The sequence below is a fragment of the Pinus tabuliformis genome, chromosome 1_2 (genome assembly GCF_031772625.1).
Source record: "Pinus tabuliformis cultivar Carrire ecotype Pingquan chromosome 1_2, CPIR1, whole genome shotgun sequence".
Taxonomy (NCBI): Eukaryota; Viridiplantae; Streptophyta; class Pinopsida; order Pinales; family Pinaceae; genus Pinus; species Pinus tabuliformis.
In genome coordinates, this window is record NC_142298.1 from 1214633582 (window position 1) to 1214705670 (window position 72089).

Sequence of the window (72089 nt, forward strand, 5' to 3'; positions counted from 1 at the left end):
TCGAGCTAGGTGGGCAAAGGGATCACATGCAGCCATACCTCCAGGTAGGAGGTGGGGCGATATAGAGTGATCGTCCCAAGGAGGAGAGGCAGGATCCTTGAGGTACCCAACCTCTTGGATGAGACCTTTCTATGGGAGCCCCAATGTGGAGTAGCAGGAACTAACTGATTGGGTAGAGACAAATGCGGATGGATCAGCAGAGAGAGCGACAGTGCAGGGAATCCCAGGACAGCGCATAGCTAGCAGGTTGCAACAATGCGAGAGACACAAGTGTTTTGCACAGTGCTAGGTGGCACAAAGAGGTGTGCAATGGTGCGAGATGCATGGAGATGTTGCAGTAGCGTAGATGTCAAAGAGGGAGCACTTGTTAGCAGCAGGTAGAGCTTCAACATCAGAGTATGTTCCTAGCCCAACAGAGTGGTCAGTTGGGAGTGCTTTTGTTCCAAGTGTTGTTGGAGCAAGTGGACCGGGTAGATGTGTTGCATGCAGAACATTCCAGAGTTACAGGATCGGGTTCGAGAGAAAGCCTTTCTTGTTGAGAGGGAGTGTTGAAAAATGTGCAACAAGAAATGTTAAATTTAGAATGTGCTAAAAATAGACCTACTAAAAATAGCATGTCTAAAAATAACAGTTTGGCCAGTGAGGTCATTGGCCACATTGGGTGAGAGGTGAAACTGCTAAAAATAGAAAGTTCTAAAAATAGCATTTATGGGTCCCTTCCTGTTTATAGCAGTCTCTAGTCTATCTATAGGAAGTAAAATTAATTTTGGTGTTAACAGCAGTTGGAAATATTAATTAATTAATTCAGTTGAGTTAATTAGTTAAGGAAATTCAAATTTGAAGTCTTTGTGAGCATGCACATGAGTTGTCCCACTCATTGAGAGAATAAGTATGAGTTCTATAATGAGAGAATCAGTTGACTTAGTTCTAACTAGTCAAGTCCAGTTAGATTATTTTAACAAGTTGTTAAAATAATAAAATATAGTTTGTTAATGCTTGCATGCGTGTGACAACTATTATTTTAGAGAACTGAGAATTCTCTCATGGATAACTGTTGCATGTCAGTTCTGTTAGAGACCCAGTTGAGATCAGATGTGGGACAGTGTACTATTAGATGCTTGGATATTTCTAGTAAGTATTCCTTGCATGGAAAAGGATCTATTATAGGAGATTGGAGGACTTGTGGCCTATATATTGAGGCCTAGGTAGTCCATGATTTTCATTTTCTGATTAAAGATCATCAAAGTACAGAGAGAGCAGGATAACTATTGAGCTGATTATTTTTGTATGTTGAAGAGGATTTCCACTTGATTGATAATACAGTGTTGGGGTTTTATGTTGGTGCTTTCCCCAGTGATATATTGTGTTATGTGTGATTGATTTCTCTTGATCAGTTATGCATGTTTCTACTTGATGTTGCTCATGAATTCGATTATGCTTCAGCTTAATGTTTTGTAAAAGTAGAACAAGTATTATGCTTTAGGACATTGCATATATCGGTTTGTTCTACAAGTGAAATTTCTATATGGTATCAGGGCTAGCTGATTTATAGAAAAATTCTACATGGTATCGGAGCACAGGTGATCAAGCAAGAACAGTATACTAGCAAGAGAAATTTGAAGTTTATTATTCGGGATATAGATCTCAAGTTCTTATCACATCTATTTCATCGATGGCATTCTATGGTTTGAGGCTTGAGTATGCCCTTGATGGCAGCTCAAATTATATAGCTTGGAAGGATCGCATGGAGGCAGTTTTGGAAGATAATGGCCTTAAGGATTTCATTGATCAAGAAATCCCTCAACCTACTGACAAGACTGAGCAGGTGGAATGGAGGAAGTGTGTGGCTAGAGCTAGGAGAATTCTCTTGGAGGGAGTGCGAGATCACATGTCTCGAGTCTCCATGGGAAGGAAACTCCGCATGCAATGTGGAAAACGTTGAAAGATTGATATCAGAATAGCAGTGATCAAAGGACGTTGGCACTGAAGAACAAACTTTGAAAGATCAAGTGTGAAAGGGATGAGACGATCTCTATGTATCTGACCAAGCTCATCACATGCAGAGATGAGCTTGCAAGTGTAGGGGTCATGACATCGGATGAGGATATGGTGAGTCTAGCACTCATTGGCCTTCCTAAGAGCTGACATAGCTACCAGGACTCAGTAAATGGAAGGGAGAAACTGCCAAATTTGGAACGACTATGGTCGGATTTGATGCAGGAGGAGATCAGACGGAGCACCAGAGACAATTCTTCATCCATGCATGATGAGGAGAACTGTGCCTTAGCAAGCAAGGCAAAGAAGGGGAAGGAGAAGATTTCTCTTTCCGAATCCAGTTCTTCCAATGATGGGAAGAAGGTTGACAAATCGAAAGTGTGATGCTTTCGTTGTCATGAGGTGGGCCATTATGCTGCAAATTGTCCACGGAGGAAATCCAAGAAGGGATCCAGGGAAGGATCTGAAGGTGAGGCACTTGCTTCACAGTTTGAGTTGGATTTCACACTCTTTGCATGCATGGTTTCATCCATGGTGGGAAGTGGTTGGTTTCTTGACAGTGGAGCTTCTTTCCACATGAACGGCGACAAGAGTTTGTTCAATACTTTGAAGGAGAAAGATCTCCAAATACTCATAGCGATGGGTAATGATGAGAAATATAGTGTCTCAGGTGTAGGAACGGTTATTTTTCAGAGAGAGCATGGAACTTGCCTTACCTTGACCAATGTCAAGTATGTACCAGGACTGAAGAGAAACTTGGTGTCGATCGCAATTCTGGAAGACAGAGGCTATGATGTAGTCGTCAGTAAGGGAAAGGTTTTCCTTAGACACATCATCACTAGACAGGTGAAGCAGATTGGTTCACGGATCAAGAACCTATATGCTCTTGAGGTTCAAGATGCATGCAAAGCCTTGAGCAACAAGGCAAATAATGCAGACTTGGTGGTTGAGAGGGAGGGTATATTACCTCTCAACATGCAGAGCCAGGAGAAGTCTAAGACGATTGTGGAGGAGCCACGATTGGTGCAGCAACTTCAGGAGGTTGTGGAGGAGCCACGATTGGTGCAGCAGCTTCAGGAAGTTGTGAAGCAGCCACAACAAGGGAAGCTGAGAGGAGATCGAGTAGAGACATCTACTCATGCAGAAACCTCTAGTAAGGGGAAAATTCGAGCTAGGTGGGCAAAGGGATCACATGCAGCCATACCTCCAGGTAGGAGGTGGGGCGATATAGAGTGATCGTCCCAAGGAGGAGAGGCAGGATCCTTGAGGTACCCAACCTCTTGGATGAGACCTTTCTATGGGAGCCCCAATGTGGAGTAGCAGGAACTAACTGATTGGGTAGAGACAAATGCGGATGGATCAGCAGAGAGAGCGACAGTGCAGGGAATCGCAGGACAGCGCATAGCTAGCAGGTTGCAACAATGCGAGAGACACAAGTGTTTTGCACAGTGCTAGGTGGCACAAAGAGGTGTGCAATGGTGCGAGATGCATGGAGATGTTACAGTAGCGTAGATGTCAAAGAGAGAGCACTTGTTAGCAGCAGGTAGAGCTTCAACATCAGAGTATGTCCCTAGCCCAACAGAGTGGTCAGTTGGGAGTGCTTTTGTTCCAAGTGTTGTTGGAGCAAGTGGACCGGGTAGATGTGTTGCATGCAGAACATTCCAGAGTTACAGGATCGGGTTCGAGAGAAAGCCTTTCTTGTTGAGAGGGAGTGTTGAAAAATGTGCAACAAGAAATGTTAAATTTAGAATGTGCTAAAAATAGACCTACTAAAAATAGCATGTCTAAAAATAACAGTTTGGCCAGTGAGGTCATTGGCCACATTGGGTGAGAGGTGAAACTGCTAAAAATAGAAAGTTCTAAAAGTAGCATTTATGGGTCCCTTCCTGTTTATAGCAGTCTCTAGTCTATCTATAGGAAGTAAAATTAATTTTGGTGTTAACAGCAGTTGGAAATATTAATTAATTAATTCAGTTGAGTTAATTAGTTAAGGAAATTCAAATTTGAAGTCTTTGTGAGCATGCACATGAGTTGTCCCACTCATTGAGAGAATAAGTATGAGTTCTATAATGAGAGAATCAGTTGACTTAGTTCTAACTAGTCAAGTCCAGTTAGATTATTTTAACAAGTTGTTAAAATAATAAAATATAGTTTGTTAATACTTGCATGCATGTGACAACTATTATTTTAGATAACTGAGAATTCACTCATGGATAACTGTTGCATGTCAGTTCTGTTAGAGACCCAGTTGAAATCAAATGTTGGATAATGTACTATCAGATGCTTGGATATTTCTAGTAAGTATTCCTTGCATGGAGAAGGATCTGTTATAGGAGATTGGAGGACTTGTTGACTATATATTGAGGCCTAGGTAGTCCATGATTTTCATCTTCTCATTGAAGCTCATCAGAGTACAGAGAGGGCAAGATAGCTATTGAGTTGATTCTTTTTTTTTATGTTGAAGAGGATTTCCACTTGATTGATAATACAGTGTTGGGGTTATATGCTGGTGCTTTCCCTAGTGATATATTCTATGTTATGTGTGATTTATTTCTCTTGATCAGTCATGCATGTTTCTACTTGATGTTGCTCATGAATTCGATTATGCTTCCGCTTAATGTTTTGTAGAATTAGAACAAGTATTATGCTTTAGGACATTGCATATATCGATTTGTTCTACAAGTGAAATTTCTACAAAGACTTTTTACTTTATTAATCCAAAATAAATTACAGAGCTTCCAAAGAAAATTACAACATCCAAAGATTATTACAATGAAAAGCCTTATGCTCAATTTATAGAAAAATAGAGAGATCTAGATCCCCCTCCAAGTGGAAAATGACTAGGTCCAAAAAGTTGCACAATTTTGACTTGATCCTCGAGATAACGGCTAGTTGTTGCTAGTTGTTGCGAGATAATACCACTTGGGAATTTTAGTGTGCACTCAAATTTCCCTTAGGACCAAATATAAAATAAAATTGTAGCAAACCATGAAGAGGTCAAACCCTATGGGAGCCGCTAATGTAGCTGAAGTGCAAAATGCCATGGATGTGTGATCATGGCCACATGGATGCTACATAGGTGTCACTGATAACATGGCAAGACCACATGAGTCACACGTGGATGTTGTTGGTGGCTGGATTTGCGTGTTTTACCCACCTTTTTACCTTGTTTCATGTATCCATTTTACACCATTGTTGGCCAATTTACATTCTAAACTGCATAGGTATACCTCTTATTATGTCATTATGAATCATTAATCAATTAAGCATAGTCATATGGGATTGTTTCCTAAGTGGCTTGCTAATTCGATTATTCTTGCAGATTTAGAGGAAGTATGATCAAGGTCATGGTTCTGCAATGGTGACCATCCAGCTGGCAACACTATCTTGAGACATCAACTACAACAGTGGATCAATCTTTTAACCAATGCATTGTTGTCTTTATACTCTATTTTGCTTAAGAAACCACTATGTAATTGTAGGCATATAGCTACCGTAATTCTAGGAGTTGTTAGTGTTAACAAATTGTATAAGTAGAGTTACGAGGTTGTGATAGCTAGCAGTTAAGGTCGCAAGGAATTACGTTAACTTTGATTCTATAACAACATACATGTATTATCCTTTTGATTAATGAAATTCAAAACTTTTGAGCATTTCATGACTTCTTGATCTCGCCAAAACCTTGATCAGGGAGTTGGGCCCTGTTGACGGTGATGGACCCACCAACATGTTAGAGGATCTCCCCGGTAAGAAGTCCCAACTAGACCTCAGACCGTTTGGTGTAGGAGTCCCAGCAGTGGGTCGTATGGTATCGCCTTGACCGTGGTTGCGCGCAAAGGCAAGCGAGATGTCCTTGTTGGTAGAAAGGGTGTGACAAGTGCAACAAACCAAGGAAGGTGCATGAATGGTTATAACACACGAAAAGTGGAATAAGTGCGCCCCTTGGAAACTTGTGGAAACACGCGGCTTGGAAGGGAACACACGAGAAAAGATACATCACAAGCTGGAAGGCAGGTGAACCAACGATCCAAAGTGGTGGTTAAACCAACAACGCATCTCAATAAGATTCATGCATACATATATAGAAAAGTCCATACAGACATGTGTAAGAAAACAGAGACATATATCATTATAGTAACCAAGACAGCTGAAATACAATAACAACATATGCATGAAACATGTTGGCTCTGTTATATTAAGAAAATGAAAGTTCCAATCATACATACAACCATGTCCAACTACTAGTCTTGACAACGAAACATTACAATCACTGTTCCCTACTCCTCCAAAGAGATATACTAGCTCTGCACTCTAGAGAAGCCAAGGCTCGTTACAATACACTCCAAGGTTTCTCTAAGATACACCTCTAGGAAGCTTGGCTCCCAAAGGCCTGTACAATGAGTTATGAGGTTCTATAAAGAGAAAAAGGCGGGGTGACCATTGACATTCCCCTTTGTGACTCTTCACCTGCCCTCATGACTCTTCAACTACTACATGACTGTTACATTTGACCATCCACACTTGGTCTTTCACTTTTACAAGATGTTACATTACAATATGCAAATGTACCCATGTGATACAAAATAGGCTTGAGCAAGCCATGCAAGCTATCACTAAGACTCGGACAGTTGTGGGAATACCAACTCTTCGACATCCTCGTGATAATCAACAGTGGCAAGCTGATGCCAAGATTGGTAGTTTCTGATGGTGTCTACATGCTCAATGGTGACATCCTGCTGAAAGCGAACTCTCACCTCCGTTGCATCCGGGTACACTGATTTGGCACCTCTATCCAACTCGTCTGATAACATGCGCATCATAGTCTTGAGTGCAGCCAAACCAGCAACATATTGATGCATAGATTTGGCACCTCTATCCAACTCGTCTGATAACATGCGCATCATAGTCTTGAGTGCAGCCGAACCAACAACATATTGATGCATAGTGTCTGTGTTGATCTCCAATTCTGCGTTGGTGGCTATGCACATCAATTCATCAAAGCACATGTCTAGCTCTAGTGGGACTTGGTTCTTTGACTTTGCCTCGGTGAGTGTGCCAATAGATGGGATCGTGTGTGCATGCACAATGACATATATGCTTCTGAACACCCGTGCATGTGAAGCTTGCAAACTAGTGATGAGCTGCGGGAGTTCCTCATAGTTCCGGATCTGACTCTAGATGTGTGCCTTCAACTCTACTGCCTTGGGCTTCATCATCTTTGGCAAGTGCAATGGGGCTCCTTTGTACCTCATTGTCCATGTTTGCATGCAATCAACAGCAGTGTGCAAATTTGACAAGATGCGTGCTCTCCTAGCACAATGTTGTTGCCAACCGTTGAGATGGACAACTGACTTGTGCACGGTGCTGAATCTGGAATACAACATCTGCATGACTACTTCGAGAGATGATACTTCATCCAGTATCACTCTCCTCAACTCTGCTCGGGCAGATGATGTAATCTATTCTCCTCCCTGCTTGGTCGCTTGTAATTCCTTAGCCATTCGCTCGTTCTCTGCTATCAAGAATTGAACACTCGAGCTAGTGGCTTCGGCATATGCTCGGTAGCATCAGAAAATGTTGTTGGATGCTAGCGCACATCAGATACAATCACTCATTCTTCAAACTGCACATGAGATATGTGGACATCCAGAGTAGGTACTTTACGCAACTGCACAACTCTGTGTTGTGACTTGTTGAACGATATGTTGCGCATCTCTGCCTCTGGATTGTCTTCAAGGATCTCTGTGTCTCCTTGATCGCTTGGGACTTTCTCTGCTTCTAGATCTGGCAAAGCCTATGGGGTGACCTCTCAGTTATGAGGCATGAGATCAATATCATGATCTAACTCTAGCTTGGCCATATCCATGTCCATCCGTTCTAGCATCTGTTTAATCTCTTGAGCTAAGTCATGCTCTTGTGACTGCTCACCCTATATTCTCTGTGCCAGCTGCTCGGATGAGTCTATAACTTGTATGAGTGCAGTTTCATCAATCTGTGCAATTTGCGCCTCTTGTTGTACCTATTTCTGCAGCGCTTACTTCTCTCTTCTGCACAGCTCCTATTCTTCCCATAGTTTTTGCTTCAACTCTTGCAACTCTTTTTTTGTTTCCTCCATCATCTATTTCTCTCTTAGCGTTTGTGTGATCCTCTTGTCACACTATCGCCTCTTAGCCTCAATCTCCAAAGTTGATTTCATCACAAGTAGATCTGCTTTGAACTTGCAGCTTTGTTCTGCCTTTACGTTGTCAACAACCTTTCTCTTGCCTTTGTCATGCGCAGGTACGTTACCCTCTGTTGCTGATGATGATGGTTCTCTTTGAGATGATGCTTCTTTATGCTTTTCCAACCACTCTACAGCAATGCCAGCTAGTTCATTGAGCCTAGAGATGTTGTGACAATATCTCCATGGGTCTTCCTAAGGCCAATGACATGCCCCATGGATCCAAGGAAACCACACTCTCACACAATGTTCCTTTACCAACAAATGTGGGTCATACGGATTGAATCTTCTAGTGTTGAAGGTGAATCTCTTGAACTCCTCCGTTTCAGCCTCAGCATGCTTGAGATTTCGTATCTCGTATAACCCGATCTGCAAAGGAAGAGCGGGCCAAGGTGCCTTCTTCTTCCTATGTAGTCTAGCTGAAAACCTTGTCGAGATGTGATACGACACTTCTTGCATGACGAGCTTGTCCATGGAAAACTTCGGTAAAATGTGTGGAGGATTCTTCACGCTATACATCCGTATGAAGGTGCCAAGGGGTGAGGCATACCAATCTGCGATGTCGATCAATGTCTCCATTGTTTTCTACGACATGCAAGGTGGATCTTACTCGAATATCATTTTGTACACCAGGGTGACAAAGTGGTCTGACAATTGTATGAAGTTGCATTCAGAGAACAATATGCAATAAGTGTGCACAGAGGTTTCTGAAGGTTTCCATGTCCAACTCAAGCCTAGGAAATGTTGACGGGAAAGGACTGCATCCAGTATGTATGCGGACATGTATATACATGCTTGTTGACCTTTGGGTGGATGTTGGGCTTCTGTCACCTGTTCCTTCAACCTGAGGAACAACATGTCAGACCAGTTGCATGGCCTTCCTTTGCTGGCCAGTTGGTCCAATGCAATCACCCAGCTTTGCAGGAAGGCCTCTGCGTTCTCTTGGTCGTATAAGCGGCATGCAAAGATGACCAAGTACTAACATGCCTTTCGCAGTGTCTTCATCTTGTAAACCAGGCTAGGTGTTCTCCTAAACATGGCTGGCTCTTTCACCCAGCTCTTCAAGATATCTGTCAAGTTTGCATCGATGCTGGGTTTGTTGAAGGGTTTCTCCATTGTAATCAACGGTTGTGGAAAGGGATACATCTACTGAAATTCCTTCGCCCTGAAGGTAGCAAGCTCTATCCCACTGATAGTACTCAATGTCATCGTCTTAGGATCAGTGTGAGAGACAATCTAGTGGATCATTTCCGCACATGGAAACGCAGAATACTTGCTTGCAATCTAGTACAAGCTAGACTTGTGTATGTTGACATAGATCCTGCGGTCTTCCAGATCTTCCTCACATTTTCCCGAGAAAGTGTCATTGATGTCCTACCATTTCATCTTGATGTCTTTGTCTATGAACAACATGGTGTCTTCGTAAATGGGCAAGGTCATAGACACTTTTTCAACCGCATCTCTAGTTGCACTACCAACGGTGTCCTTTGACCCTTCTCTCTTGGAGGACATTGTACTTGTACTGTTGAGAAATGGATGAACACATGTTATACTTGGAGACATAGAAACATTCATCGCAAGCAATCTGTCAGTTGGAAAACAAAACAAATTTGAGCACTGACATGCAACATACCTGGGTGACTGATAGTGAAGATTGCACAATTTTCACTGGGAGGCTGGGAGATTGACTGCAAAAAATGCGCAAGGCACAGTCCAAGCTGTCAGGAGGCTGACTAACTGCTAGAACTATGCAATGCACGATTCAGCCTGATCTGATGAGGACTGAAACTGCGCAACATGCCGTTTCAATCACCAAGGGCATGCAAACCCACAAACTGAATTGCGCATTTTCAAGGGCCAGCATGGCATTGCCTCCCAGAATTGTGCAAAGAAAGCCTGGAGGTCAGTGCTGGCTAGTTTTTAACATTTTCTAGTAGGAAGGTAGTGCCTTCATTCTCAGAAATGCACATTGTTGTCTAGGCAAGGCAAGCCCCGGGCCAAGGCAGCTCAGACCCGCTGACGGGCAATTGAAAACATGTGAAGGTTCGAATGCATGGCGAGATTGAGTGTAAGCAAGAGTGTACGATCATGCGTGAAAATAATGAATGCAAGATTCAGAAAACGAGAAAGCATGCATGTGTGTGAAGCAAGTTGCCGCAAGGGTGATCGTCATTGCAAAATAGTGCCATGCATGCAACAGTAGTGAGATGCAAATAAAAGCTGAGACGGTGCTTGTACAAGCTAACATACAAAAAAATGACAACAAGTGTTCATTGAAACCAAGAATACAACACTCACACAAGCTGAAATACAAAAGGTGACAGAGAAGCAACAAAAAACATGTAAAGCGAACTTACCCGGAAAAAGACGAGTTGAACGCTTTGACAACTCCTAGATGCAATGTGGGATGTCAGAGCTCCAAGATCAATGTGAGGAATGAGCTCTATAGTATCGAATAAATAAGTTTGAGGCTTATGACATGCATGCCACAAACCTAGGAAAAAGTGACACTTGGAGGGAAGTTTCTAAAACGATCTTTGCATGTAACCTCCAGTTGCTAAAAAATAGATCCCTAAAATCTAGGGATGTTTTTTTCATGTTGATTTTTTTCTTTTTCGAGAAAAGCAGTCCATGCATGCAAAGCAAAATTGCTCAGTCCCGGGCGAAACCGGTCAACCGGAAGGCACATGCAGCAATCTGCAAGCTTGTGAAATGGATTTGCACAGTTTCTAGGCTAAGCAAGGCTGGTTGTCCCTCAGGCATTGCACAATTTCTGGGGTCAACAGGTCACTGCCTCCCAGAATTGTGCAATTTCTGGGCTGAAGCCCAATGTCAGGTTGGATTGCGCAATTTCCTAAGCGGGGGCTCTTGACTGGATTGTGCAATTCTAGAGCCCAGCAGGAAGCCCAATAGGATTGCACAATTTCTGGAGGGAAGGTTTATTCTCCTCCAGAATTGCGCAATTTTCAGGGGGAGCATCTCAGCTAGAAAAATTACCTAAGAACAGAATTGTAGCCTGTGGTGGGAGACAAGCAAGTTGACATGCACAAGCTGACAAGCCACTAAAACTCAGCTGAAGCTAATGTACTTGATAGTGCAAGACATGCTTCTAAGTGATCCGAGTTGACTCAGCTTCCAGATTTAACTAAGATTTTTTACTTTCATGATGTGATTAAAATTGCATTTAAAATAACATAAAGGAACAGATATGCATGATGTACAGAAGAAGGAACATGACAATCATCAGCAACATAAAATAACGAGATGTTGATAACGGAGTTCGTCCAGAATGGACTACGTCTCCGGCCCCGGGGTCAAGATGGTGTAGGCCACTGCATTAAGTGCTGGAAAGAGTGATGATGTACATAAGAGGTGATGTCACTATCATACAAGGAAAATGCCCTCACACAAGAGTGGCTCCAAGAGATGTTCTGCTACAGGAACTCTCAGCCAAAAAGGACTCCTATCAGTATGACATAAACTCATGCATGATGATAATGAACATCCTGCCAACATGGCATAAAAGGGATCTCAATGCAAACATGCATGGCGACACATGAGTATCCCATCAACATAACGACAAAAGGATCTCAAACAAAACATGATGAATCATGACAACAAGTACATCCCACAAATGATTTCACATCACATCAAGCAGGAATCATGAAACAAGTAAGAAACAAGATCCCACATCAAACATCAAACAGGGATCTATGCAGCACAATGCATAGCAAAATAAGTACATGAACATACTGCATATACCTCACATCCTAGGGCCATCTGAAGAAAATGATGTCAAACCGCTGAAACTGGTCGTACCATCAAACTCAATGCATCGAATCTCATGGAATGACTACTCGCACGTTGAACGCTGACACCTGCACTCCACTTAGAAAAGTGGCCGAAAAATGAAATGAGCAAATGGAAAATCTGAACGCACCATCAGATTTGTGGCGTCGAATAATGCAAAATCAACTGTCAAATTTATGAAGTCTGAGAAAGTGAAAATCTGGGACTTAAGGAATCTTTTAGATTCCCCCTGGATTCCTCAAAGATTCCCTCCTCCAGGTCCTCTGCAAATCCACTGTTCAAATCAGGAAACTGACTGCGCCATTAGGTTTGTGTCGCTGAGGTGTAAGATGAACATAAAATTTGTCTAATTTGGACATTGCAAAAAAATTTACCCTCCTGAGAATTTTGCTCAATCATGGTTCCACTTGCAATAAATTAATTAAAAAATTTATGTCTCGATTTTCATGCACGCTCCTAGTTCCTCCATGCCTAGACACACTGACAAAAGAACAGGTTTATACAAATTTTGTGTGCAGACTTATCAAATAAGTCGTTTAAGTGGATTGGTAAAGGACATGAATTGCAAGGAGGAGGTCAGGGGGTCAAACCCCGACCCCTCCATATTAATATCCTTATCGTTTTACAAAACCAAAAAGTTATTTCTTTTGGGGGTTGGGTCCGCATTGGGCGGCCCGCCCCTTAATCTTCGTAGCATATGAATGGGGTGTTGTTTGAACGTTGGCACATTATTGTTTTTGGTGTGTTGTGTTGTTTGGAGGTGGTGACATATGAGGTCGCCACATGGACGGGGCGGCTCTCCCGCTGTCGTGGGTTCAACTCCCACTATCCCATCTTTAATATGGCATGTGGAGTTGGGGTGTGGGCCGGGTCCATCGGAGGTGGCCCGCACCCACCCCATATTAAGTTTTAATATGTTATGTTGTTACGTGGAGGTTGGAGGGTCCAGAGGGGTGATGGCCACTGGCCCAATTAATTTTTATTTGGTTTATGTGGGTTGGGTGGGCCGACGGGGGTCACGGCCTGTCGGCCCAATTTTAATTAACTTGAGTGTTGGTTGTTGGGGGGTGGCGGGGTTGGTGGCCCACCACCCCATAATAAATAATTTTTTTTTTTTTTAAACAACAACACATGTTTTTTAATTTGTCTAATATAGCGGATATTAGACAAATTAACAATCCAACAAATTCGTCTGCTTTAGGCAACTAGGTTTCATGCCTCGAGGTTGGTAAAATTGTAGGACACTTAAACCTCGCCCACAGTCCAACTTTGACCAAAACTTTGATTGGCTGGTTCTCCCTCATACGAGCTCGGATTGACAAACCGTTCGCACCATTACGATCAGGACGACGAGATCTACGCTCTGGTCTTGGTTTGAAAGCATTCACATCACTTTGATTTTCGAGCTTTCATAAACCCTCTTTGTCCTGTGTCTCTGGAGCCACCTGAATCAATCCTCCCCACTGAGGAGCTTTTGGTCCTCCAAAAGCATGAAAAATAATATGTAACTTCTTTGTACCTTGTCTACATCACAACTGTTCTTGAAAAGGTCTTGCTTCCATCTCCTTCACCTTTGCTCTTCAGAGCCTTAAGCGATGCACTGACACCTACAACCTGTAGTGCATTGTTTTGCAAATTACATGCTTGACTTTCATGACCAACTAATGACCCAAGTGTCCCACACTTGCCACGAGTTTATAACACATACTCGGTGGTCAAGTTTACATCAAGGTGAACACAATACCCCAGCTACGAAAATAAGGCCAACATATTATTGTTGCTTCAACAAGTGATGGAAAAACATCATCACTGCAACACATGATTTACAAAAATAAGGCCAAACAGGACATCACTTTCACTGTTTATCATGCAACTCAAAATAAGACCAGACATTATTATCGCTTAACAATTGATGGAAACACATCATCACTTTTACATTTTAAAATGCAACAAATGATTTACAAATGCACGACCATGACAAGCTAACATATCTAGAAACCATTTTTCACTTATCAATGTGAATGGGTCACCCCCCAATGGTGGTTTTGCTTGTCAAACAATTGCTTCACCTGGTTCATGCACCGACACTTTGTCTTTAAGGCGTTGTTCTGGATGGAGCCTCCAACATGTGGCTCTTTGATGGCCACCTCTGTTGCAATGACTGAAATACCTCTTTTTCCTCCAGATCTGCTTAATATGTTTCTTTACCTGTTGTTGAGGGGTTCTTTCATGCCTAACCCTTTTGTGTGCTGCCATTCTTTTCCAACACTTAGAAAATGTATCGTTATGTAATCCACAAAAGGTACATGTTTTTCGATGCCATGTTTTACGCTCATCATTAACAACATGATTATAATTTAAATGAACATTCGAATGTCGAGAGTGGTTATACCTTTCCTTGTTGTCTTTGGTGTACGTATGGCGATGAGAGCTTGCCTCAACTCTTTCCCTACCATGGGCACTGCCATGGGATGATGGGGATGTGTTCCCAACATTCTCTTTCCTCGACGATTTTGACGATATCTCGGAAGAATCTGACACCTTCGAGCATTCTCCCTTGGTGTATCTCAAGCCTGTAAATTGAGGTCTCTGCACAACCTCCAATGGTTGAGTTATGCATTGGTTATTAACACCAAGTTATTTTTCCTCCTTGTACCTCATCCTAGTAAGGAGCCTCATGTTTGTCCTTGTAATTGGGATCTCCAAATCTCCAACAGAAATCATACTATGTAAAGATGAAACTGAAAGGAAATCAACATATTTTACCTCCTCTATCGATGAGGGCTTCTCATCATCTGTTGTTGGTGGTTCGCTAGCTGTCTCGGCGCATTCCCAAACTTTCTTTCTAACATACCCAAATCCTGTTCGACAGGGTAATTATTCTACTCTTATGGGGTTGACAATTCCTTGGCCATTAACGCCTAAGCCTTTTCCTTCATACCCCATTTTATTCAATAGTTTGGAGCCAATTCCTGTGGTAAGATTTTCAAAAACAGCGAAATCATCATCATGACACATACATGAATTAAGAGAATTACTTTTTACCTCACATGACGTTGCAGATTTTCCAAGGCCTCGTCCTTTGCTTGCAGCTGTTGTAGCAAAAATCTATTTTTCCTTTTTCCCTTCATGTAGAAGCATCTTCAATTCAGCGTTATCTGTTTGAAGACTTTGGTTGTTGTGCTTCAATTCTTCCAGGGCCTCTTCCGTGGTTTGCAACTAAAGTTGCAATCACTCCTTTTCCTTTGTCTCTTTTTGTAGAGCTTCTTCCACCCTTTTGGAAATTTTGAGCAAGGTCTCGTACATCGCTTTTTCATCCTCTGTCGTTGCACGTTCCATTGTTTATGCTTGCAATTCACATCCACGCAAAAACCGCTCTGATACCACTTGATCCGAGTTTACTCAACTTCTGGATTTAACCAAGATCTTTTACTTTCGTGGTATGATTAGATATGCATTTAAAATAGCATAAAGGAACAGATATGCATGTTGTACAGAAGAAGAAACATGACAATCATCAGCAACATAAAATAAGGAGACGTTGATAACGGAGTTTGTCCAGGAGGGACTACGTCTCCGAGCCCCAGGGTCAAGATGGTGTAGGCCACTGCATTAAGTGTTGGAAAGGGTGATGATGTACATAAGACGTGATATCGTTATCATACAAGGAAAATGCCCTCACATAGGAGTGGCTCCAAGAGATGTTCCGCTACAGGCACTGTCAGTCAAAAAATGACTCCTATCAGTATGACATAAACTCATGCATGATGATAATGAACATCCCGCCAACATGGCATAAAAGGGAACTCAATGCAAACATGCATGGCGACACATGAGTATCCCATCAACATAATAACAAAGAGATCTCAAACAAAACATGATGAATCATGACAACAAGTACATCCCACAAATGATTCTGCATCACATCAAGCAGGAATCATGAAACAAGATCCCACATTAAACATCAAACAGGGATCTGTGCAGCACAATGCATAGCAAAAGAAGAACATGAACATAATGCATATACCTCACATCCTGGAGTCGTCTGAAGAAAAGGATGTCAAACTGCTGAAGCTAGCCGTACCATCAATCTCGCTGCGTCGAGTCTCATGGAATCACTACTCACACGTTGAATGCTGAAACCTGCACTCCACTTAGAAAAGTGGCTGAAAAATGAAATGAGAAAATAGAAAATCTTAATGCACCCTCAGATTTATGGCGTCGAATAATGCAAAATCGACTATCAAATTTCTGAATTCTGAGAAAGTAAAAATCTGGGGCTTAAGGAATCTTTTAAATTCCCCCTAGATTCCTTAAAAATTCCCTCCTCCAGGTGCTCTGCAAATCTACTTCTCAAAGCAGGAAACTGACTACGCCATCAAGTTTGTTTCGCTGAGAGGTCTAAGATCGACATAAAATTTGTCCAATTTGGACACTACAACAAAATTCACCCTCCTGAGAATTTTGCTCAATCATGGTTCCACCTGCAATAAATTAATTAAAAAATTTATGTCTCGATTTCCTTGCACGCCCCTGGTTCCTTCATGCCTGGGCGCACTGACAAAAGAACGAGTTTATATAAATTTTGTGGGCAGACTTATTAAATAAGTCGTTTAGGTGGATTGGTAAAGGAGGCGAATCGCAAGGAGGTCTGGTGGTCAATCCTGACCCCTCCATATTAATATCCTTATCGTTTTACAAAACCGAAAATTTATTTCTTTTGGGGGTCGGGACCACATTGGGCAGCCCGCCCCTTAATCTCCACAGCATATGAATGGGCCATTTTTTGAACGTTGGCGCATTAATGTTTTTGGCACGTTGTGTTGTTTGGAGGTGGTGACATATGAGGCCGCCGCGTGGGCAGGGCCGGCCCTCCCGCCAGTCGTGGGTTCAACTCCCACGGGCCCCTCCTTTAATATGGCATGTGGAGTTGGGGTGTGGGTCGGGTCCACCGGAGGTGGCCCGCGCCCACCCCATATTAAGTTAGATTTATAGGTTTCGCTGTAAACCATATCGGTTGCTTCCAATCACGTAAATTAATAATCCACTGATTTTTCAACATCAGTCAGTTCGGACCTCCACTTAGTTTCACCCAAGCCTCATCCTGGTCATGGATAGATCACCCAGGTTTGGGTCCATAAGCAGTGACAATTGCCCCATGAAGACTCGCTCTCGCTACAACATCAGATTCCAATCACATTCGTGCACCTAACTCACTCACTCTGTCGGGATGGGGTAATGTGGGGTTGGATAGATTGGAAAAACAATGGATGAGAAGAAAATAGATAGTAGGGCGAAGATACGGAAAGAGAGGGATTCGAACCCTCGGTAAGCAGAAGCCTACATAGCAGTTCCAATGCTACGCCTTGAACCGCTCGGCCATCTTTCCTATGAGATCTCTTGGTTCTAATTAATAAAATGAGTCAATAGCAACTTCCTTACGAAACGAATTCTTTTTGTTCGGGTACGAACAGTTCAATCTTTCGGAAATAATATGTTATGTTGTTACGTGGAGGTTGGACGGTCCGGCAGGGTGATGGTCGTTGACCCAATTAATTTTTATTTGGTTTATGCGGGTTGGGTGGGCCGACGGGGGTCACAGCCTGTCGGCCCAGATTTAATTAACTTGAGTGTTGGTTGTTAGGGGGTGGCAGGGTTGGTGGCCCACCACCCCATAATCAATATTTTTTATTTTTAAAACAACAATTTTTTTTGAATTTGTCTAATATAGGGGATATTAGACAAATTAACGATCCAATAAATTCGCCCACTTTTGGGAGCTAGGTTTCATGCCTCGGGGTCGGTCCAATTGTAGGACACTTAAACCTCGCCCACAATCCAACTTTGACCAAAACTTTGACTGGCTCGTTTTCCCTCATACGAACTCAGATTAATGAACCGTTGGCACCGTTACAATCAGGACGACGAGATCTACACTCTGGTCTTGGTTTGAAAGCATTCTGATCACTTTGATTTTTGAGCTTTCTTAAACCCTTTGTCCTGTGTGTGTCTCTAGAGCCACCTGGAACACTAAGGATGGTTGGTAGGGAGGCTCCAAAATGAGGCTAAGGAAAAATTTTGGAGAGTGGTTGTAGCAGCTACACTGGGCCCACTCTCCTTACCTGATCTGAAAATGGGGCACTTAGGCTTCTTGTCCAACTTACAAGAACCTCTCCCACTCCCAAAGCTTTAAATATTCCCAAGTCTTATTGATTAACCAATGCGGAATTAATAAGTGCTTGATATTAAGGTGTATGCTGGTATTTGCTTTAAACTGTTCAGGTGTTGTAAATTAATGTGCTGAAACTGATATATAAATACATATAACAATAAATAATGCAGCAATAAACAATCACACAGAACCAGCAATTTAATTAGGAGTTCACCCACAACTCTTGGGCTACGTCTCCGTGAGCTTTAGTCAATTCAACTAGGCTCTATAGGATTATGGTATAAGTCCTTTTTACAAGCTCTTGGCTCAACTCGTGCTGTTTTACACAAAAACAGTGGGTTCAGACACTATTTTATCCCCTATCTCTTGAAGCTTTGGCTCTTGGCTCTAGCTCTGGCTCTTGGCTCTTGGTTCTAGCTCTTGGCTCTGACTCTGGCTCTTCGGCTCTGGCTCTGGCTCTTGCTCTTTGGCTTTGGCTCCTTTCTACTCTCTATCAGTTTACAGCCCTCTTGGCTTTCCACTTGACTTCCAAGTGACTCCCTTGGCTGCCTTTTTGCTTCTGCGTTGCCTCTTTTGCCTTAGCTTCCTGCTTTGGCTTGGCTTACTCTCCGTTTTAGCAAAAAAAAAACCCCAACAACAACCAACAACCTCTGTCTCTGTCATTCTGTGGCTTTTAAGCCAAATCGGCACTGCCTATTCATTTTCCCTCTCGGGCTCTCTGTCTTCCGGCTTTGGTCCGCTCAAATCCCTTCTCTGAGCATTAGCAATCATTGCTAAATGCCCTCAGGGATGGTGGCCACCTGTGCTGTAATGGGAGAGTGCATCGACGCTTGAAATCCCCTAGAAACAGTTGTTCCCTATTTACACAAAGAACGTTGTAAAACACGGGAAAAATCGCCAAATCTCTATTTATCGGACTTCAAAAGTCCTTAATTCCAATTTATAACACTATCGAGTCTGCCTAAAATCGCTTATCACAAGTCGCAATGCCCATTCCATGGCTTCCCGTTTGTTTTTCAAATATACATTAAAACGTTGAAAATCCCTCAAAATGGCCTTATGGCAGATTTGAAATAATATACATTTGCATTTAGAAACCCTTTCGGGTCCGGTTTCATCGCATCGGGCACTTTTCCTTCGTATTTCGTTTATTTAACGAAAAAAGCAATACAAAGAAAATTGTCGTTTGACGGATCTCAAATATATTAAATCTGGTTCATATTGCCGTCGGGTCCGGCCATTGCATCGCATATATATATATATATATATATATATATATATATAGCCCTCTCCTTGTAATGTGCCGACGTGATATTGCAATGCGACTTGTCGCAATCGCATATCACATAAGCCCAAGGTATTTCCATATGGTATGGTCTATGCCAACGCCAATTGCAATCCGCCGATATCGGCGATCGTGGTATCGCATCGGCCCGATCCCATCGCATGTCTGCCTCCGATTGCCTCCGCCTGTCACTGCCGATGCGATATTCCAATCGGATCTGGACCATTGATCAGCTAGATCCGACGGCTCCTGTTCATTGTTGGTTTAAGCCCCCAATAGGCATGTTTTTGGTCGTTTCTTTGTGTTTTTGCCTTCCGATAGTGTAATCCAATATTTCCAAAACTTCTCCTTTTGTGATGGTTTTTGGATTTTTAGAAGACTTTGAAGACTTAGAGGGTTTTTAGGACCCATTTTTAGAGGATTTTTCCTCTTTTTCCTTTGGAAAAAGGGCAGCTTCATTTTGTGATAACTTCTACATCCTAAGTCAGTTTTTGCCCATTCAAGTTGTAGTAGATTCAAAATGAGACGATCTCTACAATGGGGCTAGTTCCAGGAACTTCCTTGGACTTTCATTTTCCTCAGTGAGGAACACTTAGACTTAGGAGTCTATCCAAAATCCATTTTGGATCATTACCAGGTGTTGTTGGATAGATGTGTGCATAGGTTTATTTCAATTAATTTATTTATCGTTGTGAATGATTATCAGTGTGTTTATGTGAGTCTACTTTGTTGTTACTCTTGTTGTTGTTACAGTCATTATTGTTGTTACTCTTATTTGTTGTTACAATTATTGCTTGTTGTTACACATTGTTAAGTTTATAGTTGAATGTTCAGTACTAGGTAGGGAAACTGTGGCCTGCATATACTTTGCATGATAGCCTTGAAATAACTCGTAGAGCCCTGGGTTGACAATTAATGTGGAATTGGGTGAATTGCATGATTCATATCTGAATGCCAACATTTTGGCGTCGTTGCCGAGAAGGCTATTAAGGGCGCGAAAGTACGACTAGTATTGATCATAGCACTGATCTCTCATCCTGTAGAGGGAAATTTTCACCCTACTCCAGGTCCTAATCATTAGATCATTTTTGTTGCTTTGATTGTCTTGTTTTCTTTTTCATAAGAACCACTTTCTCTTCCTGGGAAGGGAAGTCTTTATGTCACCCTATTTCAGGTCTTGAGCTTAATTTTGTCATTGATTTATTTTATTTCTTTGCTTTCTTTTTAGGGGCCATTCTCTTGTCCTGGGGAGGGAATTTGGTACCCTATTCTAGGTCCTGAGCTTTTGATTTGCTTAAACGTTTTCCTTTTATTTCCTGATTGTATTAATAGAGATACAAATAAAAGGGGCAGAGGAAGACCCCCGAAAAGAAGAGGGAGATATCTAGGCATAAATACCTAGATCCAAGAGATCATTTCAAGAGATGAGTCGAGAGCATTGTCGCGAGCTTCTGTTAGGGTGAGATATCATACGAGATCTGGAGGGCAATCAATTTCACAACCAAAACCTTCCTCAATAACAGAAGTGCAATTCAAGGAAGAAGAAGTAGCAAATTGAGGATCTGAGGAACTGTATATTGCAAGTTTAGAGGAAGAAGATTTGAGGAAATTCTTTGTGCCATTTGATCAAAGGAGCATTGTTAAACAACCTCAACCACCTGTTATATAATAGCCAAAGCCAGAACCTGTTGAGATTCCAAGTGGGTATTGGCAGAGATGTTCATGGCTCCTGCAACTTCTTCGATCGAATTTCCAATTGGATATATCGGAGGTGATGCGCCTATGAAGCCTATTCCTTTGACAACATTACCTAATTTCCATGGTATTTCTTCTAAGGATCCGGAAACATTAATTTTTGAATTCGACGTTGTTTATCGAGGATATGATTATATTTCTGATGCTCAAATATTGAATATATTCCCCACCATTTTGAAAGGCACAACTTGGAGATGGTTTATGGGTTTAGGGGGGGAATCTATTGCTACATGGGACGATATGAAGAAGATTTTTCTCGAGAAATATCAAGGTTACTACAAATCCCAAGATGTGAAGGAATAAATATTTAAGATTATGCAAAAAGATGATGAGAACATGGAGGAATTTGTGGAGTGCATTCAATATAGTTTGCAGAGATCAGGCCATCGTGATCTAGATAAGAATATTTTGAAAATAATCTTTCTCCAGGCACTAAGGGAGGAATCTTGGAACTATTGAATGTGGTAGGGAAAGGAGATATATCACAAGAGGAATTTGATGCCATTTGTGAATTATGTATCAAGTGTTCAAGAGGGGCTGCGAGGCATAATCAAGGGATCCAAACTCTCAAGGCATCTAGCGGCGAAGTTAAAAAAGCAAAGATTGGGAACTTGCTGGATAATTTGAGAACTGATATCCTAAGCAAACTATCATCAAAATTAGACGTGTTACAGGTGAAACAAAAGCAGATAGAAGCAGAGAAAGCTATGTCCATTTTTTTCCTCAATGCAGGAAGAAGCATCCGTTGAAGGAATTCCCATTGAAGTCCATCAATACTTGTGCGATATGTGACTAAAGTCATTCCACTAGCACCTGTCCATCTCTTCCTGGGTTGAAGGCTGTCTTTCAGGGAACAAATGAAGAAATGGATCTGCTGTATTTTATGGTATCAAAGAAACCAAGGCAACCACGGCCACAAAACATGAATCAAGGTATGTCTCAAGACCTTTCTCAGTTTTTTAATAATCTGATTTTGGGCCTCAATCTGTACCTTTTTTACCTTCATAGCCGTAGTCTTATCAATATCTAATGACCTGGCAACCATGGTACCCTCAATCTGGTCCAAACCCTTCATGGTCCCAGAATTAGCGTGGACCTCCTCCTCCTCCCTCAACATAATTCTCACAACCTATGCCACAACAACAACTACAGTTGCCTTCTAATGTGTCCTTTAGTAATCCTCCTCTTCATCTGCAGTTGTCTATTCAATCCAATCCAAATCCAAACAATCGGGAGCCTCAGCAGGTTGAGGCAGTCAACCTCCCTACATATAGTATCGCCACCGCAGAATGTAATGAATTGAATCTTCGGTTTGGTCAGGTGGTGAATACTCAAACTTCACCAATAATTGTTGAACATATTGATGATGAAGTCTCAGAACCAAAACCTAGAGATTCTATTAGAGCAACTGGGGATGAGGAAATACAAATTCCTATGAAACAACAAACCCTTTCACAAACGATTGTTACTAGAGGATGTCAAACTAGTCCACCTTATCCTGAGAGATTATCATTGAGCAAACCAAGTCCTCGTCCTGAATTCGACTTTTTAGGGGAGCTGCAGAATTTATTTATCAAAATCTCATTACTTCAGGCTATGAAGGACGTACCGATTTATGCCAAAACAATTAAAGAATATTGCTCTAAGAAACCTAGCAGAAAACCAAAGGATCTACTCACTATTCACGTTATGGGAAAATTATCAAAAATAATGTTGGGGAAGCCTATACTTGTTAAATACGAGGATCCAGGGAACCCAATTCTGATAGTATAGATTAATGGGGTTGATATCCCAAATGTACTAGTAGATTTGGGGGTAGAAATTAACGTTATAACCTCTGCAACTATGATTACCTTGGGTCTGTGGAACCTTAAACCAACTCCCACCGTCCTAGAATTGGCAGATCGGTCTACTATAAGACTGGTAGGGAAGCTAGAAGATATAACCATTTTAGTAGACTCATGGCAATACCTTGTCGATCTTTTGGTTTTACATACTCAATCCCCAGCCGGTGGACACCCTTTGATTTTAGGGAGACCTTGGCTTGTGACCACAGATGCTTACATTGGGTGTCGGTCTAGAAATATGGTAATATCCAATGGGGAAGTTACAAAGAATCTTATCCTCTATCCCCCTGCCAAACCAAGTTTTTCAGATAAACCAGGATTTACCTTGATGCAAAAATCTCTACCTATGAAAGAGCCTGAATCCGAGAATGAAGAATTTAGACCGATCCTTACCATCAGTGAGGCTCTTTGTTTCAAGGATGAAACGAAGGATGATGCCATTAACACCTTTCTTAGCAGTCCCAACTTCGTTTCTGACCCAACCCACCAGTTATTCGAATCTGTCATGAGTTGCAACGTTCAAGAAAATATGGAACCAAAAACAGAAGTTGGAAATATTCTTGTAATTGTACCCCGTGAAAACATTTCTATAGAAATTGAACCAGGGAAAACATTGAATATTAATCTTGCCCTTTCTCCCTCCCAAATTGAACGGTTACTGAAGGTCCTTCGAGAACATAAAGGAGCCTTTGCTTGGGAGTATACAGATATGAAAGGCATCCCTGCTGATTTATGCACTCATCACATATACATTAAAGAAGAATGTCGACATGTTAGGCAACCACAGAGAAGAATGAACCCTGCCTTAAAAAACATTGTCAAAGATGAATTACAAAAGCTATTAGATGTGGGTTTCATTTATCCGATATCGAACAATCAATGGGTTTCCCCGCTGATCATTGTTCCTAAGAAGAATGGCAAGTGGTGGATTTGTGTGGATTACAGGGAATTAAATAAAGCAACTTTAAAAGATCATTTTCCCCTACCCTTTATTGACTAGGTCCTTGATACATTAGCTGGAAAGAAGTTTTTCTCCTTTCTAGATGGATTCAGCGGATACAACCAGATACAAATAGCTCCTAAGGATCAGGATAAAACCACCTTCACATGTCCTTTGGGGACCTTTGCCTACCAAGTCCTCCCATTTGGTCTCTATAACACACCTGCCACCTTTCAAAGGGAAATAGTAGGAATTGTTTATAATCTAATCAATGATAGTATTGAAATTTACATGGATGACTTCACCCCATATGGGGATTATTTTGAAGAACATCTAGAAAACTTAGAGAAATTACTTAAAAGATGTATACAAACACATATTTCTCTTAATACAGAAAAATGTCATATGATGATGGAGGAAGGAATACTGTTGGGACACCTGCTTTCAACTACAGGAATTTGGGTTGATCCTACTAAGGTAGAAGTGATATTGAATTTTCGTACACCTAAGACACCGACACAGGTACGTAGATTTATTGGTTATGGTGGCTATTACAGACAGTTTATAGAGAATTTTTATAAGACAACATTCCCACTTTTTCAATTGTTACCTAAATATGCAGAGTTTGTGTGGGCATATGAGATGTCGCTTCAACCTTAACTAGTTCTTGAGCCCTTCGAAAAATGGGCTATTGATTTCGTTGGGCCATTCAATCCGCCTTCACATCAGAAAGTTCACATTCTGGTATGCGCGAACTAAGTGACAAAGTGGGTAGAGACCAAGGTTGTTGTGAAAGCAACAGAACAGATTGTCTCGGACTTTTTATTTGAAGAAATTTTTACTTGGCATGGAGCTCCTAGAGAGATAATTTTGGATGGAGGGGCGCAGTTTACATCACATCTGATATAAAGACTTATGAAGAAATATGGAATCAAGAATAGGGTAACGTCTCCATATCACCCTTAGGCGAATGGCCAAGTCAAGAGCACAAACAAGGTATTGGAAAATATTCTTACAAAGACTGTAGCAAACCATCATCGAAATTGGGCTGAAAAGCTTCTTGAGGCATTGTGGGCATATAGAACAACATGGCGAAACACAACAAGATTTTCACCATATGAGCTTGTCTATGGGAAATCCCCTTTGTTTCTTGTGGAATTCGAAATTAAGACAGCCCTTGAAGTAGGTTTGAATCTTTCAAAAGCCCAAAAACACCAACTGGAATAGTTAAATGAGTTGGGTGAAATTTGTTTGGTAGTTGTCCAGAACACTGCTACAATTCAGCAGCAGCGAACTAAATGGCACACCAAATTTATTAATATAAATGTGTTTCAAGGGGGCGATTGGGCATTTCTCTATGACTCTCGGTTCAAATATTTTAAAGGGAAACTTTGTTGTAGATGGATGGGAACATATGAAGTTTTTACGGTATTTGATAACGGGAATGTTAGAGTTATAACAATTGATGAGGCACATACTCCTTTGCTTGTAAATGGACATCACCTTAGACTATACCACCACCCAGCTTCTAAAGACTCCTTTATCAAACATCTCTCTGATAATTCTGGTTTTCGAAATTATTAGTGCCAAAAACTCTTTCTCTACACCTCTGATCTAACATACATACATATATATATATATATAAATGTTATTACTACTTTATCATTCTTTTTCCTACAGGGATCTCACTAGTGTTGTTACTCCTCTGGTGTTGTTACTCCATGGCAATGGTGATTTTGTCTAAGTACTTTGGTGTTGTTACTCCTTTGGTGTTGTTACTCCTTCGCAATTTCATCTAAGTACTCTGGTGTTGTTACTCCGTCGCGATTCCGACTAAGTGTTCAAGCGGTGTTGTTACTCCTCGAGCGTTGTTACTCCCCCAATGTTGTTACTCCTCAAGTGTTGTTACTCCCTCCGATGTTATTACTCCTCCGTTGTTATTACTCCGTCAAGTTAAGTCGTCAGATACATTCCCGGTCGACTTTGTGGATTTGATTGATAATTCATATGACATGACTCGATATGACCAGGGACAGACATCCCCTTAGTTGTGGCGGGGGGGGGTTATTATAATAAATACAAAAACGCCATAATTAAAATGAAGTAATGACTTGTCATATCACTATTGAACCCTGTACCAAGTGTGTACACTCCACGATCCCCACCATACCTTGCACGGTTATCCATATGCATTGGGACTTGAATAAGTACGATTGTGTTAATGGACGATCCTTTCCAATGTTGTGAAACAATTACCATAATTATCACTCATTATTACCATAATCTGCCATGGATTTTTCCATATTTTACCATTATCTCCTGATTTTCACTATCACCGCACCCCGTCACCACCACAACCCTGTCACTACAATTTTACCTGTCGACACTCCTCCTCAGCGGTCTTGTTGTTACTCCAATTACTGCCATAAAGCAACTGCAGAACAAGCAAGAAAGCCGTTAGGCACGAACCAGAGAATACAATGCAAGTCCAGAGCAATCTAGACGTCTGGAAGGTCTTTTTAGATGCAGGATGGCATGTGTATTTTGAGAGGTTGCAGGGATTTGACAAAGCCATCACAGTTGAATTCGTGTGAAATTTGGATGGAAATCATTCCAGAGTGCGTGGATTGGATATTCCTATCACAGAGGAAGTAATTTTGACTATCAACGGATTGTCGCGAGGAGGGAAGAAATGGTTTTCAAGGAAATCTCCTTTGCCAGAGTTCTCGGAATTGTTCTTATAGGCTGGTGAAACAGCAGTCCAGAAGGGTAGGGGGTATGATCGAAAGTCTTTGCCGCACCCATGGACCAATATTGCATATTTTGTCATGAGGTACATTACTTGTGAAGGTCAGTTTGCTACTTTATTTAAGTGTCATTTTAAGATTCTTGCACGCCTTCGGTTTAGGCATGCACAAATTCATTCCCTAGACATGCCATATTTTCTATGGAATAGTCTTCAGGTAATGGCATAGTATGCTCGTCGATCTCGACAAGCATTAGCAGTCCTTACAAATCATGGGTTGGTCAAACTATTATTCGTGCATGCTCTGTCCCGGACTACTTTGGCTTGGTCACAATTCACTGAGCTAGCAGAGGAAGAACTTGCGGCTATGATGCCTGCAAAGGAGGATGAGAAATAATTGATGGCAAAAGAAGAAGAAGTCGCAGACGACGTTGCTCCACAAGAACCAGCGTCGCCTGCTGGCTCAATGGGAGTAGAAGCAATGGAAACAGGAGAGGCTACAGCCAATGCTGCTCCACAAGAAGCATCGTCACCTGCTGACTCAACGGAAGTGGAAGCAATGGAGACAGAAGAAGCCACAGTGGACGCTGCTCCACAAGAATCAGTGTCGATTGTCGAGCAAGAGGACAAACTAGAAGAAGCACATGCAGAAAAAGAAAACGGGAGCACAAACCAACTAGTGAGCACAAGGGAAGGAGGACCTGAGCCAGCAGGCACTGAGAGAACGAACACTAAAGAAAGCATTTTTTGTTCTTCGCTTCTTGCATCCTTACCAAGAGGTGCAAGGAAGTTTCGTTCCCCTATGCGACTGGTAAAGGAAGAAGCTTCTCCCCCAATCTTAAAATTTGTCGGGGCGGTTAAAGGCACCATTTTCGACACTGTTACACAAGAACCAATGTCTACTGGTGAACAAATTGCACAAATTGAGGGATTGGTGATCGACACTGCAACACAAGAACCACTACCGACCAAAGAACAAATTGAAGAGACTATGGCCAACACTGTCCCCACAGGGCTATTAGAGGATGGTGTTGTTGTTGATGCTACCCCACAGGGACCTGCAATGGCTACAAAGCCAACAAAGGAAGGTGTGGAGGATTCGAGGCCTGAAGGAGAAAACGGTCGAGAAGCGGAGCAGTCACAAGAAAAGGGTGTCGAAGGCACTACCTCGCAAGGGCCTACAGTGACTCTAGAATCACCAAGGGAAGATATGGAGATTCTGAGACCTGAAGGGGGAGATGTTGGGACTATTCCCCGAGTCGAGGAACAAACAAAGGGGGTCAAGGTAAAGCAAGAGTCGATTGACGAATTTGTCGACGTCAATCCACCAAACCCCACACTAGTTGCGAGACCAGTCGAGGAGGTTACTGTCAAACAAGAATTCATTGAGCAATGTGCAAAAATAAGGCCTCCTCTTAAAGAGAGGTACTAGTCGCAATTCAGGGAAAACATGCAACTAAAAATGGAAATTTTCAAGTTAAGGAAGCAGGTACGACGCTTACGAAGGAAAGTGAGGAGGCATAAGAAGAATGTTGTGAAACCTAGGGCTGAAACCATCTCAGCAGCAATGCAGATTGAGGACAGGCCTACAACCTCTGTAGCTACACAAACCGAGACGCTTTTGCATGTGATTGAGGCACGGGAGTTTTTCATGACTACAGAAATTCAAAAGTGGCAAGCTGCTGCAGCTCACCTTCAATGGGGGACCATTCCTTTAGAAGCCCACCGAGAAGGAGTGAAGGGAATTCGTGAGCAAGCCGTGAAAATAGTTACCTATTACATGGAGCAATTGGAGAAAGAGAAACGGAAGCAGCAAAAGTAGCAAAAGAAAATCAAGGAACTGGAAGGGCAGGTGCAGCTACTGAAGGCTGATAAGGAAGAAATATTTTCTCTGTCACAGCAGGTAATGGCTTGCCTACCCCTTGCCCACAACTATTCTTTATTCCTCCATGAACAGTATATATTCTTTTGTTTAGAAACTGTCCACCAGGAACTCAGCCATGTGATAGAATACTCAATACAGTTTCTGCACATCTTGAGAAGCCACAATATTCTGGATCAACACTTGATGTGCGAACTCTATATGCATGATTACTTTTTGGGCAATGATCAATCATTTAACCCAGTGCCATACATGGGAGACATTCAATTGAGAGCCTTTACCTCCTACATAGTTAATCAAGTTAAATGGAAGAAGGCCTTCGACACGTTCGAAGAGAATTAAGAAAACAGGCCACTTGTCCTTCAAATGGAGAATTGTTAGTCTGTGAATGTTTATAACAAACACCAAACCCTCTTAGGGATCGAGGGACGGAAAGAATAGATGCTAGCAACCCAGAAATGGTGCGTTGACATATGCACAAAACAATTTTTGACTTGTCAAGAGGAGGCCTGGGACAACTGCCAGAAATGGTGGACGCTATCGTCATCAGCCGTCAGGATACATGAACCTTTTGGGGTCCCCAATTTTGCTCAGGCTTTAAACATGGTACCTCAGTATATTGCATGCATGCAGCTTCATGGGGTCCGATGGATGGGTTTGAGGTTCTGATTCCCCATTATCTGGTTGCCAGTCGATCAATATACTCTCCATCTTACGAGGTAGGCGAGGATTGGTGGAAGGAAGTCCTTCAAACAGATGGATATAAGCCTCCAGGGACAGAAATGGCTGCAAAATATGATCTCGCACAACTTCGTGTTGATCATCGCAACTCAAATCCCGATCTGAGCAAGTGACAGGGTTGCATGAGGACATGCAGAAAGACTAGTTGGGGAGAGATGTTGGTGGCTGAATTTGTATGTTTTTACCCACCTTTTTACCTTGTTTCATGTATCCATTTTACACCATTGTTGGTTAATTTACATTCTAAACCACACAGGTATACCTCTTGTCATGTTGTTATGAATCATTAATCAATGAAGCATAGTCATAGGGGATTGTTGCCTAAGTGGCTTGCTAATTCGATTATTCTTGCAGATTTGGAGGAAGTATGATCAAGGCTGTGGTTCTACAATGGTGACCATCCAGCTAGCAGCGCTATCTTGAGACATCAACTGCAACGGTGGATCAATATTTTAATCAACACACTGTTATCTTTATATTTTGTTTTGCTTAAGAAACCACTATGTAATTGTAGGCAGACATCTACTGTAATTCTAGGAGTTGTTAGTGTTAACAAATTGTATAAGTAGAGTTATGGGGCTGTGAAAGTCGACAGTTAAGATTGCAAGGAATTGCGTTAACTTTCAGTTTGTAACAGCATACATGTATTATCCTTTTGATTAATGAAATTCTGATCTTCTGAGCATTTCGTGACTTCTTGATCTCGCCATAGCCCTGATCAGGTAGTTGGGCCCACTCTCCTGACTAGGTGTGGTTGGATAGATGTGTGCATAGTTTTATTTTAGTTAACTTATTTATCGTTGTGAATAATTATCAGTGTGTTGTTGTGAGTCTTCTTTGTTGTTACTCTTATTGTTGTTAGTCATTATTGTTGTTACAGTTATCGCTACCTGTTACACATTGTTAAGTTTTTAATTGAATGTTCAGTGCTGGGTAGGGAAACTGTGGCCTGCATATACTTTGCATGATAGCCTTGAAATAACTCATAGAGCCCTGGGTTGACAATTAATGTGGAATTGGGTGAATTGCATGATTCATATATGAACGCCAATAGGGGTCATGTGATAGCATCTCGCTGATGTGGCAAGGGTTAATTGGTCAAGCTTTGGAAGGGCATAACTTTCAATCCAAAGATCGGATAGGGGAAAAATTTATACCACCGAAAAGCTCTCGACGAGTTGAATGCAATGGTGTTTTTCAAAGTTAATTACGCAAGATTTGGAGAAGAAAGAATTTGTAATCCCATCTTTGTAGTGAGACCATGGAGGTCGAGTTAGTTGAAAGTGCGAGCCCTCTCACCAGCCTTAGAAGTCCAAGGGGTTGGGAGGGAATGTTATAGAAACCAAAAACCTAAACAACACGAGATAAGAGCACTTATAGAGGACCTTTGAGCATTTAAAAATCATTGACCATACTAAGATAAAGATCCAAAACTTGAACTCGCACAAACCAAACGACCCTTTCTCTGCTTAAAAATGCTTTCTCTACAATTAGCCTCCAAACACAAACATCCATTATCATCAAGCAAATCCAAAGCACATCGAGAAAATCCATTATCCTAAATAGCTTGTAAGCATTCTATAACTTAGAAAGAGTGAAGAAAATGAGCTACACACAACCCTCCCCTTACTAATATTAATGCCAATAATAACGATATTGAAAAATGTTATTCTTATATCTATTGATGTCCTTTTCAACTAACTTAATCATCTTTAAAAAAAATTGAAAAAAAAGAATTTTTTAAATAAAAATACAACTTTTAACAATGTCGTGGAAGCTGTGTTTTTTTCAAATTAGCTACACAACACTCCCCAGGGCTCACATTAATACTAATAATGATATTGAAAAATATTACTCTTACATCCATTGATGTCCTTTTCAACTTACTTAATCATATTAAAAAAAATATAAAGCAAAAAGATGTATTTTCATATTAAAAAAAAAAAAAAAAAAAAATTTAAGTAAAAATACATCTTCTAGTAAATTTAAATTTTTACATTCATTGATATCTTTCTCAAGTGACTTAATCATATTAAAAATTCTCAAGTGACTTAATCCTATTAAAAAATTTGAAAAAAAAAGAATTTTCAAAGTAAAAATACTTCCGGCAATTTCTTGAAAACCGTGCTTTTTTCAAATTAGCTGCACACAACCCTCCTGCCAATAATGATATTAAAAAATATTACTCTTACATCCATTAATGTCCTTTTCAACGGACTTAATCATATTCAATTCTTACCTCCATAATGTCCTTCTCAACTGACTTAATCATATTAAAAAACTATGAAACAAAAAGATTTTTGTAAGTCAAAACCTTCTCAACTGACTTAATCGTATTAAAAAACTATGACACAAAAATATTTTGAAATTGAAAACCATGCTTTTTCAAATTATTATTGATTCCATTTTTGAATATTCAATGAGCATTTCACCTGAGACCGGGTACCATTGACAAATTCAGCAGAATCATCTCATCCAGACGAATAATTCGTTGTGTGGACACTTGGAAAATGTATAACTTAAAATAATCATGCGCATGTTTGCATAAATTAATATATATAAATTAATATTTTATTATGGTTTAATAGTGAGATGGGGAGCATTCATCCAGGCAAATCTTATGGTTTAATCTTTAGCAGAACTCTGTATTCCTAGACCTGCTTCAGCCAGAATTTCTTCGGTGAATTTAAAAAAATACTAAACACCAATATATTCACTGAACTAGTTTTTCGCCTTTTTAACATTTCCTACCTTGTCTGCGAAATACAGACCGACACATCACTCTTAGTCTAAATCGTCGTGAATATAAAACGGGTAACCATGAATTTACTGAGCATTTCACTGGAGATCCAGTCCCCACTGAATACGAGACTGACAAAATCGTTGTGAATATAAAACAGGGAACCATAGCATCACGACGACTGATTCAAGAAACGTTTTTCTTTGAAGGGTGTTGGTGGACAACTGAAAAATGTATAACCCGTTCTCTTAATTTTGCTACCATTTATCTCGACGACCCTTGATTTCTGGTTCAGGAAAAGAAATCATGGGGATTCCAGGCTTTTGTTTCGTTATTACTGTATTTGTTCTTTGCATGTTCTCTGGAGTTACGGGTTTCACAAACATCAACGACGGTAAGCTCGCGAGCCCATCTGAATTAGCGATCCATGGAGTCTGTCTTATATTCAGTTTTCACTATTTCTATTGTCTGTTATCTGCACAATTGAAAATTTTGTCTCTAATATCACAGCCTCAGATCAAATCTCCAGACTGTCTTATGTTTATTTCGGTTTCCTGCTGCAGTTACCATCCTCAATGCACTGAAATCAGCATGGGGAAACACGGTGCCGAGAACTTGGCGTGGTTCTGATCCTTGCCAGTCTCAATGGGATGGAATCACCTGCACAAACTCTGGCCAAATAAATTCACTGTCAGTATTCCTAATTGTCATAATATGTGATGACTGTAATTTCAAGCAATCTTGAAATATTTGAAAGTTTGCTGCATAATAATCCTATGTTTTGAATTTCTATAAATGACGTGGGTACTTTGGCACGTCCTGTCTGCTATGCCATTTTAATTACGGACCCATATTTAGAGCTAGTTGGTTTTGAGTTGCATCTCACCGTGCCTGTGCATAGTTGCAACTCCCCATACAACTGTATGGATTGATTTTCTATTAGTAATTTGGTACCTTGCTGAATGCTCAAGCCTGTCATTTTGATTAAGGACCCATTTCCACCTATGGTTGGTCATAATCTTAGGTTCTGATATTAATGATCCTTGTACAGGAAACTACCAGCCAAAGGGCTTAAGGGATATCTTCCAGTCGATGTCGGTCATCTTACTGAACTCCAAACATTGTAAGTTCATTAATGTCTTAGAGAGTAGATATATGAATGAATATTGACCGTGTTTGTTATAGATTAATTTATTGATTGTGAATTAGTGAAATTTTTGTTAGTGATATGAACAATTCGATCAATAATGTTGTAATAGTCTCTTATAATGCGTTGATAAATAATGTTATAATCGTCTCTTATAAAGCAATGAATATGCGTGTAGGTTGACATGCTACTAGCAACCTCACTCTGGCCATGGAGCTCAGAGGAAATATAATTTCTATCCTCGAAAAAAAACCTGTTTTATTGATTAGTTAATCCATAAATATATTCGTTGGGCACCGCAGGGATTTGTCATACAACCCGCAGTTGATTGGAACGCTTCCACGCACCTTGGGAAACCTGACTAACTTGGAAAACTTGTGAGAGTACTAACCCGATTTGATCATCAAGTCTAAAGCACTCGCATAAATTAGATTTAAATTCTGTATAATATTGATAGCTCTCAAGTCGGGACTGCAATTGAATAGCGATTTTGTGGTGGATTCAGGCTTTTGATTGGGTGTAATTTCAGTGGGAGCATCCCAGATGAATTGGGCTACCTCGTTAATCTAGAATTTTTGTAAGAATATCATTGTATCATAATAATTCTTAATGTTCTGGATTTTATAATGGTGAAACATAACCGATGTAATTGTCGAATTGTAAATATATTTTGTTCTGTCAGGGCTTTGAATTCCAATAATCTTAGCGGTTCAATTCCGGCATCATTGGGTAATTTACTGAAGATCAGCTGGCTAGATCTTGCGGAAAATAAGCTTACTGGAACTCTTCCGGTCTCAAACGCAACACAGCCTGGATTAGACAATCTCATTGCTGCAAAGCACTTGTAAGAAAGTGGAATGCTTATGGTTTATTTGGGTTTTCATGGATGAATAAATCACTGATGAATTTCTTATTGCTTCTCGTTATTCAAGCCATTTCAACGACAACCACCTTACAGGTTCCATTCCACCCAATCTTTTCAACTCGAGTATGAAACTTCTTCACTTGTAAGTGAAACAGATCCGTATCATTAATTTTGGAATGGTGAACTTAGGTTAGAGATCAATAACTCTTCGAATATATATTTTGATATGCAGACTGCTTTTTAGCAATAACTTTTATGGAAAGATCCCTTCTACCCTGGGACTTGTACAAACCATGGAGGCCTTGTGAGTATCAAATTTTCCACCATACAGTGTACTGATGCATTACTTTTTAGGTTATGTATTGCTTTAAAGACCGAGTAAAACGATTCAAATGTAAAACAAAGTTTGACTAACTTATTTGGTATGTTCGGATACAGGAGGCTTGACAGAAACTCTTTATCTGGTCCAATTCCGTCCAACGTCAGCGCCCTAAAAACACTCTCTGAACTGTAAGAATCTTCTTATGTCTGCTCTCTGGGTTCTAGAATCAACGTCTTCAATCTTGACTAAACACTGGCCTGTGGTTCCTTACACAACAGTTTCATGTTAAATCCACTGCCTTTCCGATGAAGATAACTATTGACGAACAGAGTACAAAGCTTTGTAACACAGCTCTGAAACCCGCATCAAAACAGATAACAAAACCCTCAACTAAAATAATAGCTCGATACCTCGTTGCCAGAACATGACTGATCTACTTATAGCGACTGCTTCCAACGAAAATTGCTTCCAAAAACAGAGGTTAGTGCTCCAAATGACTCAGTGGTACATCTTGACCATATTCATGTAGCCGCTGCAAATGCAGATAATTTAATCAAAACCAGGGGTTTCTTAAGGCTCCTACCACAAAATATTTATATAACCTTAAAAAAGAAGACTTATGATTCACTTGAACTAGACTTGTAAAATTTGTTTGTTGTCCGACTCAATCCACAGTTGGAAACAAAATTTAAAGATATTGATATCCTCTCAAACAAACGAGTATAGTGGTCCTTTTTAATAGGTCAAGGTAGAACCATATATCAGATGGAGAAATTTCAGGGTTGGGATTAAGTTTCAAGAATCCTTTCAAATCCCTGTTTTCTTTACTGTTAATGAAGTATAGGAATTGGAAAGCCTGTACAAAGACTGAACTACCAAAAAGTAGTTGCCATTACCAATTGGGTAAAAAGAGCAATCAAGAATATTACATGGCCTGTCTATTTCAAGGAAAGGAGCAGAATTTTAGCAAAATCTTTATAAAGGAAAGGAGACACTTTCAAAATGGAAAAAGAGAGGCCAGTATAAAGCCTCGTAATAATGGTTGGTACACCTAGTAATGGAGGAGGGTGCAATGAAGAACGCAAATCAGATCAAAAAAATTCCAGTCTAAATTAGAGAACACATTTGATGAATGAATAAAAAAAATTATGTGCGGGAAAAAAGGATCTTTCTTAGGAAAGGGCCAGAGGAGATAATTGACACCTTAACTCCCATAATGACACTAAAGGAAATGATTCAACCTGGCTTTCTCAAGAAAATATAAAGCCGAGTATTAGACATCTAGCCAAGAAAAAGACCCGTAATCCTTATAGTTTAACAGCTGAAATGGTCAAATTGGGAGGGCCTACCTTTACATGCACTTCTCTGGAACAAGTTCGATCAAGACATATAACACTGGTCTCCTAATGGGTGGAAGGTTAGGATAGTGATACCTATGTACAAAGGCAGTGATATAAATAATAAAAGAAACTACATAATTATCATAGTCAGTAGCCTTTTTACAAGCTATTAGGCACCATTTAGAGTAAATTAAGTAAATGAGCATAAAAATTATCAGGTTCCTTCTAAATCCAGTTTTTGAAATGAGCACTCAACCATTGACAATTTGGCAACTCATAGAGATGTTATTGGCAAAAGCATAAGGGTAAGGTGATAGTAGTCTTTTCTCTGTGGTTTTGCCAAAGCCTTTGATATAGACAAGTTACCTGGAAATGGAAACAGATACGGATCCGGATATGGATACACCAGATTTTTGAAAAGCTACCATCTGAATACGGTAGGGCAATGCCTCTTATAAAACCTAGGATTTTGGGTGTAAGATCGGGGAGGCTTGAACGCCGAGCGAGAGGAGAGAGCACAAGTATTTCCTGAAATTATTCTCAAAAAACATTGAAAAAATATACACAGTGAATACCTCACAACGTATGAAAAGAAAGATAACACTTTATTAAATGAAAAAATATTTTACAACTACATCGTGATGGACGAATATGTCTTTTTGAAAGCTCAGCTCATTATTTATAGTATTTTATTTTTTAGTGCCTTTTTGAGTTATATTATTCAATATCATGGATGAATACCACTTCCTATTTGGATCACTGCAAGTGATATGATGAGCTTTAATGTAATGGCTTTAAGTGTTGTTATTGAAAATAAATAATCCTTCAAGGACAAAAACATGTATATCCATCATATAAATCTGTTTCAGTAACATGGGATTCGCCTTCAATTTAGAAGGATCCGTTTATGCGGTGGATCCTACATGGATCTAGGTGGATTTGTATCGATATCCATCTCCGAAATGTGGATCCGTTCGAGATGTTGTGGATCCAATAACACAGGATACAAATACTCAATGAAACTTTGGGAGAGAATGCTGAAAGTTGGAATTCCAATCGAGTGGAGAGAATCAATTACTCATTTATATTAAAAGGTTATTGTAGAATTGATGTATCCATAAATGAGAAAACTGGAAACAAGAGTCAAATTCAATAGTAATATGAAGGTAAAACAAGGATGCCCATTTGGCTTATATATAGATCAATGAGAAGAGTGGATCATGAAGGATGGCAGAAGAGGTATACACATCGCTAGAGGCTATGTTTTATTATTGGTGATTTATGTTACGAGCAAGGCCCAAAGATAGTATCCAACTACAATTACTTTGAAATGAATGTTAATGTAAACAAAATATAGGTAATGGTAAAAGGTAGTGGGGTAGGGATATTACCATCACATTTAGATGACAAATGTACTCGGGCCTCACATATGATTTTGACGATAATTGGAATTCATGCAGAGAAAAGTATAATAGGAAGCATGAAGGCCCTTTATTCAAAATAAATGTAGAAAAAAATAGCAAATTGAAGAAACTACTCTTCAGAACATTGGTACAAACAATACTTTTGTATCGTTACCCAGTTTGGTTTTGAATCTTTTCAAAAAATTCTTGGAAAATTTTTGAAAAAGTTCAGAACAAAATCGTATTAGAGGAACCATGAGTCAAAACACGAACGAACCCCTTACAGAGACACGAGTCTTTCACCATGGAAGGAGAAACAATATGTCAATTTAGGACTTTTATATTCCGGATAATGCAGGTTGATAGGAATAGATTGATAAGGATTAGATGACATCGATTGAGAGAAAAAAAATGAAGATGAAGATTTCCTCAATAAATCATTAGTCTTTTGATACTTGGTTCAAAAAGAAGGTAAGAGAGAAGCTAAGTTCCCTATGTGAAACAGGTAAATAGGAAAATATAAAACGAGAAGAATGTCTATTCTATTGCTTCTTTTGCAAGGGGCAAATATTTTATTTTATCCTATTGATATTTGATGAAAAGAATCAAAACAATAACCCTCTTAGTATATAAAAATTATTATCTTCTGTTCTATGCTATCGATATATGGTTATGGGATGAGACTAAATACAGTGCACTGATGTTGTTTTCAGAAATCTATCAAATAATAAACTGGAGGAATCGATTCCAGACTTATCCGGGCTAACTAATCTCCAATATATGTAAGTAGATGATAAACATTTTCTGTTACTATTCTAAAAGTGAGATTACCTCAATCCTGTATAACAGATTCAGTGTTCAGGGACTTGAGCAACAATTCCTTCAATTCCTCCGAATTTCCCCAGTGGCTTATGACTATCCAAGGCTTGACAACAATGTAAGTTTCTCAAAATTTCAAATTCTTACAAAAGCTTTGAAGATCGAAAGAAGAATTGTTAGAATAATGACAGATTTATGTTGTTGTGCTGCTTCACAGAATGCTGGAGAATTGCAGTCTGACTGGACAGATTCCCTCCAATATTTTTAACCTGCCATTTTTTCAGACTCTGAATCTCAGAAATAATCATCTGAATGGAACTGTGGTTCTCAATGGCAGCGTAAGTCCAGACCTGCAAGTGATAGACCTTCAGAATAACAGCATCAACGATGCACCTCAGATTGGCAATTCCAACATTACTATATTGTGAGTACCCTTTGGCTTTACCGAACCCACTTTGTCATCTTTCTAATTACCCTAAGGTCAGCTTCTCAATTTAGGAAAAATCGTCGATAAATTGGCCCCTGCCAACGGTAAATTTCGGTGCTGATTCTCATAATTGTTATTGTTTATCTTAATTAACATTCCCCAACTCTTGATATTGGTTTTGAGTAACTTGATCGTGGTGGTCTGGATTTTGAAATTGCAGGCTTCAGGGAAACCCTTTTTGTCCACCGCAAGCGTCAGGTTCTACCAGGTTCTGCCAAATTTACAACGCTACCACATACGAAACGAGTCTAGAAATGTGTGGAAACACGACATGCTCAGTGGGATTCCAGGTCAATCCTCGGACCTGCAAATGTCAACGGCCTTATCAGGGAAAACTAATCTTCAGAGCTCCCACATTTTCAGATTTAAACAATAAGACAAGATTTGACGGCCTGGTGCGAACTCTTCGGTCGAGTCTCTCTGTGGACGTATATCTGTTCTCCCTCCATTTTGCGAGCAACTATGAACTCCATTGTTCGGTTCGATTTTTCCCCAAAGACAATACGACGGGCTCTAAATACTCACAGATTGTGAATACGATTTCCAACCTCAGTAATCATGTCTATCAGGCTCCTTACGTATTCAGGCCCTATGCTTTTATGGGAGATATATACACTCCACGTAAGAACACGGCAACTACATTGCATACTCTTGGCCTTCGTTTATAACCAATTAAAATGATAAGATAGCGTTAAGGATCAGAGTAACCTGTTTGTGTGGTTGTTTGTAGAAAATCCAAAATCGGGTCTGAGCAGGGGTGCCATCGCCGGCATAGCCATCACAATAGCTGTATTGACTCTTGGGATTGTAGGAATAGGTTTTTATGCTTGGAAGCAAAAGAAAAGAGCTGATAAGGCCATTGAAATGTACAGACCATTCGGTACAGTATAGTCTATATAAGCTGATAATTGGGAAATGTATTTATGTACCATTTGTAGAAGATTCAAGATATCATTTAAATTAATTCTGATCCTGCCCATCTGTGAACTTTTACAGCATCATGGGAAGTGAGTAATCAAGATGGTGGAGGTGCTCCTAAACTAAAAGGTGCCAGATGGTTTTCCTTCGCTGAAATGAAGAAGATTACAAATAATTTCTCAGAGGATAATGCAATCGGGATAGGAGGATATGGGAAGGTATAGAAACTATTCCATTTAGCTAACAAAGTAGATTAAGACGTTCGGAAATACTTCACTGGACAAGGCATGGGAAGGACCTTTCACCTTAGACTAAGGCATTGCAAGGGCTAATGCAAAATTGAAGTGCCTGAAGTGAATTTGATCAGTACTAACAGAGTACAGTTGAACTTCAAATAATTCTGGAGAGAGTCCTTATCCTCTTCACTTGAACTTGCAGGTGTACAAAGGAATGCTAGATGGAGGTGAAATGGTGGCCATCAAAAGGAATAAACAAGGGTCGATGCAGGGTGGATCCGAATTCAAAACCGAGGTCGAGCTCCTGTCTCGAGTTCACCATAAGAACCTGGTGGGACTCATTGGTTTTTGCTTTGAGAAAGAAGAACAAATGCTTGTTTACGAGTACATCACAAATGGAACACTTTCAGAAAATCTCTATGGTAAGAACATCAACAGATGAGCTTTTAGTGCATATGTTTAAGTTCTAAACATGGCACTAAAACTAATTGTGTGATGGAGTAGCATAATAGTAACGCTGAAGTTCATTCAGGATGCTTATATAAAATGATGAAGCTCATCATAATTCAACTCACATAAACATAAATTCTGAAATATGACAAGGTTTCTACTATGGGCACCATATATATTACTTCGATTGTATCTGACAAAGATTGAAAAACAGGTAAAAAGGGTATTCGACTTGACTGGGCAAGAAGAGTTTGTATAGCACTGGGGTCTGCTCGGGGATTGACATATCTGCACGAGCTTGCAGATCCACCCATAATACACAGAGACATCAAATCGGCTAACATATTGTTGGACGCGAATCTGACTGCTAAGGTAGCAGATTTTGGTCTTTCCAAACTCATTATTGATGGAGGAGCTGAGGCAGGAGGCAAAGGCTACGTCTCAACCCAAATCAAAGGGACAATGGTAATCATTTTATACTGCTTTTATACTGTGTAATTGACAGATCTATCTATGCTGGAAAACATTGAGAGTGTATGTGTTTGTGCAGGGGTACCTGGATCCAGAGTACCTCACAACGCTGCTGCTCAGCGAGAAGAGCGACGTCTTTAGTTTCGGTATTGTTTTGCTGGAGCTCATTACAGCGAGGTCCCCCATTCAGGGCGGGAAATTCGTGGTCAGATTGGTGAAGGCGGCCCTGCAGAGCGGGGGAATAAGTGGTTTGCAGGAGGAGTTAATGGATCCATTGTTAAGAAAATCTGCTGATAGCAATCCGCTACCGGGGTTTGAGAGGTTCTTGGGCATGGCACTGAGCTGCGTTGAGGAATTAGGTTCTGAGCGACCGTCGATGAGGGAAGTAGTGAAGGAGCTGGAATCGATTGTGGAAATGGGATCAGGTTTCTCTGCAGACTCCATGCCACCACGGAGATATGAGTACGACTTTGTTAACGCTGGACGGTCTCCACCTTCTCAAGATATGGAAGCTAGCGATTCCAGTGGAAATGTGCGAGGAAAGGAAAGTTGTAGTGAACTGCTTGCATATAGCGGAGACTACAACATTTCTCGGACTGTACAGCCTATGTAGCTGGTAGGTGTCATTGTGGGGGAGGTGGAAGTGATGTAGTCATGCCGGGGTTAAACATTTTGATAGGGTTACATCACATGAAAGTAAAATTAAAAATTTATTAATTAAAATAAAATTAAGGTAAAATAGTGAATTTATGCCATAGTTTTTGGATATAGATTTTCATAATTTATGGTTTTGAAATAATTTAGATCATATTTTTGTGATTAATTTTAATTAAAATTAAGTATAGGTTTTTAAAATTTTGAGTTAAAGTTGTTTACTTTTTAAAATTGAGTTTCTCAAGAGTTTCTAGGATGCTGAATCTATTTATGCATTTAAAAATGTATTTTAAAGAACAAAAAATTACATTATTGCTTGAAATTGTATGGTCTTCTGGTGAAAATTTCTATTAGTCTGTAAGTTAGACTACCAATATATATATATATATTCAACCAACGTAGATATATTTTAACATAGTTATGGAGTGTCAAGAGGATAAAATTTAGATATAATTTTTTTTTTTTTTAAATTAAAAGAGATTTGATAATTCTATAGTTAAAATAGATTTAGACTGATATTCTTAACACATTCTAAAAAATAAAATGTGGAATAACCATCTTGATGAACACTATTGTAACTTTTTATTAAACAAACACAACAGGGGTCATAGGAATGTAAATATGTTTTGTTCAATATTTTTTTGGAATGTTGAAAATATATTTATATTAAATATATTTTATTAAATAGTTCTTAGGATCTTAGGATCGTTGTGATGTCTTAAACATTATTATAATAATAATAAAAAATTATTCAATTTTTTTTATATAAATATTGAATATTAATTTATATTTTTCTTTTTGGTCGGTTGGACATTGGATAAACCAACGCTCCTCGTGTGTTTCGCGACATGGACTAACCGCCTCTCATGGATCTTTATCTTTGGTGATGTGATCACTAACTAACACCTGCGATTTTGGTCTAAAGGTAATCGTGATTCCCAACGAATAGTATCAGACCGTAGGTCACGAGTTTGATACACACTTGGCTCGCGTTGGGGGGAGATTGTTAGACATTGGATAAACCAATGATCCCCGTGTGTTTCATGACATGAACTAACCGCCTCTCGTGGATTCTTATGTTTGGTGATGCGATCGTTGACCAACACCTGCAGGTTTTGGTATAACAGCAATCGTGATTCCCAACATAATCCATAGAGGGTGGAATAGATGGTGATGGGTGTATTGTTAAGTCACTTTGTGATGTGAAGGTCACCGGTTTGAAACTTTGTAGGTAAAAATCCAATGATGTTAAGGGTTGGCGTGGTCCACACTGATTGTGATCCCCAAGTAATTTTGACAGCTTAAATACCCCTATTTTCTTTTTAATAAAATTATATTAATTAAAAAAAAATCTTTTAATTAAATTATAATAAATATATCTTTATTTCCAAAGTGTCAATCATATTTGGTCGACGCGTTTCGAACCAACCAGTGTGTTCATCTTGTCCTGAAGATGAACCACACTGGCTGGTTCGAAATGCGTCGACCAAATATTCTCTATGTGATTTTCTCCGAAAATTTTCATGAATTAACAAATTATGAATCACAGAAACTTAAATTCAAATATCAATCATAATCACATAAACTTGATAATTTTAAAACTTCATGAAACCCACAAATTATCTTGAACTTGTTAAATAAACACGACTCATTTTTTGCTAGGGAGGATCAACTTAACTTAATGCAATTAAAGAACTTTACATGCTTTTGGTTCATCCTTTAATCATATTAAATATAATTATATGTTCTTTCTTCAGGGTGTGTTAAGTGTTATAACCATATAATGGTCATTCTTGTTGAAATGGGAAAAGGGTTTCTCTTAATCCCAACTTACAATATGATATTTGAACCTTGGCATTCTATCAATATAACCTACACATCATCAGCATGACCACAACGCAGAGGAAGGTTTTTGGTTGTGTAACGTATAGACCTACCATCCTTAATATGAAAGGTAAATTGGAACATAGATCATATTATTATGACTTTAGTGTATGGATTTAACCTTACCATGGAGCCGACTTAAAACAAGGTGGCGTATGTCTTTTGATTATTGTTATTCCCGCAATGGAAAATTTACAACTATTATGTTTTAACTCTGGAAATGGTTTAACGTACACCTGACATGTCTGAATATCCACGGTACACACTTTAGGGGTTTAAAGAGTTTGGGGTCGTTTGGTTGTAACTACCCACCTCCATTCAGGTCGGTCTCATTTGCTCCTCTACTCACTCGGAAGCAAGCTCTGCAATTATGGAACCTAACCCTTATTTCCTTGATTTTAACTATACAATTTTGGCTTCCTCAAATTACTCGGCTTGCCATTGAAGTCGTGTTATTGCTATTGCTAAGCATTTTTAGCATTTTTCTTCCAGGTAATTCCCTCTCTCACAAGGTTTCGAATTGTATATGTTTGCATGCAAATAAGATTTATATTTCTCGGGTATTATTTCTGGTTTCAAGTGGGTATTCATAAGTCAATACTTTCAAGACCCAAATCATTGTTGATTTTTTTGTGCAATTAGGATTAGTATAATATTTTTGAAATTTTGATAATTACTTTTGATGTAGATTTTCTTTTTAGCTTATTCCAATATATCATCTATCAATTATACTTTAGAAATTCAACAGTAAAGAATAGTAGAACAATAGAGATCACAATGTACAAAAGAGAAACAAGATTTACCCTAAGAAAACCCATTATGGATAAAAACCCAACAACCTTTTAAATAGAGAAATTCTTCTTGTTCAATAAGAGACACACCTAGACCTATGGTCAAACCTGGTCTTCTCCTTCAAGTCACCCAAACTGATCCTGCACTTTGTTCACCCTGTGTGATCTAGAAATTTTGGCCTCCCAGCAACTATCCAGTAACCTAGAATTTTGGCCCCCAGTAATTGCGCAATAACCCAAAAAAATTTGGCCCTCCTACAACAGTTACCCCAAAAAGATGTGAATCACATAGAGAGAGTCTAGACCACATGTGTGAGATGCTAGAGAGAGAGAGAGACAGAAAGACAGACATAAGATTTCATCTTCCTTTTTCGTCATCCTTTGTCCTTCTTTTCCTTCGTTGCCTTTGTCCAGAAATTGTCTTGAGTGAAAGATGTGAATTTCCCAAATGAGGAACTCAAACTGCCTTTATATAGTGATCTATCTAGGGTGAATGGATTGGTGTCTCTTGGCCAAGGCTGACTTGTCACTTTCGAAGCGAAAAATCACAGTTTAAAATTTTCAAATTTACATATTTTAAAAGTTGCAATGGGAATTTGACTCAAAATAAATTTTCCTTTAACACGAGCATTTATAAATATGTTTTACAATGATAAATATAACTACATCAAGTGACCAATAGTACATTATGAAGACCAACCATAGTTACAAATTCAACACTTCCTCTTAACTAGGGAGGTATTCATTATCACTATCATAGATGTTCTCAATTTGAACAAATTTCTCTAAAGAAAAGGTTATCCATTATTACCATCATCATCATATATCATAAGCGTCTGCCAGCGGCCATTTACAAGGTGGTACCAAACCCATGGAAATGTCATCATCATATTAGGACTCACTCCTCCAGAGTGATTGGTTCTCAAATCCCATGGCCACCACCTAAGCCAAAATGTTGAGAACCTCAACTAGAAAGCACTCACCCACCCTTTCCGGTGCGCACTCTAGGCCAAGACCTCACTCAACCCCTTCTTGGTTGGTGATCAGATCTAGATGTTGAAACAAACCTCACTCCACCCTATCTGATGTGTGATCAAGGTCCAAGACCTCACGCCACCCTTTCGGTGTGTGATCAGTTTCAAGACCTCACTCCACCATTTTTGATGTGTGATCAGGGTCCTCCAAGAGACACTCACTGAACACTTCCTATTGATCCCTCTAGGTCTCTTGGACCCATTATCCCTTTTAAGAGAATGTCCATTCATTTTGCAGACATATCAGCACTCCCTCTCAACTAGAGGGGTGATCTCAATGAGCCCCATCTTGTCTCTAAAGTACATGAACTTATCCCTCGACAATGTGTTGGTTAGAACATCAATTATATGCTCATTAATGGAGATGTACTCAAGCCTAATTTCTCTCATCTACACCATGTCACGAATGTAGTGGTACTTGATCTCTATATGCTTCGACTTGTCATGGAACATAGGATTCTCCGAAAACTTCACACAGCTTTGATTATCGAAGTGTATCCTTGTTGGTTCCAACTCTTGGCAGAACAATCTTGGAAACAAATTCCAGAGCCAAACTGCTTCGATACAAGCCTCATTGGTTGTGATGTCATCTGATTCAGCAGTGTTGAGTGAAATCAACTTCTGTTTCTTTCTCATTCACGATATCATAGTGATTCCCAAACCGAAGCATACTCCTGAGGTACTCTTCTTGTCTTCAACACTTCCTGCCTAATCAACGCTTGTATATCCCTAAAGTTGTGCATCCTTGTTTGCAACGTACCTTAAGCCATAGTTCACTATACCATTCAAATATCTCAAGATGTGATTTGTTGCAATCCAATGCTCGTGTCTCGGTTCAACATGGAACGAGCTCAAGGTGTTCATAACAAAGAAAATGTCTCACATGGTGTTAACCAAATACATCAACATACCAATCAATTGCTTGTCCATAGATAGATCTACCAATATGGAGTCATAGCCTCTTAGCTTATTCAAGTTAGTCACCATGGGAGTCGAGATGGACTTTCAATCCATCATATTGAATCTCTAAAGAATCTCTATCATATATTTCCCTTGACCGAGGAATACTTCACTCTTTTTTTGTCATACTTCTAATCCCTAGTAATAGTGCATCAACCCAAGATCCTTCATATCAAACTCAGAAGCCAATTGCTTTTTGTATTGAATGATAAGAGGCTTGACACCTATTAGAAACAAGTCGTCAACATATAATAATAAGATCACATATGCATTCTTTACAACCTTAAAGTAAAGTTTTGGATAGGCTTCACTTTTGGTAAATCCCGATGTTGTCAGATAATTGTCAATACGAGCATACCAAGATTTTGGAGCTTGTTTGAGTCCATACAAGGCTTTCTTCAACCTACAAACATGAGACTCCTTTACATACACCTCAAATCCTTGGGGTTGTTCTTTGTACACCTATTCCTCCATTACTCCATTGAGGAAAGCACTCTTTACATCCATTTGGTGTAGTTCCCGTCCCATAGAAGCAACATGTGAAATGATGGATCTAAGGGAGGTGTACCTGGAAACTAAAACAAAAGTTTCATCATAGTCTTCTCCCTCTTTCTGGGAGAATCCTCTAGCCACGAACTTTAGATTTTTACTTGAAGATTCAAACAACTTATGTAATATGCTAGAACAAAAGACTTGAATCTACTCTACTCATCGGCATAAACAAAAATTGACCGATGAAAACACTAAGCAGAAAAGGAAGAATTTCAATTGCACATAACACATTATTTTTCTAGGAAAAGCAACTGCTCAAAACCCCGACTATCTATATTGCATTAACTAGAAGATCTGAGAAGAAAATACAATGCTTGTTCAACCCGAACAATTCTTGCACAAGTACAATCTATCTCCCTGCTTCACATATTGGCTCAAGCCAACACTTAGCCAATTCTGCTGCCTGCCAAGCCCCTACCTCTTTGTGCAATTCCTAAGAGAATTAGCCCATATTTAATTGGGAAATTCCTCACTCATAGTTGCACAATCCATCATAGGCCTTCTACTGATTCCATGTACCATATGTACAACTCGGAAAATTATACAGCTGATAGTACACTATCCCTGAACTATAATCTCAACTAGGTCTTCCTTTGAACTGACATGCATGATTTATTTATGAGTGAATCTTTAATTAACTTGTGGAGCTATGAAGCTGCACTGAAGTTGATCCCCACTACTAGACCTCCTACTAGTTCTTCCAACTGATTGAACTAGTTTAACTAACTATAACTCAGTTAGACTGAGTTAATTAATTATAACTCAAAAGAACTCAACCTAGACCCCTAAAAATTTGGAATCACTCTGCATTACCCTAGATGGACTTCCAACTCAAATTTATTGAGCCTGTTGGTGTCCGAGTGTGAATAGCTATTCAACCCTTTTCCACATTTAATTTATCAATCCGAGTGCGTATATTATTTCAAGGTAACGTGCAAAGTATATGCAGGTAGCAATGACACAAACCAATCACCAATCCCAGATTCAATAACTGAATTAATTAAAGGAACATTGTGACAGTAAATAAGAATCAATTGCAGAATTATAAAATCATTCTCAGCAATTAAGTAAGGTATTGTAACAACAATCAAAATAAACCAACATAAAGAAAATAACAACACACAGAAATAACGCAGCACTTGATCAAAAGAGTGGGCCCAACTCTCTGATCAGGGTTGCGATGGATTTACAACTTATAGAGAGAACAACAAAATAACTTGCATTCAATAACTAAACAGTCTTCTGTTACAATCTCAATCCCTTGCATGGCTAACCTAATTCATAGCATTGAAACCCTTCTTATACAAATATTCAGAGAAAATCGTTCTCTGAATCTGGCAGCGAACGTCTACAAATATACATTTGTTGAAACGACCAACTAGTTTCCGAGAGAGAGAGAACAAGAAAGGTCTAGAATGCCCTAAAATATGTTATGCTTTTACAGCATTGCCGAAATGGTGTTGTAAGCTCGAAGTTACTTCTATGATTTGCATATGTGACCTTTGACCACCGAATCTGCAGAAATGACAGAATTAGTAACTCGCATAGGTAAAATCTCGTGACTATTACTTCATTAATTAAACATTCCAGGAAGACAATCGAAGAGGGTTTACCTTGTGCATTTAGAGTGATTAGTGAATATAAAGGATACAAAGGAGTGAGAGAGAGAGTAAAAATGGAGGGAAAAAGCATGCAGATTTGGTACCCAACATCTCCCCCCAACTAGTCTTTCTACATGTCCTCCTGTAGGTCGTTGTCTCTTCAGATCTAGGTTGGACCGACTGTGGTCAGCATGAAGCTAAGCAAGGTCATATTCTTCAGCCATCTTTGTCCCCGGAGGTTTATATCCTTCTTTCATAAGGACATCCTTCCACCAATCATTGCTCACATTATATGCTGGAGTGTAATGCTCTGCTGGCAACCAAATGAGGGGAAACTGAAACCTCAGCCCCATCCATCGGACCCCACAGGTCTGAATGCATGCAACAAAACATGGCACTCTTTCTAATGCTCGAGCAAAATTGGGTGCTCCAAAAGGCTCCCGGTTTCTGACAGCTGATGACGACATCATCCATCTCCTTTGGCAACTGTCAAGGGCTTCGTCCTGAAAAGTGACTATCTGTCTGACACAGAGGTCAGTACACCATTTCTGTGTTGCCAGCATTCATTCCTTAGATCCCTCAATCTGTAGAAAGGTGGAGTGCTTGTTATAAATAGTCACTGACTGACCATTCTCCCTCCTTACCATCAGTGGCTTTGTAGCTTGATTTTCTTCAAAAGTATCACAAGCCTTCCTCCATTTAACCTGATTAATAGTGTAGGAGGTGAAGGCTCTCAGGTGAACGTCTCCCACGAACGGAACCGGATTGAAGGTCTCGTCATCCCTCAAGAAATAACCATGCATGTAGAGTTCGCACATCAAGTGCTGGCTCACGATATCATGGATTCTTATGATACGAAGGAACTGTATCGGATCCTCAATCTCATGGCTGATCTCTTTGTAAATGCTTTCTAGGCAGAAGAAAAAGAACTGTTCATGAAGAAACAAAGTGTAACTATGGGTAGGAGGTCGACAAGCCATTACCTATTGTGCCAGGGTAAACATATGTTCCTTATTTGCCTTTAACACCTACACCTGCCCTTCTAAGTCCTTTATCTTTTTCTATTGTTTCTATTGCCTCTGCCTTGCTTTATCTAGCTGGTCTACATACCCAGTAATAATCTCAGTGGCCTGTTTTCAAACCCTCTTTGTCTCCTTCTTTTGTTCATTCACGACAAATTGCCATTTCTGAATTTCAGCAGCTAGGAAGAATTCTTGGGCCTCAAACAACTGTTCCACAGGACCAGTCTGTGTGGCAGCAAAAGTTATGGGAACATCTTCTGTCTGGACAACTACCGAGGAGACCTCAACCTTGGGCTTTACAGCCTCCAGTTTTTACTTCATTGTCTTCTTCCTTATTTGAGATACCTGCTTTCTTAGCTTCCTAACCTCCATCTTTAGTCGCATGGTTTCTCCAAATTAAAGTTGATACCTTTCTTTGAGAGGTGGTCTCCTCTTCTCACACTGTTCTATCCACTCTTGTTTAACAATAAATTCATTTCCCAGCCCCGCAGCTGGTTTAGAAAGTAGTGGATTTCCATTAAAGGCATCGACTGGCTCCTTTACCAGGTCTTCCTTACTTGGTTTTCTGTCCTCGGGAGCACTCTCTTCCTCAACTCTTCTCAATTTAGGAACATTTATCGCCTGGACAGTGCCTTCGTCGTCCACCCTCTACTCCAATTCTTCTGCAAAAATTCCTTTTTTGGCCTGATCTTCAAGAAGTCCTTGTTAGGAACCTATAAGTGATGAGCCAACAATGGCTACGCCCTCCTTCGAGCCGACGAACTTCAATATGGGAGGAACAACAATTTCTTCTATTAAACAACGGGGGGAACGAATCCTTCTCACTCCTCTTGGCATTGTGGCCTGAAAAGGAGAGTGGGGGATGTTCTCCACCTAGTCTATACCAATCTCGTCTTCCACCTCTATTTATTTTTCTCCATCGCCTTCATTTCTCAATTGGGTTGAGCCTTCTTCATGTGTTTCCTCTTGTCCTGCGGTCGACGCTGGTTCTTGTGGGGCAGCGTCAACCTCAGGGTTTGTCTCTTCCACATTTTCCTGCCTTGACTGAGTTGGTGGTGGTTCTTGTGTGACACCCCTACTCATTTCAACATCCACATCTGTTTGGGCAAGTGATGCTGGTTCTTGTGTAACAACATCACTTGCCAACTCCTTGACCAGAATTTCTTCTCCTTGTGCTTCATTAATGAAAGTTGATTCCTATAGAACAGTATCAACTCCATCCATTATCTTCATTTCTTCATTGATAGGTTCCACAGGTGAGGTTGGTTCTTGTGTGACAGCCTCGACTGTATCGCCAATTATTTCCTCCACTTCCATTTCTTCATTAATAGGCTCCACAAGCGGGGTTGGTTCTTGTGTGGAAGCCTCGACTGTATTGCCAATTGTTTCCTCCACTTCCATTTTTGCATTAATAGGTTCCACAGGTAGGGCTGGTTTTTGTGTGGCAACCTCAACTGTATCGCCATTCATTTCCTCCACTTCCACTTCCATTTATTCAGGCTCCTCTTCTTCTTTCTCCATTTCCTCGGTCTCTTCTTCTTCTCTCACTATACCAGCAGGGGATGCTAGTCCTTCCTCCAATTCTTCTAGTTCTTCTTCTCCTCCTGCTGTACCAGTAGGAGATGTTGGTTCTTCCTCCAATTCTTCTGGTTCTTCTTCTTCTCCTGTTGTACTAGCAGGAGATGTTGGTTCTTCTTCTTCCAATTCCTTGGGCTCTTCTTCTCTAGCAGTTATAACAGCTGCTACTTCCTCTTTCGTCGTCTTAAGGAATTGTAATTGAGTCAATGCATGCATGACCAATAGTCGAACCAATCCGTGATTTGTGAGGATTGCCAGCACTTGGCGTGAGCGCCGAGCGGACTGCGCCATAAGTTGAAGACTTTTCATCAAGAATAAATGCATGTTCAAAGAATGAACTTGTGCCTACGGGAATCGAAGATGGGCTAGAATTTTGAAATGATATTTGAACAAGGTGGTAAACCGCCCTTCGCAAGTTATATATTTCATGACAAAGCCTGCTACCTCATTCCATGGATACGGTAAGGACTTACAGTTATACCCCCTTCCTTTCTAAACAACGCTTTCTCCAGCCTGCAAAAATAATTCTAGAAACTCTAGCAGCGGAGCCTTCCGTGAAAACCACTTCTATCCCTACTGTGTTAACCCACTAACTTCTGCAATGGCCTCTTCTGTGATGGGAATTTCTAATCCTCTAACTCGCGAGCAATTCTTGTCCAGATTCATTGTGAATTCTACCGTGATCCCCTCGTCAAACCCCTGCAATCTGTTGAAGTAAATTTCCCATCTTGCTTCTACGAAGACCCGCCATACATCTGCATTGTTGCAGACTAGGGTTGTATCCTTGGGTTCATGACGCACAACCAGTCCGCCCATCCTATAGAGACTGTAACAGCACTTCGGACGCAGCAGACCATTGGGAGGAGTGACAGCAACCAACTTCTTTGCAGTAACAACATGGTAAAAAAAGAATGAAATGGAACGACGGTAAAACGGTAGGTGATTTCTCAAGAAACGAAGAAAATCATGGCGAATTATGGTGAGTACGGTGAATGGTGTGGTAATTATTCCGCATTAAATTAGAAGGGACTAATTGGTACGTGTTTCAAATCCCAACGCATGTTAATGATTATGCAAAATAATGATGAAGATCATGGAGCATACCGTCGGCACAAGGTTTAATGATGGTGATGGATTAATCATTAGTGCAGTTTAATTACGTCGTCGTTTAATTATGACGCCTCCCCCCCCCCCCTGCCCCCACCCTCAACTTATAAATAGTCATCCACTACATGCCAATGCCTTGTCCACGAAATATTTAATTAAATCCATAAAAGTCAATGGAGATGTACCTTGCGACCTACCTAAGGGAAGTGACAGTTGGCAAAGTAATGGCGAAGTAACAACATCCAAAGAGTAGCAGCATCCAACACTTAGAAAATTTTCAGGAGTAACAACATTGGTGGAGTAACAGCATTCGAGGAGTAACAACACCCAAGGAGTAACAACATCCGAGGAGTAACAACATCCAAGGAGTAACAACACCTAAGGAGTAACAACATCCGAGGAGTAACAACATCGGCAAAGTAACAACACCCAAGGAGTAACAACATCCAAGGAGTAACAACATCCTAGGAGTATTTGATACTTAGAAAATATTTGGGAGTAACAACAAGCATTACTTAGAATTTTTTTCAAGAGGATCAATATTAGTGGAGTGATTGTCCCAATTACTCAAGAAAATTTTCAGCTCCTCAATTGTTTCACCTCAATAGTAGCTCCTACAAAAAGACAAACAAGTGAGTAGTAACAACAGTATATATCTATATATATATATATATATATATATATATATAGATATATATATATATATATATATAGATATATATATATATATATATACTTTAATTCAAGGGTGCAGCGGAGGTATCTTCTGCACCAACAACCTTCAATCCATATTTTTCAAAGAGATGTTTGATGAAGGCTTCCCTGGAGGCTGGGCGGTGGTAGAGTCTATGTCGATGTCCATTTACAATAAAAGAAACATGGGAATCATCTGTTGTGACCAATCTGACGGTCCCATTGTCAAATACCTCATCAACCTCATATGGTCCCAACCATCACGAGCGAAGCTCTCCTTTAAAATCCTTAAAACAGGGATCATACAATAATGCCCAATCCCCTCTATGAAACACCTTACTTTTAATAAATTTATCGTGCCATTTTTCTCTCTGCTATATGGCAACAGTTCTCTGGACAGCCATCAAATGAATTTCATCAAGCTCATTTAGCTATTCCAGCCGGTGTTTGTGGGCTTCTGAGAGGTCCAATCCTACTTCCAGAGCTATTATGAGCGTACTAATTTCAAATTCCATCAGAACAATGGGGATTTGCCATAAACAAGTTCAAATTGCAAGAATCCCGTCATGTTCGCCATGTTGTTCTATACGCCCAAAGAGCTTCAGGAATTTTTTCAACCCAATCCCGACGATGATTTGCCACAATCTTGGTGAGGATTTTTTCCAATACTTTGTTTGTGCTCTCCACTTGACAATTCGCCTGAGGATGATATGGGGTTGTTATCCTATGCTTGATCCCATATTTTTCCATAAGCTTTGTTATCATGTGTGACGTGAACTGCGCTCCTCCATCTGAAACTATCTCTCTAGGAGTACCATATCTAGCAAAAATTTCTTCAAATAAAAAGTTCGAGACAACCTGCTCTGTTGCTTTCACTACAGCCTTGGCTTCTACCCACTTCATTACATAATCTGTGCAAACTAAAATGTGGACTTTCTGATGTGAAGGTGGGTTAAATGGACCTACAAAATCAATATCCCATCTCTCGAAAGGCTCAAGAACTACTTGTGGCTGTAATGGCATTTCATCTAAGCAACCAGGCTGGCCCATCCGTTGGTAGTTATCTCATCTTCTAACATAATTCCGTGCATCGCTGAAAATAGAGGGCCAATACCATCCCTTCTGTAACACCTTGTGGTCAGTCCGTTTATCTGCAAAATTCCCCCCGCAAGGGCCATCATGAGTTGCTTTCAAAATATCATAAATATCACTTTCTGCTACACAACGATGAATCTGCTGATTGCCCCCTGTATAAAAGAGATATCCTGCTATCCATGAGTAACAGGAACTATGATAAATGATCCTCCGTTGTTCCCTGTATGAAAAATGTTGTGGTACTTTTCCTGTAGCCAAATAGTTATCAATGTATGCATACCAAGGGGTATTAGTAGAAATTGCAAACAAATGTTCATCCAAAAAGCTATCTTCTACAAGTTCTCCTTCATTATCGACATTTAATCTAGACAGAAAATCAACAACTACATTATCCTTCCCTGGTTTTTCTATAATGGTGATATCAAATTCTTGAAGTAATAACAACCACCTTGTTATACGCCCAGGAGTTATAGGTTTATTCATTAAATACCTGATTGATGCATGGTCAGTGTGTACAACATAGATAACATCCAAGAACTCCTTCTCTATTACCGTATAGTTTAGCTCAGCAGATGTTAAATTCTTGCTGACATAACAGACCACATACGAATTCTTATCTTCTTGTTGTCCCAACGCCGCCCCTACAATGGTTTGAGAGGCATCTGCGTGGATATGAAATGAAAGTTCCCAGTTGGGACCACGTAAGATTGGAGCTTGGCATATCAGTTCCTTGATTTTCTCAAAAGCTACTTCACAATCATCTGTCCATAAAAATTTTGCATCTTTAGTTAACAACTGAAAAAGTGGGAATGCTATCTTGGAATTTTTTTCTATAAAACGCCTATAGTAACCAGTGCAACCAATGAAACTACATACCTGAGTCGGTGTCTTGGGTACAGGAAAATGCATAATTACCTTTACCTTGGCAGGATCAACTTGTATTCCAACAGCCGAAAGCAAATGTCCCAGCACTACTCCCTCTTCTCTCATCATATGACATTTTGTTGTACTCAGAGAAACATGCATCTATTTACACCTTTTAAGGACTTTCTCCAAGTTTTCCAACCCTTCTTCAAATGACCCTCCATATGGCGTGAAATCATCCATATAGATTTCAACATTGTCATCGAGTAAATCAGAAAAAATCCCCAGTATTGCCCTCTGAAAGGTAGCAGGCGCGTTACAAAGACCAAACGGAAGGACTCGGTAAGCGAATGTTCCCCAAGGGCATGTAAAGGTAGTTTTGTCCTGATCCTCAGGAGTTATTTTGATTTGGTTACACCTGCTAAACCTGTCCAAGAAAGAGAAAAATTGTTTTCCCGACTAGGGTATCAAGGACTTGGTCGATAAATGGCAGAGGAAAATGATCTTTCAAGGTTGATTTATTCAGCTCCCTATAGTCTACACAAATCCGCCATTTACCATTCTTTTTAGGAACAATGACCAGTGGAGATACCAACTGGCTGTCCGACATTGGGTAAATAAATCCTACATCCAATAACTTCTAGAGCTCCTCTTTGACAATGTTTTTCAAGGCAGGGTTCATCCCTCTTTGAGGTTGCCTCATGGGTCGACAATCCTCTTTGATTTAAATATGATGAGTACACAAATCAGCAGGGATACCTTTCATATCAGTATAATCCTAGGAAAAATCTTCTTTTTGTTCTCGAAGGATCTTCAGTAGTTGTTTAGTCTGGGCCGTTGAAAGGTTTGGGTTGATATTCAATGTCTCCCCTGGCTCAATCTCCACCAGTATGCTGTCAGAAAATGTTGTTACAGGAATGTCTTCATTTCTGGTTTCTGATTTGATAGTTTCCTGTGTTTCACAGCTCATGATAGATTCCAAAAACTATCGAGTTGGATCTAGAAAAACATGAGGGATGCTAATAAAAGTGTTTATAGTATCATCCTCTGTCTCATTCTTAAAGCATATCTCATTATTAAAGCATAGGGCTTTCCCCATGGTAAGCACTGGTTGGAGTTCCTGCTGTTTAGTTTCGATCCCATCCAAATACAAAGAGTTCTGTTTTGACTTTTTCTGCGAGCTTGGTTCTGTAGGGGGATACAAAATAAGATTTTTTGTATTTTCCCCATTATAAATTATCATGTTTCTTGACCGACATCCAATATAGGCATCAACAGTTGCAAGCCAAGATCCTCCTAAAATAAGGGGATGACCACCAGCTGGGGACTGCGTATGCAAGACTAGGAGATCAATGAGATAGCATCAAGAATCCACCGAAATCGTTATGTCTTCCAATTTCCCCATTGGTCTGATTGTAGATCTGTCAGATAGTTCTAAGACTGTAGGGGTCAGCTTAAGATCACGCAATCCCAATGTAAGCATGGTTTCAAAATTAATTACATTAATTACAGTGCCCAAATCTACCAGTACATTCAGAATATCTACCCTATTAATCTAAACTGTTAGAATTGGGTTCCCAGGGTCCCCATATTTTACAGGCATAACCTTTCCCACCATAATGTCAGATAATCTCCCCATAACATGAATCGTGAGTGGATATTTTGTTTTCTTCCCAAGTCTCTTAGAACAATATTCTCTGATAGTTTTAGCGTAAATAGGTACATCTTTCATGGCTTGAAGCAGGGGGGTTTTTACAAACAAATTCTAAAATTCTCCTAAAAGATCAAATTTCGGTTGAGGGACACATTTACTCAAGGCTAATCGTTTTGGATAAGGAGGATTGGTTTGACAAGCCTGAGTAATAGTCAAATGCGAAGGAGAATGTTCCATAGATGGTTGGTTTGTCTCATCCCTGACTACTTGAGATTATGGATTCTCATCGTCAAGATGTTCAACAATAACAAGCGATGTAGGAGCATTTACTATTCAGCTAGATCGCAGATTTATCTCATTAAACCCTGCGGTAGAAATGCTATACGAAGGAAGGTTGAGGGTGTCTGCTTGTTGAGTGCCCTTATTGTTTGGATTTGGGTTTGGTTGAATAGGAAGTTGAGGTCGGAGAGGAGGATTATTGGAGGAAACGTTAGATGGAAGTTGTAACTGTTGTTGCTGTGTAGGCTGAGGGAATTGAGCAGCAGGGGGAATAGGGCTACGCCAGCTTTGAGACCATGAAGAACTTGAGTTAGGTTGAGGACACCATGGTTGCCAAGGTGGGTACTGATAATATTGAGGCCAAAAAGGAACTGACTGAGGATTCATATTATAATATTGAAAAGGATCCTGAGACGTACCTGGATTTAAGCCTGATGATCGTGGTTGCCATGGTTTCTTAGACCCCATAAAGCATAGCTGATCTGGTTCTTTATTCGTCCCTTGAAATACTGCCTTTAGTGCTAGAAGAGATGGACATGCACCAGTGGAGTGACTCTCTTTACAAATAGCACATGTCTCTATAGTGTCTAGTGGACACTCCTTTAGAAGATGTTTCTTTCTACACCAGGGGCAGAAAATAGCCATAGTTCTTTCCAACTCCATATGCTTCTACTTTGCCTATAATGTGTCCATTTGGGAGGATAATGTACTTAGGATATCAGTTTTCAAATTATCCAGTAGGTTCCCAGTTTCTTCTTTTGTGATTCCCTCGCTTGATGCTTTGAAAGTTCAGATTCCTCGTTTATTCCTTGCATCTCCCCTTGAACATCGAATACAGAGTTCATAGATGGTGTCAAAATATTCTTTAGATACATCCCCTTTACATACAATGTTTAACAGCTCCAAAGATTCTTCCCTCAAGGCCCAGAGAAAAATAATTTTCAGGATATCCTTATCCAGGTCACTGTGGCCAGACCTCTGGAGAGTGTACTTAAAACGCTCTACACAATCCTCCATATTTTCATCCTCCTAGACATATAAACCATCGCAACATTGTCCCTTTTAATGTAGCAGGAAAAATTTTCAGCTTTTGAGCATCATTGACATAGTCATAACCTTTACAAACAATATCAAACTCGAATAGGAAAGTGTCTAGATCTTCCGTGGAAAGGCCATGGAAGTTTGGCAATGCGGTTAGTGGAATAGGCTTTATTGGTGCATCACCCATGATTTCCCCAATCGGGAATTCAATTGAAGATGTTGTGGGTGTCATAAATATCTTCTAATACTTGTTTATAACTTCAACAGGTTCCTTTTTTGTAACAATTGATGGTTATGGAATTTTAATAACACTCCCCTAATCATGAGGTGAAGAAAATCCTATGAGATTTCCTTCTTCAGTCCTTGAGTGGATTCCTTCTTCTGACCCTCTGCTGGCCACTTCCTTCTTGTCTGATACCAAAGGAGGTGTTTCTAATTCCTCTGATGCCCTACTTCCTACTTCTCTTGTAGCTATTGAAAGGGATACTTCTGCCCCTGGAGGTTGTATAGGTTGTTCCACATAATTCCCTTCAGATTTTGTGTGAACTTTCACCCTAGCAGTAGCTCGCGGAGAGGCTTCTGATTCATATTTTGTGATAATCTCCTGGATATAGGTATTCCTCCCGAAATTATTCCTTCCTTGCCTTTGGGGTCCTCCTCTGCCCCTTTTATTCGAACCCTTGTTCATACATTTATTGGAAAGAAAACATTAAAAATTTCACAACTCAAGACCTGGAGCAGGGAGAAAAACTATTTTCCCTCCTCAGGACGAGAGGATGATTTGAAAAAAATAAACCAGCAGAAAGAAAACTAAAGCTTAGGACCTGGAGTAGGGTGAGAAAACTCTTTCCCTCCCCAGGACGAGAGAGTGGCCCCTATATAAAAATCGAAAAGAAAACGAAAAAGAAAAACCAAAGAAAAACAGCTAGGGCTCAGGATCTGGAGCAGGGTAACAATTCCCTCCCCAGAATGAGAGATTGGTTTCTAAGAAATCAACAAAATGGAAAGCAATCGAAAAGAAAAGAAAACAAAACACTACGCTTAGGACTTAGAGCAGGGTAACAAATTCCCTCCCTAAGACAAGAGATTGATCTATAGATCAATGTGGATCGTGTTCTTGCACCTTGTTAGCCTCCCCAGCAACGACACCAAAATGTTGGTGTCCGAGTGTGAATAGCTATTCAACCCTTTTCCACATTTAATTTATCAATCCGGGTGCATATATTATTTCAAGGTAACACACAAAGTATATGCAGGTAGCAATGACACAATCCAATCACCAATCCTAGATTCAATAACTGAATTAATTAAAGGAATACTGTGACAGTAAATAAGAATCAATTGCAGAATTATAAAAGCATTCACAACAATTAAGTAAGGTAATGTAACAACAATCGAAATAAACCAACATAAAGAAAATAACAACACACAGAAATAACGCAGCACTTGATCAGAAGAGTGGGCCTAACTCTTTGATCAGGGCTACAATGGATTCACAACTTATAGAGAGAACAACAAAATAACTTGTATTCAATTAATTAAACAATCTTTTGTTACAATCTCAGTCCCTTGCATGGCTAACCCGATTCACAAACACTATTCCTGATAATGGAGTCATACTCCTCAACCATGGCATCAACCCAAACTGGTTGTTGTACTACTTCCTCAAAAGATGATGGCTTAATCACTACACTACCGCTCATCAGAGGCATATAGCCTGTGTACCTATTTGCTGACCTCCTCTACCTACATTGTGATGTGGGTGCTCCCACATTCTCTTTAGCACCATATAATAACATGTTAGCCTCTCTGGTGTGCTTTCTCCCATCTCCGGAAGACTTCGCATGAGTGGATGTTCCACTCACTGCTCCTCTGCATGTGGCTTCTCCACATCATCCTGAGGTTCCTCCTTTGGAGCTAAAATCTCCTCATCCACATGTAGCTGAAGCTCCCTCTCAAGGTAACATCTCACGGCCTTCTCTTCATTGAATTTTACATCTCTGCGAACCATTGTCATCTTGTTGGTTGGAAGGTACACCCGATAATTGTGAGGTGTATCAGTCTACCCCACAAAAATGCCCAACTTGGTTGTTGGATGTAGTTTTTCTCGTGCATCTTTGGCAACATGGAAGTATACTAATGAACCAAAGATCTTGAAGTGTGCCACGTCTAGTTTCTTCCCTAAAAAATTCTCTTCCGGTGTACTCATCCTGAGAATTCGATGAGGGCTTATGTTCTGCAAATAAACAGTTTTGTTGCATGCTTCAGCCCACAAGTGTAATGGTAGGTTGTGATCATCCAACATCACTCGTGCCACTCCCACAATACTCATGTTCTTCCTTTCAGCCACCCCATTATGTTGTGGATTATGAGGTGTTATCAACTCCTGTCGAATGCCTTCTAATGATCAAAATTTTTTGAACTCATTCGACATATACTCTCCATCGTTATTGCTTCTGAGAGATTTAACTTTCCTACCAGTATCTTTCTCAACAAGTGCTTTAAATTCACAAAACTTTGTGAATGTCTAATCTTTCTTCTGCATGAAGAAAATCCAACACTTACAAGAAAAATCATCAACAAATATAACATAATACCTATGCTTGGTCGTGGATGTTGTCGAGAACGGTCCACACACATCTGAGTGAACTCGATCAAGGATTGCTTGTGCTCAACTGTCTTTGTCATGAAAGGAAGCTTTGGTGTACTTCCCCAATGTACACCCTTTGCATGTGTCTCTCTACTCTAGTGTACCCTTAGGAAGCCCTGTAGAAATTTGCTACAATATCTTCAAAGCACCATGATGCAAGTGACCCAATCTCCTATGCCACAATTGATCGATGTCTCGACTCTGCACCTTCTCTTCTTTAGTGCTCAAAGAAACATAGTCTTCTACCTCCAAAGTGTAGAGTTTTTTAGTAGAACCCATATCCTCTTCACCTATCATGTGTCTATGTGACGAAGGAATGCCTTTCCCTTACTAAATATCACATCATAGCCTCTATCCTCCAACATGGCAACAAAAACCAAGTTCTTCTTCAAACCCAAAACATACATAACATCTCACAAAGTGAGGGGAGAACCAGACTCCCTTTGAAAGGTAACTGTACCGATCCTAGTTGCGCTATACCTCCCATCATCACCCATCTCGATATGCATCTGGAGATCCTTCTCCTCCAAGTTACTGAAGAGCTCTTCTTTACCGATAATGTGGAATGAAGATCCACTGTCCAAGTACCACACACTACCCATCATCGATGACACCATACAAGCGATAATGGTAAAATCCAGTTCAACTTGTGAAGCAAGAGCTTCACTTGTCACTTGTCCTTAGGGCTTCTTACCATCCTTCTTGTGCGAACACTTTGTGGCAAAGTGTCCCAGCTCGTGACAGTGAAAACATTTGATTTTTGACATGTCCTTCTTCTTACCACCTAGATAAGAATCTGATTTAGAATGGGATGACTTCCCCTTCCCCTTCTTTGTCTTACCCACTAAGGCACAATTCTCCTCATCACCATGCTTTGATGAGGATCCGTCTTTGATGTTCCTCTGAATCTATTCCTGTACCAAGTCGGACGACAATCACTCCTACTCTAGTAGCTTCTCCCTCCCATTAACTAAGTCTTGGTAATTGTGCCAGCTCTTGGTAAGTCCTAGAACTGCAAGGCTCACCAAATTGTCTTCAGCAACAGTAATCCCGACACTTCGAAGCTCATCCCAACATTGAGTGAACTTGGTCAAGTACTTTGGAATAGAGTCGCCCTTCTCCATATTGATCTTCCTGAGTTTTTCCTTCAGTGCCAGTTGTCACTGCTATTTTGAAAAAGGTCGGTTAATGCCTTCCACATTGCAAATAGAGTTTCCTTACCTTGCATATTCGAGACAATATGATCTCGAACTCCTTATAGGATAATCCTTCTCGCTTTTGCCACACACTTTCTCCATTCAGCCAGATCTTTATCATCAGATGTTGGGGGCTTTGGAATATCTTGATTTATGAATTCCTTCAGCCCGTTGTCTTCCAACACTACCTCCATCATGTCCTTTGAAGCTATGTAATTTGATATGCCCTCCAGGGAAAGCTCAACTCTCAAACTGTAGAATGACATACTGCTAACTCTGAAGTATGAACCTGCAAATTCGATTTCACTTGCATAGAAAACTCGAATTATCCTCTTCTATAATGTCTTAAGCTCCGATACCCATGTAGATTTTTATTTGAAGATTCAAATTTCGTATGTAATATGCTAGAACAAAAGGCTTGAATCTACTCTACTCATCAACGGAAACAAAAATTGATCGATGAAAACAATACGCAGAAAAGGAAGAATTTCAATCGCACATATCACAATATTTTTCTAGGGAAAAAAACTCCTCAAAACCCCGAATATATATATTGCATTAACCAGAAGATCTGAGAAGAAAATATAATGCTTGTTCAACCCAAACAATTCTTTCACAAGTACAATCTATCTCTCTACTTCACAAACCAGCTCAAGCCAACACTTAGCCAATTCTGTTGCCTGCCAAGCCCCTACTTCCTTGCACAATTCCTAAGAGAATTAGCCCATATTTAATTGGGAAATTCCTCACTCATAACTGTGCAATCCATCATAGGCCTTCTACTGATTGCATGCACCATTTGTACAACTTGGAAAATTATACAATTGATAGTACATTGTCCCTGAAATCTAATCTCAATTGGGTCTTCCTCTGAACTGACATGCATGAGTTATTTATGAGTGAATCTTCATTTAACTGGTGGAGCATTGAAGCTGCACTAAATCTTATCCCCACTACTAGACCTCCTACTAGTTCCTCCAACTGATTGAACTTGTTTAACTGACTATAACTCAATTAGACTGATTTAATTAATTACAACTCAAAAGAACTCAACCTGGACCCCTAAAATTTATGAATCACTCTACATGACTCTAGATAGATTTCCAACTCGAATTTACTGAGCCAACTAAGTCAAATTAACTTAGTTAACTATTACAAGTTCCTATGAGAATATAATGTTGATTTAATTCCTAATTTAATTCAAAGACAAATTAAATTAGGATTTCTTGTTGTTATTTTTAACACGAATTGTGCCTAGTATTTGTCAATTCTCCCATATGCAACGTGCTTAACCTTTTATATCCACTTGGAAGTCATTATTGACTCGCTTTCAGGCCTTGGGACAATTTCCCAAACATCATTCTTCATGATTGATTCATACTCCTCATTCATTGTCTCCTTCCATACCTACTAATTGGTTGTTTCTTCATATGTGGAAGGTACTTCATCAATGATTTTTGTCATGAGAGTTGCATAGTTGGAGAAACTCTTAGGTTTCTTTACTTCTCTAGGTGTGCCATCAAGATCTGCATGTCCTTTCGCTTCTTCCGTTGTGGATCTAAGCCATGTTGGAACTATAACTGGTTTTATTGGTTCCTGAGGCCCTTCTTGCCTTCCAGTACATTTTGTAGAGCTTGAATGTTCCTCCCTTGAGACATCTTGCTTTACCTCATCCAAGGAATCTATGGACACTTCCTTAAACATCCAACATGCCACTTTCTCATCGAAGGTGACATCTCAGCTAACCTAAATATGTTGTACTCTGGAATGTATATTTTGTAGCCTTATGAAGATTCACTATATCCCAAAAATATACCTTTCTTTCCTGAAGGCTCAATCTTGTTACTCGTATCCTTAGGAACATGAATATATACATGACAACCAAAGATTCTCATATGCCCGACCTCTAGCTTCCTTTTAGAGAATGCTTCTTCAGGAGTCATACCTTCCAGAGCTCTATGAGGATTTCGATTTTGATGTACACAGTTTCCTGTGATGCTTCACCCCATAAAAAAAACAAAAAGTCAAAATCATGCATCATGTCCTTGAAAAATTATTTAATGGATATGTTCTTTCATTCATCTACAAGACTTTATTCTAAATTATAGAGGACAATTAGCTCCCTCCTAATCCCAGTCTACTTGCAGAAAGCAACCAACTCTTTTGAGGTGTATTCTCCTCCATCGTCATATCTTAGTATCTTGATCCTCTTACCTGTCAAGCTTTCCAATTCAACTTTGAATCCTTGGAACCCATTGAATACCTCAACGTTTGTCTTTAATATATATATCCATGTCTTGCGGGAGAAGTCCTCAATGAATTTCACATAGTACAATGAACCACCAAGTGATTTAATGGCATTAGACCACATAGGTTAGAATGAATCAGATCCAAAGCTTCCTTAGATCTGTTGACACTGTTTGGAAATGATTTCTTAATGTTCTTCCCAAGAGCATAACCTTTTCATACACCATCATTCCTTACTTGTAGTTCATGAACTCCTAAAACTATCTATTGTTGTTGCTACAACACCCTCCAATGTTTTGGCCTACATCCAGTTTTGGAGCCTACTTTGTATTTTCATGTTGTCATCGCAAACATTAAGTGTCTTCACACATGTTTTATCTAAGTATTCTTGTTCCTTTTTGAAGAAAATCAAAGTGTCGCCTTTTAGCACATGCAAGTGTCGCATGTCGCGTATATGTGGTTTTGGATTGTTTCAAGGGATGATATTTGTGTTAATGAGTCACTCTTACATGTAAACATGTATCACACTCATTTCCAAAGTTTTAAGCATTGTCACACAAGTGTCATCACCATCGTCACAAAGTGTATCTTTCGTGTGGCACTTGGTGTAAGTCATTGCAATGTCGTCACATTGAGGAAAGTATGTTGTTAATGTGTTCTAGGTGATCTATGTTATGTTGTTAAGTATGTTGTGCATGTGTTCTAGGCGATCTATTATTGTGTGATCATACTCAAGTCTTATCATTGTTCACTTCGGTTTCACTAATCCCACACTTATTTAGATCTGAAGAAATTCTTGATCGAGCGACTTGGCATCACCCAGTCCTCCTAAAATGCATACTGCGCAGTCTCAGTCCTCAAGCCTCATTATTGCCTCTTAGCATTGTGTAATGCATAGTCCTTGCCTCCCACAAATATGCATTGAACAATCACAGTGCACAATCTCGACCCTTGAGCCCCAAAACTGCACAATCCTTGTCCTTAGCCAATGTCTTTTGTCCATTACACGGTGTCAAGCATTAAGCCTCGTCCTTGAGCCCTTGAACTATGCAATTGCACAATCCCTTAGCCTTTGTCCCTCCAGAACTGTGCAGTGGGAAACCTTAAGCCTCGAGCCCTCAACCTGACCTCTTGAGCCCTTGAACTGCATAGACGACAAGCCTTGACCTGTTCGAAATACTAAGAGTAGGGGTGAATCAATATTTCTTATCAATTATCACTTTATTAATATTTTTCAAACCATTAGTTAATCTTCAATTATTATTATTATTGTTCAGTAAGAGTAGTAAACAACAATGCAAAAATAGAGACAACAGGCACATATTTTTAGGTGGAAAACCCCCTCTGGGTCAAAAACCACTGAACGCTTTTCTAACAAGTTCTTTAATCATTGGCCACAACTAAAAATAAAGGTACAACTTCCTAGAATTCTAGAAAATCATTCTTCTCCAACTCCCATTAGAAGGATGCCTCGAGGCCCTTGTTTTATCAGCAGTTAGCTGAATGTATACCCCAACACCCAAGTGAGCCACAACTCACCCTAGCACTAGCCTACCACCCTGAAGTGTTTACAGGCCCAACTTGTAGGTGACTTCATTCACATTCCTAACACCACCCTACCACCCTAAAAAGACAAAATAAAAAATTATGTGTATTCCTGTACAGGGGACAATGATCCATGTTATAATGATTTTCAGTACATGATAAATAACGCTATGACCATACCCTTTATCCTGACAAACTTTGATAATAAAACTGACTTTCCCCAATAATGCCTCTACAACACTTAGGAAATTTGACTCTTTTACAACAATGGGCTCTCTTATCAGAGATAATGGCCCAGTTACAATGATTTGACTCTTGACCTTGACAATGCTTCTTAATACATGGAACAAATGTTGATGATGTGACTAGTATAGTTGCTTTTTCCTCAAGAAATTTCCTTGTTGCAATGTTGCCTTCAAGAGATGATGATTTGATACTTCAAGTTCTTGTATGTCTTCTACTTGCATGCAAAGTTCCCCAAACGAGACCCAATCCCAAAAAAAAAACAAAATAGCCTTCAACTTACCTTCGTCTACAATACACATGTAAGTACATAATAGTGAAATTACAAAATTAACTGATTACAATACGTTCCTCAAATTTTCTTGTGTTTTGAGTATGCCCCTTTTGTTCTTGACTTGTTGCAGCAACCTACACTCTTCTTATTCAACTAGTTCTTAACCAAAACAGACCAAGACACTGACCAAGTTTCTAAGCAGGACTAAACACCAATGAAGATTGTAGTTATAAGCCTTAGACACAATGATGACAAGGCAATATAAAGACACTTAGGCCATAACTTACAATAATTATCAAACTAAACACAACTTACAATACTAATTCAATTGCAACTTAACTCAAAACTAGCCTACTACACAATATTGTGCAGTCCTCAATTTAATATAATATAGTCATTAAAGTACACAATGAAAGGAGTTTAAATATGTACAGTCCTTGAATTTTAAATACGAGGCTCAAAAGAGTTGTCCTAATACAAGACATGAACTGAGATTTGTTTCAAATACAACTTAAACACAAATTGTATGCAACACAACTTATCGAAATTGGAGACTAGGAACACGAATCTTTTCTTCCAGAAGCTCACATGTATTTCAATAAGGTCTTGTGGAGGACTGAGACCTTAAAAAACCTTTGGATACCCTCTTTGTCTTGAAATAATGCAATTTCCCAAGCGTCAAGACCTTTAGGTGTGTTGTTCCTTGTAGTCCATTTGTTGAAGACTATAAATAGATTTCTTAATTATCTTGTTATCTCGCTCTTTTTTGTAGGATAACCTTTGTTGTTGTAAAAATTTGTAATTATACTTGCATCATGGTTTCTTACAACATGCTCCAAATGACTTCACTTTCCTTTATCAGGTGCTCAATATTTAGCTCAAAAATCAAAGTTCTCATAATCGTTCAAAACTTGAACTATCGCGTCATTCTCAACGATACAATACCAACACAACTCATTTCACTCAAAACTGAGTTCGTATGAGGAAGATATTGTGTTATGTCTGCTTTGCCAAACAAAAGAATTTTAAAAAAAGGTACAGTCATTGCACAGTCAGTAGTCCATACTACTGACATGGCAAGTGACTAGGCAGTGTCAAAGGGTGGTCAACTGCCTATTAGGTTTCGCCAAGTGGCGCATTTCTATTGGTTTGCAGGTTGGTGATTTGGTTCGTTTTGATTGGTCGGAGGTGGACCATTGAGGAGGGGACAAGTGGCAAGCCTAGAGGCCACCACATGTCCCTACCCAAAGGACCGGTAGTATTGGAGTAGTGTAAAATTTTGGGGAGGTCAATGGAGTTTAACACGTGACCTCGCCCAAACAAACTCCACGTTCCACTGTTACACCACTGCTTTGTTTCTTAACCGTTTATGGTTTCCATTTGTATTTGTTTTGTTAACGGTTTGTGGTTGGCAGAGGAGGGAGCCAGCCTCGTCCCATGCAACCGTTGCCGTAGAACCAATGGCTAGTACAAGCACAAAACCATAACCTTAACCATTAGCATTAATGCCATAATGTGACCTCCTCTGTGAAAACCACAAGCCAACGGTTACCATAGTTGCTCTTAATGTGCTAACTGCAGATTAGCCCATAATTAACACAACGTATCGTTAAATAATTCAATAGTTAAGCATAGTTAGGATGGCGTAGTTTTTGTTGGAGCCCCAAATTTGGCGATTCCTCTAGTTTTAGCTGGACTAACTGGAGTTCCTCCAGTTTTAGTGGAGTTTTACTAGGAGAAACAGTTTTTTCCATAACTTTTGCAAAATTCGACCAAATTGGGATTAGGAAAAGGTGTTCCTAGATGATTTTGATGTTCTGAGCACATTGAAGTAGGTTTCAGGAGCAACAAAGCATTGTAAACGTCACTTTTTCCATTTTTATCTAATACAGAGGCCCAAGCCATGGAATATGGACCAAGGAGATGTAGCCCAGGAGGGGTGAACTCCTTAATCAAAACATTGTGTTAAGTGTTCATTTTGATGGTTTGTTGTACATCTGGTTGTTGTTGTTCAACACTTTACTTTTATGTTATTTTTCTCATGAACTTAACATAAAACTTGACAAATTTACCTGTTTTCATTCACAAACACCATAAGGAAACCTATTCACATGAAGCAATTGATAAGCATTTGTTTTTATATTCTAAAGTTGAAATTAGCACAACAAACTAACATTCAACAACAGATCAAGTTGGTATCAGAGCAAAGGTTATTTGCTTGATTGCTTGAGTTTTGTGCAGGTAGGGTTTTAATGGTTGCAAATTTGTGATGCTTACAAGGTTAAAGTTGCAAAGAGGATAAGGGCAACAATTGGTTGCAAATCCTGAGGTAATGCCAAAAAGAAGGAGAGCCACAAGGCCATAATCTCCACCCAAATTTCCAATCCCAGCTGCACTTGAAACACCTTAAGTTTTACCTTCAATTGAGATTGAGGAGGTACAATCAGTACCAGGAGCTGAGCTTGAATCCAAAGCCATCATGTCTGGGGCAGGAGAGACTGAAGGTGTTTCAAAAGAGGAAGCATTCAAGAAATCTTTCTATGACTTAACTGACATGGTTAGAGTCCTCTATGAAGAGAGGAATACTAGAAGATTGATGGCCAAACAAAGGTCGTCAACAGGATGATAGTGCACATACTATACATGTACAACTCCAAGCATCCACAAAATAATGATGAGATCCTTCTTTATGTGTAACACAACTATAACAAATCTATCTAATCCTTTACAAGTGGGTCTATGTTTTCAACCATTATGTTTGATTGATGTTTCCATGCCTCATGTGACTACAAAGACATAATCCACACATTTACAGTCTGAGGCTGATAAAGTGACCCAGTTTATTGAATGCATGCAACACATTCACCAACAGGTGCATGACATCTTGGATAAGTCTAATTCCAAGTACAATTAGCGGCATGATCAACATTGGGTGTCACACAAGTTTTAGGTGGGTGATAAAGTTTGGTTGCAATTTGATGAGCCCCAGAAATGAGTAATTATATGGGCTCATTCAACCTCCTAATTCGACTTAATCCACCATTCCCATTAGTTTATTGCATGTTTTTTATTATATTTATGCTAATAGAGTGAATTGGGTTAGTCATTATGCCAACAAGTCTAATGTGTGCTTTATGCAGATTTTTGGTCAATTTTGAGACAAAATCAAAGGTTTAAATGAGCACTTGGTAGCCAAATTCGTGGAAGAACAAGGGAGAGGATTTGTAGGAAGGTGTCCCCTTCATTTATGAGGCCTTACCTCGAATTCTCCATAAAAAAAACTCGGAGCACAAGGGGCAGCCAAGCAAGTCAAGTAGGACTGTTGTTAACTGCAAGTTTTGGCAGCCGAGTCCCTAAAGTTTAGGAGGACTGTTGGGGTCCTCAATTTGTATAAATAAGAAGGCTTAGGGCCTCATTTCAGTTAGCCAATTTGTAGTTCGATGTTAGTCATTTTTTAGTCGGTTTTTAGTCATTTGTTAGTTAGATTTTAGTCAGTAGGTTAGCTCTGCATTTCAGCACATTTTCAAGCTTTTTCTTGTAAACAGTTTTTGGGATGTAACTATTTTTTGATCAATAAAGATGAATCCAGCTTTGCACCAGCTTTAATTTTCCTTAGGAGGTTGTAGCTCTTGGGTTTGGGCCCAACCCAAGTGCCCAATACCTCCTTTGTGCACTTTTATGTGTCTTTGCTGCATTCTTAGAATAATTTCTGTTATCTAGATTAAAATCTTGTTTTGTTACTTAGGTTGTTTTTGATGATTAAAATAGCTTTTCATGCTTCAGGTTGATTTGACAGTTTGAGTATAGAAAATATCTTTAGAAAAGGCCATCAAGTAACCCTTGATCTCACCTCTCCCTCCTTGGGACCATGAGCTGAGACCAAGGCATACTTGCTGCCACAAACACACTGTTTTTGCCTTTCCATGCAATTGCTAGTGTTAGATTTTTAGTTAGGAAAGTTGATACCAGTTGTACTTGCATGTTTAGAATCTATTCTTGCTTGGTTTCCATGGTTTTTTTACATGAGTTGCTGCCAATAAACTTTTGTTCATCATGCTTATGGTTTCTAGGTCAAATTAGGTCAAAATAGCTAGATCTTTGGTTTCTTAGTCTTTGTTGGTTAGTTTTGAAAAATAATGTGCAGAGCACCTGTGAAACCTCCTCTCCTACCCTTACCCCATCAATGCAACCTGCTGCGTCCTCTAACTCAGATTCTTGCCTCTCATTTGCCACGTTTTCTCACTTTGCCTTAGTTCCTACATTCTTGCACAACATTGCTTCTCTTATCTTCGAACCAATCCGATCGCCTTAACCACTCCTCATCCTCATTCACCAAGTCGTAGACCTCCTCACACCCTTATCTCACCTCCATACCCACTTTCCCATCGTTTTTCCACCATCAGCCCTTCAAAATTCCCTTTCAGAACATCCTGTAGAAGCTACAGTGCATCCTGTAGAACCCCTGCAGACTTCCTGTAGAATCTCACAAAAGCGGTTTCTAGAGATCCGATCACTGTGAAGCTCTCTAGAAGGGTGCCAGGGACCCCTTAGGACCTCTTCTCACCTTCCCAACCTCCTGCAAGCATTTCCTTTCGCCAATCACCTCACTACAACAAAACAGGCAATTTGCGCCAGATTTAGCACCAAATTTTAGTGCATTTTTTTCTCAATTGGGATGAGTAGCTTGGCGCTAAATCTGGCTCTATTGTACAATTTTTAAAGCGTCCTTTTTTGCACCAAATTTTGCATATTTTTTATGCCAAATTTTCCATCATTTTTTGCATCATATTTTGCACCAAGATTTTCATTTGGTTTTACAATAGGTTTTTCTTCTAGTTTTGTGCCATTTTTTGCATCTATTTTTGCATCATTTTTTGCTTCCTCTTTTGTGGCATTCTTTGCTTCTAGTTTTGTGTCATAATTTGCATCGATTTTTACACCATCTTTGGTATTTGATTTAGTGCCTTTTTTTACATCCAGTTTGTGCCAATTTTTGCATCTAGTCTTATGGCATTTTTTGCTTCTAATTTTGTACTTATTTTTACATCTATTTTTGTGCCAATTTTTTTGCCTTTTTTAACACCATTTTTTCCATCCAATTTTGCACCATATGCTGAATCTGATTTAGTGCCAAATGTTGCATTCATTTTTGCATCCACTTTTGCATTTTATTTATCTCCATTTTTTGCATCATATTTTGCACCATATTTTGCATTCAATTTTGCATCATTTGTTGCATCCAATTTAGCATCATTTTTAACACCATTTCTTACATCCAATTTTGCATCCTTTTGAGCATCTAAATTTGCATCCTATGTTGAACCATATGTTGCATCTACCTTTGCATCCCAATTTGTGTCTATTGTTACGTTCAATTTTGAGCCATTTTTTCGTCTACTTTTGCATTTGTTTTTTCACCAAGTTTTGAATGATTTGTTGCACCTCATTTTACATCCAATGTTGCATCTCAATTTGCATTCACATTTGAGCCATTTTTATGCCCATTTTTGCACCATTTTTCTTCTTTTGTGTCTAATTTTGCACCCTTTTTTATGTCCAAATTTGCATTCTTTTTGGTAGCTAATTTTTCATCCTTTTTGGCTTCCAAATTTGCATCTTTTTTTCTACCACATTTTGTGTCCACATTTGCATCTCATTTTGCACCTAGATTTTAGTTTGAATTTTCATCTAGTTATGAATCATTTTTGACATCTTTCGTTTCCCCATTTTTTAGTCCCATTTTGCATCTTGTTTTGTGTCTTTTCTTACATCCTTTTTTCATCTTAATTTACACCATTCTTTGAATCCTCATTTTGGTGTCCATTTTTGCATCCTTGTTCGCGCTAAATTCGGTATCCTTTCATATGCCCTATTTTGTTCCCTTCTTTGTGTCTAGTGTTGCACCATTTTTTAATTTTACTTTAAAACCCTTTTTGTGTCATTGTTTGCATCTTGTTTTGATGGCTAGTTTAACATCCAATTCTATACCCAATTTTGCATCCATGGTTAAATCCACTTTCCAGGGATGATGGACTCAGTGACTTACTTGAACCTTTGAAGTGGACGCTAAGGCAAAAGCTTCCTCACATCAACCTGAGATATACGTGGACTTACGCGACCCTTTCGCTTCTCCAACGCGCTTTACAATCTCACTCCTTGAGATGATCTTGGAACAGAATTGTCCTCAGACAGATGACCCAACAGGCTTCAATATTAATTCAAGCAAAATGTTACATACCAAGTTAAGCCTCAAGATTAGAGCTTGCTAGTCTCTGGTCTTTGAGAGCTCAGAATACAAACACACACTCACGCTCACAACACTCGATGCCTATACTATCTATCACACACTTATTTATAAGACATATGAGAATAATTGAGGGTCCTTGTCTGACATTACTTAGTCATGACGGTGTCTACCCAATATTCTCGAGTACAAAATAAAGCAAACGCACTCACAAAAAGAAGACGCACTACCAAGGTCCTTTCAGACTTCGGTCACTATCATAATCTGATGCAAATTCAGAATCTGGCGGG

General features: G+C 39.7%; 1 protein-coding gene and 1 non-coding gene across 2 annotated transcripts; one reads left to right on the forward strand and one right to left on the reverse strand.

Moving 5' to 3' along the window:
- Window positions 1-17327: 17327 nt before the first annotated feature.
- TRNAS-GGA (transfer RNA serine (anticodon GGA)) lies at window positions 17328-17414 on the reverse strand. The gene has a single exon. It is a non-coding gene; the product is annotated as a tRNA-Ser (tRNA).
- A 15025-nt stretch (window positions 17415-32439) lies between these two features.
- Window positions 32440-41204, forward strand: LOC149210634 (leucine-rich repeat receptor protein kinase HPCA1-like). The gene is made up of 18 exons (XM_089399034.1): window positions 32440-32527; window positions 32697-32823; window positions 33185-33256; window positions 33583-33657; window positions 33786-33857; window positions 33963-34124; window positions 34213-34287; window positions 34378-34449; window positions 34584-34655; window positions 37924-37992; window positions 38073-38147; window positions 38247-38453; window positions 38677-39178; window positions 39210-39396; window positions 39513-39652; window positions 39873-40092; window positions 40335-40585; window positions 40671-41204. The coding sequence occupies exons 1-18, from the start codon at window positions 32440-32442 to the stop codon at window positions 41202-41204; spliced, it is 3000 nt and encodes a 999-aa protein (XP_089255160.1).
- Window positions 41205-72089: the final 30885 nt, after the last annotated feature.

Coding starts and splice junctions, on each gene's coding strand:
- LOC149210634 (XM_089399034.1), top strand. CDS start 32,440: ATGGGGATTCCAGGCTTTTGTTTCGTTATTACTGTATTTGTTCTTTGC. Junction 34,288..34,377: donor AGTATGAAACTTCTTCACTT/GTAAGTGAAACA, acceptor TTTGATATGCAG/ACTGCTTTTTAGCAATAACT. Junction 39,653..39,872: donor GGATAGGAGGATATGGGAAG/GTATAGAAACTA, acceptor TTGAACTTGCAG/GTGTACAAAGGAATGCTAGA.